Raw genomic sequence first — 68,526 nt, forward strand, 5'->3', positions numbered from 1 at the left:
GTAGAAATATCCTGTAAAATATTTTAGATGTAGATAAAAAAAACTGTACGAGGAGATAGCCGGAAAAACCATGATCATGTGTAATCCGGACGGACGGATAAGGAGGCAAAAAAACGATTTTATACAGTGTGATATAATGTTATATCTGCGTTTTAGTGGGCAGTATATCTAAATGGCTAGCTAATTGATGATTGGATTAATCATTTAGCCTAATTGGGTTACCGACCAGTTTTGGGTTCGTTCCTTGGTTGTGGAGTTATAATTTTGCGAATAAAATCTCGCAATGTGGAACACTTGGCTGTGTATATGAATGGACTGTGACGGGCAGGAACTACGTATTATTATTTGTTACCAATATAACTATAGATGAATCAACAGTAAAACATCAAAAACACTGTTTACGTTTCTATAGACAAAAGAAGGAAATATAAATTATTTCTACCGGATGACAAATTGTGTTATCTCACAAGCAAGGTTTACGTTCTGAGATTTTTTTAATGTTTTGTTTTAGATCTAACGTTGAATTGGCCATGGAGAATTTGATCTTCCAATGTAAACTGCAATGTTTTGAGAAATAACAGAACGGCGTTGAATATTTAAACTCGTTGATGATAGAGGAGTAACCTCCTATCAGCAGCGTTGTAAAAATTGTAAAATGACGTTTCATGTCTTTTTTTAAATTGCTAAAACGCCGTCATTAAACTTTATTGTAGAAGTTTGATTGTTTGTTTGTTGGGGTTTAACGTCCGAGCAGCAATATTTCAGCTATATTCAGACAATGAAAATGAAATGGATGGTAAAATGAACATAAAATGAAAAAAAAAGGATGGGTCACAAGGATAATAAGGTCGACAAATTTTGATTGCCACTGGAAAAAGGGGGGTTGGGTAAGGTCGGGCAATTTAGCCTCCTGTGACGGAATGCAAAGGTTCCTACTCCTATCGAATACCACAGCAGGGTTCTTTAACGTGAGAGGAACGTGGCATCTTTCCCAACACGGTGCACCACTATGGTTTGCGGTCAGGTTTTCCGTATTATAGCCTGACAACCCCAGCATGCAACACGCCAGGGGTACCCCATTCCACCACCTGGGGCACACATCTCAGTTGCTCTATGGGCAGAGCGCCTAGCCCCCGGCTAGGTTTCTGAGCACTATTTAGTCGCCTTGTACGACAAGCTTAGCGCTGCTGCAGGCCTATTCTTTTAACACCCGGAACTGCACGGGGCGTAGAAGTTTAATATTCTATTCGTTACAATGTTTTAAGCACATCTATTCATTGTCAAAAAGTACGAAGTATGAAATCATAATTTGTTTTGGTATTGAGCAAATTACATCCTCAGGGCATAATAATTACACCAAGAGCTTACTGGCAAACAATAGATGTTTTGTTTGTTGGGGTTTAACGCCCGAACAGCAATATCTCAGCTATATTCAGGCGACTGCAAACAATAGACACTTTCCTTTTAAAAAGGAAATGTCAACAAATTCAGAGTCAAAATGGTTAACTCTTATAGTAACCATTTCCATTCATAAAAAAACGTTCCGTTTGTCAATGTGTTAGAGTAATCAAGGGAACCAACGTTCGAATATGTGCCCAAATATGACCAAAACTGTCAATACAATATACAAAAGTGTGCCAATAAGGGATTTACCCGTCCAATACGTTATATTGGACTGGTTATATCCATATTGGTCTAGCATATTGGACAAGTTAGTCAATAAATTTATAATTGTGTAAAATTTTCCATATTGGCTGACTTATTGGTCCTTGTGGAATGAGTAATTTTCTTTTGGTTTTGAAAAATTTGAGAAAACTGGATTTTTTACTAGTGACTATGATTTAAATGTGCAGTAGAGATAAGTTACACATATTGGCGATTACACTTTAGGTTTTACACTTTTGTTCAGCGAGTAAAAAGTTGCTGTAACTCCACAAAGAATAAGGTTGTTTTTCTAAAGTCTGGACTGTACTTCCGTTGGTATCATTGCCGAAAAAAAGTTTGAAAACTGGCGATTGGTAGTTTTATTTTCAAAGTCGACTTTGGTAATTTTTCTGGGAATTTTCATACTGTGAATAGTTTCCTCTTTTGCGTTTTCAGCTAGATTTTATAGTCGATAGGACTGCTTTATTTGGTGCCTGTTATATGTTTGTACTTTTTGACGTTTTCTGTACATGCGGCATCGGTAGCAATGTTTCGACACACCTTACATCAGAAGACATATCTTGAGTTTTAAACATTAAGCCAGTTAGGCAAATATATCCTGACAATAATTTCACAATTAAACCACTTAAGAGAATTCCAATACTCTGATAGATTAATTAGTTTTTTTTTTAAATATTCACAGCTCACAGCCGTAAGTCAGCTATAAAATTGAACACACAATACAAAGGGAGATTACTCTACTTCAATTTGAGGTTGTTTCTATTCGGATCCCAGATACCTCAAATTTGATTTACCCGCGAACATTTGTATCTGCAAACCTCTTCACCAGCCTTAATTTGAAACTATTTACTGACAGCCAAGGATAAAAAAGATCACATAAACTTTATTTACACGGTTAACTCGGTTTTTGAGTGAAGGGGGGCTACATGTAAATGTGAGTTACTCATTTGTTTTGAGTTGCTATGGATTTTCATTAAAAGATAAGCCTGAATGAACGACATAGAATTTCGCTTTCCAATACCATTCAAGACCTCAATCTGTCAGATATAGTTCCTCTTAAACGATACTTTATCTTTAGCGAGCACAAAGGCGGTTGCATTCCACAGAACATGAAAAAGGAGGAACTGGTTACTTCTCAGGAATTCGTGAGTTCACTGCTGGTTATATTGGATTTCTTGCAAGTCATTTTCCTTGTGGCTCTTTTGAAATAAACGATTTATATTTTGTATGTTAATTTTATGGTGTTTCCTGCATTGAATTGTCCAAAGGTTTCAACTCATTTGTAACATTGAAATTGCTTGTTTTTGTTCTGCTACTTGATTTGCATTGCATAACAAACTAAAAAGACATATTAAGGAGGTAGACCTAGGGTAAGGGACATAACTCTTAAAAATCATTCCAACCTTTGTATTCAGCATCTTACATCAACCCTATGCAAGCATCTTATTAACTTGGATTCAGTTTATTCTGCTTCAAACAAAAATTTGAGAGACTTTTGTGAAATTGAATATAATACAAACATATCACTGATTTCATGATTTATGTTCCTTACCCTAGGTCTACCTCCTTAATATTGCAATGTCGGATTAAACATCAAGAAGGAATATACGTGTAAACTAAACTATTCTTGCCAAACATGAAAACTGAAACAATTGAAAGACTGGAATGTAAAAGAAGTAAAAATGTTTTGGAATGGAAGACTTCAAGTTGTTACAGTTTCTATGAAAAGAAATGCGTTTGAATTAGAACTTTCATATAAAAAATATTTGTATTCTGAAACATGAAGTATTTTACAAAATTACACAAATATATCCTTCAGAATTGACAATTTAATAAAAAGATCTTCTCTTATATAAATGCACCAAACATACAAAAGACATGAGGAGTATTACATCTTGTTTCCGACTGGGTACACAATGATTAGTTCATTGAATCTATGTTTGATGTATATTTTTTTATTTGTTCCATGTTTCTGTTCCCTGATTGAATTCCTTTTACATTTATTCATTGAAGCATTTCATGAAATAAATGATTTTTCTTTTGGTTATGACCTATTAACAGGGTATTTATTGTAGTCCATATAAATCTAAAAAGCCCTTACTCACACTCACTCAAGACCGTTAAATGTTACAGACTGGTATGGTTTGCTTCCTGAACGACCCAATGTACCATCAACTAATTATTGAGTTAAAAGCTAAAGTCATATAACCGATGACGTAAGGGATTAACATTTGATTTTTTTGCATTATTTAATCCGATGTACTGAGTTACATGGCAATTCCAATTCTTTTAATACATATTTTACACTTTCTATTTAATATTATATAAGCCTATTACACAAAGTAGACCAAACATCAGACCATCCTTGAGATAAAACCTTCTTTTCACTTTATAAAGAAATACATTAAGATCTATATTTAAGTACCGGCCCATATAAAATTCAGACACTGCCTATGGTGAAGGTTTGTTTGTTTGTTTGTAGGGGTTTAACGTCCGAGCAGCAATATTTCAGCTATATTCAGACGATGAACATGAAATTGATGATAAAATGAACATGAAATGAAAAAAAAAGGATGGGTCATAAGGATAATAGGGTCGACAAATTTTGATTGCCACTGGAAAAAGGGGAGATGGGTAAGGTCGGGCAATTTAGCCTCCTGTGGCGGAGCGCAAAGGTTCCTACTCCTGTCGAATACCACAGCAGGGTTCTTTAACGTGCGAGGAACGTGGCATCTTTCCCAACACGGTGCACCACTATGGTTTGCGGTCAGGTTTTCCGTATTATAGCCTGAAAACCCCAGCATGTAACACGCCAGGGGTACCCCATTCCACCACCTGGGGCACACATCCCAGTTGCTCTGTGGGCAGAGCGCCTAGCCCCCGGCTAGGTTTCTGAGCACTATTTAGTCGCCTTTTACGACAAGCTTAGCGCTGCTGCAGGCCTATTCTTTTAACACCCGGACCTGCACGGGGCGAAAATCTTATGCAACACAAAGAAAATTAACCTGAGTAAAAGGGTTTATACAGGTAATTATTTACGGCATGTTAGGTTTTGGTTTCTGTGGACCTTTTGTCCAGTTTACTATATAAGGGCTTAAAAACATATCTAACTTTAAGCTTTTTATAGTTTAATCGAATTCGCCTTGCACATTACTGTTTTTGTTCGTTGAATATTAATTGTGTTTAATTTACACATTGTCATTTACAGATTTATCACCCTTTTTACAATTCTGCAATACATTCTGTCAAATGTATTTTTTCTAAGTTTGTTTGTTTGTTGGGGTTTAACGTCCGAGCAGCAATATCTCAGCTATATTCAGACGATGAACATGAAATTGATGATAAAATGAACATGAAATGATGATGAAATGAAAAGGGGATGGGACACAAGGACAATGGGGTCGACAAATTTAGATTGCCACTGGAAATAGGGAGAGGTGGGTAGGGTCGGGCAATTTAGCCTCCTGTGGCGGAGCCCTAAGGTTCCTACTCCGGGAGAATACCACAGTAGGGTTCTTTAACGTGTGAGGAACGTGGCATCTTTCCCAACATGGTGCCCCACTATGGTTTGCGGTCAAGAGTTATATGGAAAGCCAGGTATTGATTTTTAGTGGATTCTGAGTTGCTAAGTTGTTTTTTGTTTCTTTGAACGTGTAGATATATCATGTTAGTTATTCCATATAGTGTGTGTCTGTTCCAAAGTCTAATCTTTATCCCAGAAATTTAGAAAAAAATATTTGTTTAATTTCCGCCAGAATCTTGCTTCCCTGAATACTCTTACATGCAATTTCTGTTTACTAAAACATTTCAAACAAAATATAAAAATGTAGGATATCCAACTATGTATCACATTTTGAACGATTCTTAGTTTGAGTGCTACTTGAATAAAGAATTATTCTCAATCTGGATTTGATAGTCGATTATACACGTCAACTATATTATCTGATGCGTCGCCAGTAAATAGAACTAGTGACTATTTTATCCTTGATCGACGCCTCAATCAGTACTTAATTCAGTTATCTGATTGTTATCACTCCCCTAAATGTTGAAGCATTAATTGAATTGGTACAACAGAAGCGTGGGTACTTTCTGTTTATCATAAAAAGAAAAAAAACACTAAAATGCGGCAAATAGAATAATCCTTATTCAATATGATATGAAAAAAAAGAATTGTTTATGAGTTAATTTGTTTTTACATACAAAATGAAATATTAATTCTCAACCTTTTATTACAAAATAAATAAATAGGTATTGAAGAACATTAAAATATAGTATTTGTTCATTTACTTTGTGGTCCATATGCAGATTCAACCGAGATTAATCGTACTTTTTCGGAAAAGTTTCGGAAGGGAATAATGCCTCCATAGTAACAAAACGGCAAAATCTATATTCTGTAACTACACGAGTTGTCCAAATTAAAATGCGTCATTATGGTATCATGTGATGAAAAATGCGAAAAGGTTCCATGAAATTAAATTCATTTGTTTTAAAATTAAAAAAAGGTTAAATGAAGGTACCGACGTACATATACATTTTACATGCCAAAAGTCACATTCTATAACACCTTTATTAACTTGTTCATGGAACAAGTATAACTACTCTCAAAACAACAACGTTTTGTAGATGAATAACAGAGGCAAAAGTGAAAATGATGCCACTGATCGTTAGATTTATCTCTTGCTATTCCGCTTATGATATGTACGCATTCAGATGTGTTTATATTTCTTCCGTTATATACGTGATATTGACTTCCAGTATTCCCTAATATATCAACAACTGAATAACATTTATTGGTTTTTTTTCTACCGTTGTGCATGTGCACTGTTGCCTTAATTTTTTTTCTTCAAGATGAATTTTAAACTATTTTTATTGCACCGAATAACATTTTGATGCAGTTAAAATGAAATGATTTTAACTCTCCAATTTAAATTATATAAGCTTTTTCCCGAATGATAAAAACCAACAATGTTTACAAAAGTCATGTTTAATCAAGGTCATTTATCATCAAGGATGATATGATCAAAGAATAAAAAAGTGGATAGTATTCTTGTCAATAGTTCTATAATGTTTTACTTAAACAATAGATATGCCTCATATGTCGTATAGAACCTTTAAAGAGGTAGGTTACGAATGGGGGAAGTAATATATGATGATCTGTGGTTTAAAGAAATGATCATTTGGCCAATTGTGGTCTACGTCCCATGGAAGAAATGTTATGCATTTAAGAACAAAATTTTTAAGCAATCGAATACCACATTTTGTATACGCTGAGAGGCAGGATTTTTTTTGTGCTAGCTTAGAAGAGCAATATTCCACATGTAAGTTACATCATAGCATTCCATAAACTAGTTTCTTCTGCCAATCTGTACAATATAAAACTGTTGTATATATGAGATTCTAGTTCAGTAACTATTATCATAACTTAAACCTTTTTTCCGGAAAAAAATGGAAAACTCAAACAAATGTCGATGTGTTAGAAGAGTTCGGATGAAACCATCGACACATTCTGAGACGTTGTATAATATTGATTTGTGGTGACATGTATCGTTAATTTGATCCTCTTTCCTACATAATAACACCTAGATGAACTGTCCCGTACTACCATTCAACGTGCACTAAGTTATAGCCCAAGATTAATCCTACGAGGAGGAATGACCCGGCCAGCGAAAGCTGTATTTTTATATAGCCTAGCTGGCCGAGTGGTCTAGGGCGCTGGACTTTGTGCAGGCGGTGTTGCCATGGATGTCACAGCAGTACGAGTTCGAGTCCTGCAGAGGGAACGACCAAGTTCTAACATCATTGGGAATTATTTCAGACCCTTATTTATTTTCATATACTTAACCACATTTTTCAAGGGAATATAATATATTCCATATATTCCATTATCATATTGTAATTTCATCAATAAAAAAAATTGTCATTAAGATGTATTAAACTTGATATCAGAATGTCACAAAATAAAACGTTGTGCTTATTTTAACAGAGTTATTTCCATTAGGTGTTGTATACAACGAAAAAAAATACAACGCCTTAATTTTGCAAAAAAAATCATACTAGTATTATTAATTTTATGCATTTAGACAGGTAGAAGTGGTATAATTTCTTTACGACATAAAATCAAAATATACCATGAGGCAAAGAAGATAATGAAGATGATCTATTAATCGCAGTGTGATTGGTGTTTTTAATATTCAATATGATTTTTTGGCTCAACCTATGAGAGACAGAGCTATTTGTATTCAAATAACATTTGATTTCGTTGGAAATGATGTTTAATCGCTGATGCTTTGACAAATATGATGCCAAACAGCCTATAAAAGACGATGTACCTCTACATTGAAAGTTAATCACAAATAAGAATATGCCAGACAGCGTATAAAAGACGATGTGCATCTACATTGAAAGTTAATCACATACGAACTGCATACACCATTTCAAAAGTCTGTTACTTCCGACAATACAGTTCTGAGCTATTTATGTCTCAGAGTAGTTACATATACCGTACTTGTATTGGGAAAACTTACCATTCTATGATAAATGGGGGAAGGGAAATGGGATTGGGACTTTGTATGGGGGATTGAGATTTTGAATGGGGAGGATGTGGAAATTAGTTTTTATAGTGTTTATTTATATGAAAAGTGTTTTAAACTAATTTAAAAGTGACAGCTAAACTGTTGAAGAATTTACGAATACAAAGTTAAAGTTAAAATGTAAATATTCGATAAGATAAATGTCATGGGGATCCAATGGAAAAATGGGGATCTTTCTATTAAGAATTAGGAATTTTCAATGGGTAATGGGATAGTTTGTGGTGTAAGTGGGAAGTTTATACCATGCAAGAGCACCATAATATGTCGCTTACGCTTCTTTCCGATTTTTAATTTGACACTGCTGATAACGCCGTCAGGAAATATCACCTGACTTTGCGTCTCAAACGGTCACTTACCACATTCTTTTTCAGTCGTTGGTTGCAAAATACTCAGTTTCTTCTAAAGCAATGAGTAGATATATATATTTTTTATAATTATTATTTGTGCTGATGTGAGATTTACCTATTATTACACCTTGGTATGCACATGCTTTTTAATCACCACCGGTATATCCACGCCGCAATGAAGAGGGAGATTTGGCGCGCTATAAAACCAATCATACCGTTTGCAATGTCTGTACAAAGTTAGGATCATTGCGGAACCAGATACTTCGGTGGTGTAATATTAAATTCGTCAGATTTAATTTGGACTTGACTTGATTATCGATCGGATTAGTGTTCGGGAATTTTGTTATTACCCTTTTATTTTATGCAAAACAATTAAAGAAAAGAGTAATCAAGGTAACCCATATTCTAGCGTAAATCAATAGAATATAATCCAGAGTCTAATACCAAACATGAAAAACAGACACACCCAACAAAGACCGTAAAATAACCAAAATAATATATACAAATTAACAAAGTCAATCAGGAACTCACACTCCACTAAAAAAACTGGAAGCATGGACCAGGTACCCGGTAGGATAATTGTCCTCTCCTTTTCTAGAGACACCCGCCAAGTTGCCCATAAAAAGTTAAGTCTAGGGTATACGACAGAAGAAAGGAAAACTATGACACATTTAACAAATCAGTTTTCATGGTGCAGATGAATGTACCGTAACGATCCACGAGTTTGTGAAAACGACCATTAAATTTCTATAGTGATGACTTCAATCTTGTAGCAACATAACCCTGTTCCAGAAGCCTAATTGTAAGTAGTCTAGCTCGATACAAAAGATCCTGCGTTCTCACGGCAAGCTTTGGCATAATGTATGAGTTTTGATATTAAAACTCCATACGCAGGTGTTGAAGGAATGTTACCACAGATGAAAGGAAAGTTGACAATACGGATTGAAAAGTCATCGCTTTTGTCGTACAGTATGGTCAATAGTTTTCCATTACCGTTGATCTCAAAGTGTATGTAAAGATTTGAGGCTTACTTCACAGTGTCTGTTATATCCTTTATCACAAGTTGTTTGGGGTAGATGCGATGTATAAAATCCCGGAAACCAGGCTTTTTGACGATAATACGTCATCTATAGAGCGGATACTGAGATTAAAGGATCTAGCGAAACGCTTTTCTATCTTTTGAATCAGATCAGCTATAAAGTAAGCTCATAAGAGTGAAGGAATAGGTCAGCAAGAAGAGGAGCGCCATATTTTATGCCCGAAAATATATATATTTACCACTTGTAAAAAGATCTATCATGTTTTTAATTCTAGCATCACGGACATTCATTGTTACATATTTACTTTCTGCAACGGTATCGTTTTGAATTGTCATGGAAACAGCACAAACAACCAAAATAGAATTCCATAATATCCTGAAAAAGCAGCTATACTTCATGATTTATGATGACTTTAAAAACTTTTAAAAAGTATTCCTTATACTTCTGAAGTGTCCACTAAGAATGTGAAGATGGTCAGGTAGTTTCCTTAAAGTATAAACTGGAAAATTACCCGACGGATTTCAATTCAAATTTTTTAAAACGCAAAATAATTGCGTCATTTACCAAATGTAAAAGACTGCATATGTTTAAAGGCGATAGGGAATTATCGTACGTGTCAGACAACAAAATTATTTTTCATATAAAGATATAGCATATAACTATGAAGACAGTGATGCATTTTAGTGATAGAGTCTTACTACTTGATAGTCATAAACTCTTGAACATGACACGAAAAAAATGGAACACGTACAGCTCTGCATTGTACGTGCTAGGTCGGCCAAATAAAAGAAAAAAAACAGTGATCGTTTATAATCTTCGTTTCCAGCACTGCAATTACGCTGTGAAAAGGGTCCAATTTCTGACACACTACTTTCGAAACGAATGTTTATGGAATATGCAGTACCTGAATATTCAAATTACGGTACATTTTAGGTTTTAGATTTAAAAAAAAAGGCAATGTCAAACGTTTTGTTTGATAATGTGTGTCATTCTTTTTGAGAGATTGAATGATTTTATTGGAGTAAGTTCGGTACTGTATTTTTTTAAGGCTGAATATACAACATTGTGAATCAAGCCAAAGGTTTTAATACTAAAATCGATCATAATATTTTCCAAAAACAATGCTGAACAATTAATCGACGGATATATACTAAAACTGCAACCAACTCGTTAAACAAACATTGTTTAATGTTATTGACCTAATCCAGAATATAGGCATTCATGATCAAAGGTATACAATAACATTTCAATTGTTAACTTATCTTATTTTCAATTTACTTGTTGTTTGCTTACTGAGAAAAACAAGCGTCAACCAAACCTATTATTAGAGTTCGTTTTAAAAACTCAAATCTGTGTTAGGGAGGTAGACCTAGGGTAAGGGACATCTTACATCGATGGTAAAGGAAAACTGTTGACCAAACCTTACGACAAACGGGATGACTTTTCATTCAGAATTGTCAAGTTTCTTTTCATCTGTGGCAACATTCCTTCAGCACCTTCGTATGGAGTGTTCATATCACAACTCATATGTTATACCAGAGCTTGCCGAAACTACGCAGACTTTTTGTATCGCGCTAGAACTCTAACAAATAGGCTTCTGGAACAGGGTTATGTTGCTACAAGATTTAAGTCATCACTACAGAAGTTTTATGGTCATCATCATGATCTCGTGGATCGTTATGGTGTATTCTTCTGCACAATATAAACTGATTTATTCAACGGGACATAGTTTTCCTTTTCTCGTTTGTCTACCCCGAACTTGACATTTTATGAGCAACTCGACGGGTCTTTCTAGAAGAGCACAGATGCTTACCCTACCGGTGCACCTGGTCAATGCTCCCAGTTTTTAATGGAGTCCGAGTTGCTCATTTGGTTTTGTTACTTTGTATATATGATTTTATTTACTTTATGTTCTTTGTTGTGTATGTCTTTTTCCATGTCTGGTCTTTGTCCCTGGATTACATTCTTTTGATTTAAACTTAACAAGAGGCTCCCAGGTGAAACACTGTATGCACATAACACCTACAAAGACTGATTGATTGATCGATTTGTTGGGGTTTAACGTCCGAGCAGCAATATTTCAGCTATATTCAGACGATGAACATGAAATGGATGATGAAATGAACATGAATGATGATGAATTGACACAAGGGATGGAACACAAGGATAATAGGGTCGTCAAATTTCGGTTGCCACTAGAAAAAGGGGGATGGGTAGGGTCGGACAATTTAACCTCCTGTGGCGGAGCGCAAAGGTTCCTACTCCTATCGAACACCACAGCAGGGGTCCTTAACGTGTGAGGAACGTGGCATCTTTCCTAACACGGTGCACCACTATGGTTTGCGCTCAGGTTTTCCGTATTATAGCCTGACAACCCCAGCATGTAACACGCCAAGGGTACCCCATTCTACCACCTGGGGCACACATCCTAGTTGCTCTGTGGGTAGAGCGTCTAGCCCCCGGCTAGGTTTCTGAGCACTACTTAGTCGCCTTTTACGACAAGCTTAGCGCTGCTGCAAGCCTATTCCTTTGACACATGGACCTGCACGGGGCCTTCTGTGTTTGGTATGGATTCGTCTATTCACTTTGTAAAACTGAAAAATAATGCACCAGTCGTTTAACCCTTACTTTAAAAATATATATATATTATTTATCTATATTAAAGAATTTCACTTTTGAAAGATTTCCTTTCGTCGTGCATTTATATAAGGATGACTAAGCAAACATAGCAAGTCCAAAGTATAATTTACAAAGAAGATCTTCATCAATAATCCAACAATTTAAACAAACAAAAAACAAAAGGCTCCCAAGAGCCTGAATAGCTCACCTGGTTAAAGTTTGTCTTTCAAGGGCAATAAATATAACAAGGAGTTGTCCAACAATTTTGACATTAGTAGGACTTATCATAAGGATAATTTCAGTAATTGAAAGTTTCTTTCTATCTATGATAGGTTTAAAGATATTGGCTGAAAACTGTAAAAAAAAAAGTCATTTTTCATCTTTCAAGGGCAATAACTCTTACAAGGAGTCGCCTGACAATTTGGATCTCCGAAGACTTTTAAAGGCCTTATAATAAGGGTCATTTAAGCAATTGAAAGAGTTCGGCTAAACCTGACGGTTTTGGCGATATATGCAAAAAACTACTGTACGACCCCTCAGTTCAATTTTATTAATGGTGGCTATGTTTTTCATTAGATCAAAATCCCAACATCAGTTCTATGCAGGATACCCAATGGAACATTCATACCAAGTCCGGTGCCAATTGGTCAGGTAATGTCAGAGGAGATCTTTTTGAAAGAAATACATATAAAAAGCAACAAAAAACGTCAAAAGGGGCAACAACTCCAACATCGCTTTACAGATTAAAATGAAAATTTGACCACAGATAGATCTTATAATGCTAAACACTTTTACACTATGTGAGATTTTGGCTAAACTTATCGCTTTTGGAGATAAATCCGAAAAACTACTGTCTGCCCCTATGTTCTTTTTTAGTTACGGCGATCATGTTTTTCGATGGGTCAAAAATCTAAACATTAGTTCTATACAGGATACCCCAAGGAACATTCATAACAATTTTGGTGGCAAGTAGTATCAAATAAAAAGAGTTTTGAAAAATTATTAACGACGACGACGACGGACGCCAAGTGATGGCAATAGCTCATATGGCCTTCGGCCAGGCGAGCTAAACTATAATACAGAAGAAAGTCTATTATTTCTATGCTGAAATATCTGTAACACATCACCAGCTTCTAGCTTTTGATGTTTAAAAAAATTAATACATTTGAATATTAAATTTTTTTAAGCTTTTCAATTAATTTTCAAAATAGTTTTTGACCCATGAGATAACACTATTCAATACAAACATTTATAATTATATGAATTGTTTGATAATAATATCGGTATTTTTTTTTAATTCATAACATAACATTCATAGTGTTCAGTACAATATAGATCAGATAAAACGACCATGTAATATATGATTGTTTTGATATAGAAGTTATTAATTTCGGAACGAAAGGCGAAAGCATCACACAGAATGATAATTAAGAGACATTAGAATCCAGATAATTGGCCAAAATATGAAAGCACGAAACGGAGATGATCCATATGCACAATTCTTTTTATCATTAAAACCCGGAAGTAAAATCAGGTGGCCCGGAATGGTAGATATGTCGTGCTCCGTCAGCAACACCCGTCATACTGCACGTTATTAAACCCCGGTAGGCACCAGGTTCGGTCGGTTGTGAATTTTCAATCACAATTTTTCGGAAAAGCACTGATTCGTATTAAAATGGACTCTAACGTAATTGCATTGTTATCACATGTTGAAACACTGTAAACTAGTGCAACATAACACCCGCTTAAAAATAAATAGATTTCAACCCAAAGTTTATGTGGACTGTTTTGTTCAAAGGAAAGGACAATTTTATCTAACTTTTAACTGTGAAATGGATGATAAAATTAACATGAAATGAAGAAAAGAAAGGATGGGTCACAAAGATAATAGGGTCGACAAATTTTGATTGCCACTGGAAAAAGGGGGGATGGGTAAGGTCGGGCAATTTAGCCTCCTGTGGCGGAGCGCAAAGGTTCCTACTCCTATCGAATACCACAGCAGGGTTCTTTAACGTGCTAGGAACGTGCCATCTTTTCCAACACGGTGCGCCACTATGGTTTGCGGTCAGGTTTTCCGTATCATAGCCTGACAACCCCAGCATGTAACACGCCAGGGGTACCCCATTCTACCACCTGGGGCACACATCCCAGTTGCTCTGTGGGCAGAGCGCCTAGCCCCCGGCTAGGTTTCTGAGCACTATTTAGTCGCCTTATACGACAAACTTAGCGCTGCTGCAGGCCTATTCTTTTAACACCCGGACCTGCACGGGGCCAGCTCATTGCGAGACTTGCAGACTGAAAAGATAACAGTAAAATGTGAATACATATAATCTAATCTTCACTGCATTTTTTTCTCAATCGAACATCAAAAAGCATCTCATCTATTTATATGTATACGTATATGTTTAATGAATATACTACATTAAACATGATGCCAATTTCATTCATCCACTCAAGTTCATCGCCTGAATATAGCTGAAATATTGCTGCTCGGGCGTTAAACCCCAACAATTAACCAATCAATCAATCACTATATTTGACCATGAGTAATATTTCATTCTCAAATTTATGTTTGTCTTAATGAAAATTCTGACATTTAAAGAGTAATCAAGGGAACCAAGGTTATAGCGGTAATCAAAATAATGTAATCCAGAACAAATAAAATAAGAAAATAAAGAACAAAAAGTAACTAAAATCATACATGCAAAGTAACAAAGGCAAATGAGCGGACTTATGTTCAACGTCGGAGTTCAGTCCATGTTAAATTGCGATAGAGGCTCCATTTCATTTTTGGACGACTACCGGTTTTCTGTAATGGAATGCGGAACTAGAGGGACAGACCAGCATAGGGTTACAAAATAACACAAAAGATACTCAGACACCATTTATTTATACATTACATAAAAATGAGTCACGATTTCAATATTCAAACTATTTATTTCCAATGAGAAGAAATATTACATGCAGAAAGCATACAAATTGTATGACTGATTTTCTCAGCGACATCGTCACGGAGGCCGCCATAATGTTTACAGTTTCCAAGGCAAAAAGTAGTTCCCGCGTTATTTTAAAAATAACAGCCCATTATCGATATACAATATTGGATATGCAATATCGGCAGAAAATGCGTCCTTTGCAAGATAAAAGTTGATTTCTAGGTTCTTTAGAACGTCCCGATTAATAATCTGCAGCTCAATTTACAGTTTGAGCTACGTATTGGCCGCCACCACGGTAAAAATTTCAAGCATCAATGTAACTTGGACTGATTTCATTATGTTTTAAATGAAAGCTTAATAGGCTTTGGTGAAATTGAATATGATACAAACATATCACTGATGTCCCTTACCTTAGGTGTACCTCCTAAACATAATCCTAAATAGGAACCGGGTTCAACCACATTTAGCAATACATTTTTAGTGGCCACATTTAAGTCTGATTGATATAAAATAATAATAGTTTTTATAATAATTTAACCGTATGTTGTTACTCAGGAAATCATTTTATTTTTGTATGATCACTAATGTTGGATTACTTTTACTTGTATTTTAATTATCATGAAATGCTTTTAATTCAAATACATCTTTTAAAAATCAAACTTATTTTTAGTACTTCATCTAATCGCCTGAAGTTTCAATTTTCAAGTTATTCAATTATTCATTGCCCTTGTTGTTTCTTTAATAAATTAGCTTGTCAGGCATTTTTTTTACTGAAAGCAAATTATTGACTTTATGCAGCGAAGGGTAACATGGTTCTATCTTTTTTCTTTGAACTTCAGTGATGTGTGAATTACAAATTATAGAAAAGTTGTTGACGAACGGATAAAAAGTCCAGCGAAGCTAGCATTTGATAAATAATAAAGTTCCTTTTGAAATAAAATACACAAGAGCACAAGAATACAGTCAAGTGAAATAACACCCAATGATACCAATAAATATACTTCATTCTAGGGATAATCAGTACTATTAGGCCAAAAAATATGTTTGTTTCCTGCTTATCGACCCTAAACATTTCATTGCCATTTTCTCTCAATCACTAATTAAGTCTAGATTGTTCCCAATTACCTCAATGTGGAATGTTTTTGAAACATATTATAATTTCCATACCAAACTCCCGTTTCCCGTTTATTTTTTTCTTGTTTGTAGCCGGAAACAAGTTTTTTTTTATTGTTTTTACCTTGCACGAAATAATACACTTTGTATTTCAAAGTAATCCCCAAAGACGGTATATTGCCAAATGAAAAGCAGTATTACATAACGAATTTTTTTTTAAAGTGCATCAATCTATCTTCTGTTATATGTTTCTATTCATGATTAATACAACAGAGGCTTTTATATACAATTATTTAGGATGGTAGGTGATATTGGAAGTAGATGACAGTGCTGTGATGTATAAGGCCTTTTTGTGTGCAGACATAAGTGGTGATATATAACGGTTTTTGAATTAGTTCGTCTCTCTTGAATATCTTTTTTTGCAGATTCAATAATTCTTTATTTAATCAAAAGGATGTGTTTCATTTAAATCGTTGTTCACATGTACCTGATTAAAAACAAACAGAAAGCTGTGAAAGAGTTTTATTTAAAATTATACTTTATGGATACAAATTAGATTGTTAAACATTTTAAACAATGTCAGAATTAGTATATATCAATGTCGGTGGAACCATGTTTATGACAAAATTGTCATTGTTGAGAAAACATTCAGATACATTATTGGGATCACTGACGACCACTTCGGAATATTATATCAAAGAAAAGGATTATTATTTTTTCGATAGGAACCCAGAATTTTTCAATACAATATTGGATTACTATAGAAATGGGCAAATTCATTTTCCAAATTATATATGTGGTTCAGTGTGGAAACAGGAGATTGAATTCTGGCGGATTCCGGCTTCGGAGATCTCGGAATGCTGCTTTCCTACTTACATAAAATACAACAGGGATTTGGAGGTTACTAATAAAATCAAAGAGGCTTTCTATGTTCAAACATTTGATACCCAGAAATCGTCGGGATGTGGTGGATTAAGACAAAACATATGGCTGTTTCTAGACGAACCAACATCTTCGAAGCTGGCAAGGGTAAGTTTTCTTTAATTTCATTGTCATTTTATACTTTCGTCATCTGAAATACAAATTTATGTATGCATCAGGCTGACCTAAATGTTGCAAGAACGCAAAAATTTGCGTTGCTTCTTTATCGATTTACGTATCATGTTTTAAATATAGTCAATGCCGTTTAAAAACGTCCTATCTACTTCAACGTTCAGGTCAAGCCCCACTCCCCCATATTTATCTATAAACAGGTCAAAAACCAACTGTACTCTCTCTCTCTTTATTTGTTGGACAATTCCTTGTTAAATTTATTGCCCTTGAAAGACAAACTTAAACAGGTGAGCGCGGTTCAGGCTCCTGGGAGCCTCTTGTTCAACATAATTAAAGATATTTAATTTTGTATATTCCCCTGAAAAAAAATTGGCCGCAACTTTGTCAACTGACATTTTGTGCTTATCTCTTTAATTTAATAACAAATTCTATTCTCTTGTATTTTTATTTCAGCAACTCATGAACTTATATTACGTATATAATAAAGCAATGAAAACAGAAACAGAATAAACAACATTGATATTTTAAGATCAAATTTAATGACCGTATATATGTCAATAAAACATCTATGACAAATGATAAAACCATAGTAACGAAGTTTCATATATAACTCAATAGTTTTGTTAAAAGCTTTTTTTCGAATCACCGAATTAAATTCATTGTGTTATATTCGATCTTCGATAAATATACATAAACAGAATTTGATATTTTTGTGTTTCCTATCAAATTGATAATAACAGATTTTCTCTTAAGTAGCAGTCTTTGTAAGAATCATGCAAATTCTGTAAAATGTGATACACCTAAAAAAAGGCTAAATATTTTTATTTTTGTTATTTAGTTGCTAAATAGGTCTATATGATGAAATGTATAATTATTCATTCCAATCTGTCTGCTCTTATGGGATAATCCACATTGAAAATCCAACAGTTTCTATTGTATTTTAGTGTCATTTACAGAGTTATATCCCATAATTTTGGATTCTACAGTGCATTATTTACAATTTTATCTCCTAAGAGCACGGGTTATATGAAAAACTGAATGTTAATTTCTGTTTAATATGGTTATTCAAACAAAATATCAAAAAATGAAAATATGTAGGCCTTTTACCCATGGCCCCGTGCAGGTCCGGGTGTTAAAAGAATAGGCCTGCAGCAGCGCTAAGCTTGTCGTAAAAGGCGACTAAATAGTGCTCAGAACCTTAGCCGGAGGCTAGGGCGCTTTGCCCACAGAGCAACTGGGATGTGTGCCCCAGGTGTTGATTGGGATACCCCTGTCGTGTTACATGCTGGGGTTGTCAGGCTATTATACGGAAAACCTGACCGCAAACCATAGTGGTGCACCGTGTTGGGAAAGATGCCACGTTCCTCGCACGTTAAAGAACCCTACTGTGGTATTCTCCCGGAGTAGGAACCATACGGCTCCGCCACAGGAGGCTAAATTGCCCGACCTTACCCACCTCTCTTTATTTCCAGTGGCAATCAAAATTTGTCGACCCCATTGTCCTTGTGTCCCATCCCTTTTTCATTTCATTATCATTTCATTTTCATTTTATCATCAATTTCATGTTCTTCGTCTGAATATAGCTGAAATATTGCTGCCCGGATGTTAAACCCCAACAAACAAACAAACCTGTTACCCATGAATCATATTTTGCATGATTCTTAGCTGGAGCACTACTTAAAAACATGCATATTCCACAATATAATAACAATGATCAGCTGAAAACAAAATAACAAGGACGTTAGCTGCTCAGGTTCAGTCATTTCTGTCAGATTTTAGGACTCCTGTGGTTCTATCCATTTCATAGCATGTATTTTGCCCAGTGGCCTCCAGATTTCTTTTGATGTTTTATTTCTAATTTCTTTAAAATTCATGTTATTTTGGCGGGACTTGAAAAAGAAAGATCAAACCCATTCAGTAATCAGGCAAGGTAGATAACACCTTGTTACATTGCCAGTGATATTTGAGAGCATTTATTTCTGTATTGGATTTAGTATCCCATTAACATCACAGATAGTGTGATCCTAAGATGTGACGGAAGACAAAAACATTTTACATTTGAGAAAAAATAGGACAAATACGTTCATACTGTTCTCATGTTATTACATTAAATGTGCATATCATTAAAATACACCAAGCTCATTGGATAATCGGCTTTACACGTGATATTGCATAAGTCGATATTTCTTACATAGGCCACGCCCACATTTCGTGGACTACTTTTATTGATCACTGTGTATTTCTTGTTCTCTATGTATATCTTAAACATAATAGAAAAAAAATATTTAAAAAGGCATAAAGGTCAAAGGTTAAATTAAAGAAAGCATTTACACTGTAAGGATCCCACTATTCGTTTACAGTGCCTTTTCTGTTAGTATTTAAAAAATCAAGCGTTTATTATTTAAGGAGGTAGATCTAGGGTAAGGGAAACAACTCTTAAAAGTCATTGGAACATTTGTATTCAGCATTTTACATCAATGTCATGTAAGCATCAAAGTAACTTAGACTGCTTTCATTCTGTGTCAAATGAAAGCTTGATAGGCTTTGGTGAAATTGAATATGATACAAACATATCAGAGACTTCATGAGTTATGTCCCTTACCCTAGGTCTACCTCCTGATTCTTCTACCGAATTTGACAAAAGCTGTTTTACTTATTGTGTTTTATTTTCTACTAGAACGAAAATTAAGAATATTTGACGTCATATTGTTTTGACCTTATAATTATTTGTTTTATTTGAAGAATTTTGTGTTTCTCTAGATTGGATATAGGACGATGACATGCACATTTCAAATTAAAAAAAAAGTATAAAAATTAAAAACAGCAATAGTTCAATAAATAATACTTTACTATATATTTCAGATCTACAGCTTCATATATTTGTTCATTGTTCTACTATCAACTGTTGTTACCATGGTTATAACTTACCCGGATATTCGAAACAAGGTTTACAACATTGAAGAAATAGTTTATTATGTTGAACAAATTGACCTACCTTTATGGATCAACGTTGATAACCCGAAAGAAATAATGTTTTTGACGACACTCCATCCTAGATGGCTTCAGGACATTGATAGAGCTATAACTGTTTTCTTTTCAATTGAAATTATTATGAGGCTTATCTTTTGTCCAAGTAAACTAAAGTTTGTGAAGAGTTTTTTGAACATTTTAGATCTTGTTCTTTTTGTGGCAATGTGGTCACGTTTTATAATTGAAATTTATGGAGAGGATTCATTTCGGAATATAAATCTTTTCCGATTTCATTCAATTTGTCATAGCCTTGTTGCTTTTCGTTTACTTAGATTTTTCCGAATCACCAAACAATATAGTGCGTTACGTATCCTGATACTAACTGTTCGTGAAAGTTTGAAAGAATTGGGTTTGCTTTGTATAACATTTCTTGTTTTTGTTCTTCTGTTTGCCAATATCATTTATTTTGCTGAATTTGAGGAACCGTCAACTTTTCCGGACATGCTCATTGGTCTATGGTGGGCTGTTGTTACTATGACAACTGTCGGTTACGGAGATGTTGTTCCAAAATCTGCTTTAGGTCGCATTGTTGGATCGATGTGTGCAATTTCTGGCCTTCTTCTTTTAGCAATGCCCATAGCAGTGATTGCAGGAAAATTCAATAATTTGTACGATAAAAATGCTGACCGAGAGGACTATAAAAAACTTCGAAACTTTAATAAAGAGGGCAGTTCTCGTTCCAACATGGTTACGCCGTTGAAAGTAAAATTGAAAAAGATGACATTGACGGTTAACGAAACAATTACAGAAACTGGGATAAAAAGCGAAGATCGTATGGATGAAGACAAAGACAAGTTTGGTCAAAATAACCGTATTAGATATTGAAATTATGTATGTTGTTTTAAATTTGTATAAACATGTATATCATTCTATGAATATTCACAAAAAATGATAACTTTATTGAATAAATTGGCTTGATTTCAATTTACTTTTATATTTTCCTTAGATTAGTTTAAAGTTTATAACAATCAAAACACAAAACAATCCGAAACTAAGGACTATTTTGTTCTGTTTTGTTTTGTTTATAGTAAAACTAAAAACATCATCAAGAGAATATGACTACATGATGCATGCTTTCTTAGAGGTCCGCGTCATTGAAAATTGGTTGTTATATAATTGAATTTTACTGAATTTCAACAAGAGAAGATTTCTAGTTCTATTCATCTTTGCCGAATTATCATTCACCAAGGCCCCATAGCAATTCCCTTGTCCTAATTCCCTTTGATTTTTTTTAAATGTGAATACTAATCTTGTTTCGATGTTTCGCTTTATAGATCTTGTTTCACCTTCCGCGCTTTACCTTTGATTTATTTTATTTAAAAAATTGATTTTCAAAAAAAAGGAAAAAAAAGAAAAAAAAGAAGAAAATGAAAAAGAACGACTGAATGTATTTGATACTAAATTTCTGTTTTTATTCATATTGTTCAGGAACAAAAACCAGACATGGAAAACAGATAGACACAATAAAGAACATGAAATAACTCAAATAATACATACAAAGTAACAAAAGTAAATGAGCAACACCCCTACAAACTAGGAACATGGACCAGGTGCACCGGTACAATGTAGGGTAAGCGTCCGTTGCTTTTCTAGAAACACCCGTCGAGTTGCTCATTAAAAGTAAAGTCCGGGATAGAAGAAAAAGAAAACAATGACACGTTGAACAGATGGATATACCGTAACGATCGACGAGGTCATGATGATGACAATAAAACTTCTCTAGTGACGACTTCAATTTTGTACTATCGATCTCTAATTGTAGTTCAAGATATGAGGCTGACTTCACAATATCTTAAGTATCTTTTATATAACCATCTGCAGGTCTAATAGTCGGCCAAATTCTTTGCCGATTGCAACACATCGCCAACATAAAGTTTTACTCTTGATTAGGTATTAATATTTATTTCCATTTCAATTGCACGATGTAATCAATAAAATATTGTATGTTTGTGGTTACTCGATGTGGGATTAGCAGTTCAGGATGTAGACTGAACTGGGGAAAATGTTTAATGTAGCACGTCAACGAGATTATCTGTAATAAAGGATGCAAAAACATCATAAGGCATCATTACCTAACACAAATGTGCAAATCCATTTACAATGTATTGAACTAATTTGCATAAAAATGTTGGCCTGTTCAGATATGTTAAAGCCTTGAAAGCGTAGTCAAGGGAACCAAAATTCGAGCGTAAATCAGAAGTAAAAAACCACAAGGATAAATACGAAACTGTTAAACCAGACGCACACAATAAAAAAACACAAATAATTCGAACCAAAAAAAAAACGCAAAAGAAAATGAGAAACTCGGAATCCACTAAAAACTGGGAGCATGCACCAGGTGAATTGGTTGGGTAAGTAGCGAATATACTCTTTGAGTATGATATTATCTTGATTCCAGTCAATTCGTAACTATCCTATTTTGTATTGACCTTTTGACATGCAATCACGGAATTTTTGTTTTTGAAAATTAAATTCCTCCAGGGCTTTTTATTATTATTCATTTTGAATAATATCAAGCTCTATTAGACCCACAAGTTATCAATCAAATTAATAGGTATTTAAAAATAACTTCCTTAAAGTCACAAGACCAATCATTTTTATTTTCACGAAATCAGTCGTGCATTTGAGTAAATACAAAAAATTAAAAAAGTTCACACATACATTTGTCTTCTTCTATCAGTCTACATTTAGATTTTAAATAAATGAACAACGAAAAATATACTTTCTAACCCATAGTGATATTCAAAATAGTTGTTCGTGAATCGATTACTGATCTGAATCAATACGTGATCATTCTGGTTCACCATGCAGATGATTGTACGAGTAGCCGTAATATAAGTCCTGCACCTATACCGGAAGTAAGAGTAACTTTCACTTTATCCACTCTCAATTCTACGTTCATTTCCCTTTGGAGATGACTTTGGACGCTGATTGAAAACAAACATATCCCGGACACTGGCGATATGAATATGCTGTCACCCATGAAAAATGATTTTCCACATTGTAGATTGTGTAAGTAAATTTGACGATTGAGTTTCTATTCAACTGCACGTCAATTGACGGCATACTGACATAGAAAATACTTGATCTTTAGTTTGTTTGTTGGGGTTAAACGCAGCTATATTCGGGCGATGAACATGAAGTTGATTATACAATGAACATGAGATGATGAAATGAAAAATGGGATGGGACACAAGGACAATGGGGTCGACAAATTTTGATTGCCACTGGAAAAAGGGAGAGGTGGGTAGGGTCGTGCAATTTAGCCGCCTCTGGCGGAGCCCTATGGTTCCTACTCCGGAAAAATACCACTGCAGGTTTTTTAACGTGCGAGAAACGTGGCATCTTTCCCAACACGGTGCACCACTATGGTTTGCGGTCAGGTTTTCCGTTTAATAGCCTGACAACCCCAGCATGTAACGTACCAGGGGTATCCCATTCCACCACCTGGGGCACACAACCCAGTTGCTCCGTTGGCAGAGCGCCCTAGCCCCTGACTAAGGTTCTGAGCACTATTTAGTCGCCTTTTACAAGCTTAGCGCTGCTGCAGGCCTATTCTTTCAACACCCGGACCTACACGGGGCCGTGATCTTTAGAAAGGTCTGGCTTTGTATCTGAAATAGTATTTTTTTAAATTGTCGTATTTTATTAATGGAAATGATTTTAGGTAAACAATGAACTTACAGTCGAACAGCAAAGTCGAAAATGGCGTGGTTTTCATTTGCAAGAGTCACGTGACAAATCGTGGTCTGAATTGCGATGGTTTTAGCGGCACGATTTCTGATGAAAACTCGCTTCGTGTGACCATTTCTTTTACCATCGGTAAAAAATAAAATGAACGTTCAAATCTCTGATCATTTATCTACATATTTATCCTTTCAAAACAGCGAAATCAATCAGAAGGAATGATTCTGTCAGCTTTTAAGTCACCTACCCCTTTGTCAGAAATTTGTCGGTTGCTGGCAAAAAATTAGAATATCTTCACTTTCTGATTCTGAACAGCTTAGAAATTTCTACATGCTTAAGTATTCAAAACCTGAGACTACTTCACAGTTTGCAGTCATAATCTGGTATGAAATGCAGTTCTGTCAGCTTTTTCTTAATTACGCATCGAGCAAGGGAAGTAACCCAGTATGGAAGTATTTTGAAGTTCCAAACTTGGAAGTTATTTAATGATTCTTTGAAGCAGGGGAAACGTAAAATTTTGCCGGGAAATTTATCGCCGCCATTTTTAGAGTTGTCTGCTCATGGGGCACTGCAAATGAGATCAAAGGATTTCGGGGTCACGGAGGCACTTTGCTGTTCGACTGTTTTTTCAATAATCGAAGACAAAGGGTGTTTTTTTTTTTAAAGTTTGTATGGCGGGGTTTAACAATTATTATAAAAGAGCGTCATTTGATAAACCTGTATGAATTCAATATTTGCAATTTATTTTTATAACAAGCTAAAAATGTCAAATCGGAAAGATGTGAAATATGAACAATTACATTTAATATGCATACTATTAAAATATGCTAATCTCATTGGACAATCGGTTTTTCATGTGATGTGTCGATGTAAAACATGTAATGTAAACCACGCCCACAAGTTAAGTGGATTACTTTTATGGACTTCTTGTATTGATCACTGTGTATTGCATATTTGCTATGTATATCTTGAGTGGAATAGAAATGATATAAGAGAAACATATGAAGTGTGGATGGGGAAGAAGATCTTCCTATATTGTTCACAATTTTATTTTAGTTTCTGAATTAATATGTATTTTTAATATATGTTGTAAAGCGCTAAGAGTATTTTATTGTAAATATATAATGCGCTATAAAGGAACCTTGTAATAATAATAATTATTATTATAATAATAATAATCTATTTAGCGTTATATAATTTGCATTTCTGAATTTCCCCCGTCTATCAGCATCATACACATGTAGTACTTTACGACAATACTTATATATCGTTTTTATCTTACAATGAAAAATCTAACAAATTGTTGTAAAATATCGACAGACATTTGTTTATTTATAATTTATTTATAGTTTGCTACAAGTGTTTCTAGAAAATGAGAGGACGCTTGCCCTACCGGTGCAGTTTTCAGTGCAGTCCAAGTTTGCTCATATACTTTTGTTACTTTGTATGTATTATTTTAGTAACTTTATGTTCTTTGTTGTGTTTGTCTGGTTTTCATGTCTGGTCTTTGTCCCTGGATTTCTTTTTGATTTCCGCAAGAACCTTGGTTCCCTTGATTTCTCTTTCAAAGCTAATGGCATTTTATGATGCATCGGTAACCGGGAAAACCGCAATTTAATAGATATATCGGATAAATGTGGGTATGACTTTTAACTACAGGCACTATAACATATGTTAAAAATACAGCAATTATTTTCATATACATATGTGCTTATTCTTACCATTTTAGTCACGGAAATTTTTGGAACCGTCCTCTGAAATAGAACAGATGTATTTATTTTCTTTTGATTTTTGATTTGCTTCCACTTAAATCATAATCACGTTCAAAATATTTAATAAATCGCTTTCAAGCAGTAAATACATGATCTGACCATAACTTAAATGGTGAGATAATGATAGTTTTAATGTTTAACGAGGCCTACGAGGTTGCCGCAAATCGTAAAGAGGGTTTAAGGCGTGCAAAATCTTGCTCACTTATCTTTGTAATAGCATTTTAGATATACTTGTATTCAATATATATTACAGTTACTATTTTACGAATCTACGGTTTACAAGTATCTGATATTGATTAAAATTGCAACTGAATTCTAAAACATGACTCACTTGTAAGTATTAAATCAGTTATAATTTTGAAAATTTCCACTAAAAGCTCGTTGGTAACATAATCATAACCGTCAACAGAGACCATTGGAATCTGCTTCAAATCCACCAAACTAAATGAAACAGCTACACACAAGAGCACAAATAAATAATGCATAATGCTTTCCTACTCTGAATAGAAATACAAAAGTTCGAATAAAGTGCAAAAATTGGAGGAAACAGGAATTGCCCTCATTGTTGCAAACCTTGAACATGCAGAAAAAAATTCATCAAATTATTTCACGATAAACGAATAATTTACATTATAAAACAGATCTGATAACCTACAGTTTCATTATTGGCACATTAGCGTAACAAATTCGTAATGTTAAATTTAGTTTGTTTGACTTGCTTACTATATTGATTGACGCTTTACATTTATATCGCGCTAAAAATTCTAACAAATAGGCTTCTGGAACAGGGTTATGTTGCTACAAGATTGAAGTCATCACTAAAGAAATTTAATGGTCGTCATCATGAACTCGTGGATCGTTTCGGTGTATCCATTTGCGCCATGAAAACTGATTTGTTCAACGTGTCATAGTTTTCCTTTCCTCTTTCTCTACCACGGACTTGACTTTTTTTATGAACAACTTGGCGGGTGTTTCTAAAAAAGCAGAGGACGCTTATCCTACCGGTGCACCTGGTCCATGCTCCAAGTTTTTAGTGGAGTCCGAGTTGCTCATTTATTTTTGTTGCTTTGTATGTATAATTTCAGTTGCTTTGTATTCTTTGTTGTATGTGCCTGTTTTCCATATCTGGTCTTTGTCCCTGGATTACATTCTTTTGATTACTCTATAACCTTGGTTCCTTTGATTACTCTTTTACTTCGATTTTTAAATATGAAATACGTTTTATTTTTCGCTTTTTTTCTTGTTTTGTTTTGTTTTGTTTGTTTGTTTTTTTCGTTTTTGTTTTTGTTTTGTTCTGTTTTCTTTTGTTTATCGATGTTCATATTAAAGTACTTCAGTTTTATTGTGCTGTTCTGTCCTGTTTTTAACTTCTATGTGTACTCCGCTTTTGTTTTCTACACTTTGTTTAGTGATATTCTTTGTTTCCACATTTTCGTTATGTATTTGTAATTTGATGATTTAAGAATCGTCCTTTTCTTATTTCTTTTTCCGATATCAAATATTTACAAATAGATCATAAAAAAGCAGTTGAAAAAAAAATAATTGGAAAAAAACTAGAAGCCCTGTTTATCACAGGAGCCCCCGCTTCATTTGTTAGTAGTGATTTCTGTTTAAATAATTAAATGTGTCGGTATGACACTAATAATGCCCCCGATTGCTTGATATGCCAAATTAGGAACATGTTTATTTTTTGTAAGAAGACATGGTTTGCAGATTCAGAAATCCTTCCAAGGTCTGTTGGTTCAGCTCAATACTTCCAAGACTTGCAATGACAAAATGTTCAAATATCGGAACTCGAAAAATTTGGGGATCAATTTCGGGAACAGAAATTCCTAAATATATGCATATCTACATATTGTATCCTGGCCACATAGTCTCGTGAAATTCTGTTGGTAGTGTCAGACTAATTGCGATGAAAAAAAGAGGACCGATGGACGGATTGTCGCATAAAAATGTTTATACCCTCCATAACAAATCCCTAACTGTGTTGCTTGGGATATATTTCTCACAAAAAGTACAAAGTCTAACTTTCACCCAGTTCCGTAATATTTCATGGAAATCAAGATCCTATGACCTTGCACACAACCAATATGTGTAGGAACATTCTGCAAAAACTATTTCAGATGAGGAGATAGCCATACAAGCCATATAGCCCTATTTCTGATGAAAATGACTAAGTCCAACTTTCACCAATTTCCATAATATTTCAGGAAAATCAAAATCCGTTGGTCCTGCACACCTCCATCATGTGTAGAAATATCCTGTAAAATATTTTAGATGTAGATAAAAAAAACTGTACGAGGAGATAGCCGGAAAAACCATGATCATGTGTAATCCGGACGGACGGATAAGGAGGCAAAAAAACGATTTTATACAGTGTGATATAATGTTATATCTGCGTTTTAGTGGGCAGTATATCTAAATGGCTAGCTAATTGATGATTGGATTAATCATTTAGCCTAATTGGGTTACCGACCAGTTTTGGGTTCGTTCCTTGGTTGTGGAGTTATAATTTTGCGAATAAAATCTCGCAATGTGGAACACTTGGCTGTGTATATGAATGGACTGTGACGGGCAGGAACTACGTATTATTATTTGTTACCAATATAACTATAGATGAATCAACAGTAAAACATCAAAAACACTGTTTACGTTTCTATAGACAAAAGAAGGAAATATAAATTATTTCTACCGGATGACAAATTGTGTTATCTCACAAGCAAGGTTTACGTTCTGAGATTTTTTTAATGTTTTGTTTTAGATCTAACGTTGAATTGGCCATGGAGAATTTGATCTTCCAATGTAAACTGCAATGTTTTGAGAAATAACAGAACGGCGTTGAATATTTAAACTCGTTGATGATAGAGGAGTAACCTCCTATCAGCAGCGTTGTAAAAATTGTAAAATGACGTTTCATGTCTTTTTTTAAATTGCTAAAACGCCGTCATTAAACTTTATTGTAGAAGTTTGATTGTTTGTTTGTTGGGGTTTAACGTCGGAGCAGCAATATTTCAGCTATATTCAGACAATGAAAATGAAATGGATGGTAAAATGAACATAAAATGAAAAAAAAAGGATGGGTCACAAGGATAATAAGGTCGACAAATTTTGATTGCCACTGGAAAAAGGGGGGTTGGGTAAGGTCGGGCAATTTAGCCTCCTGTGACGGAATGCAAAGGTTCCTACTCCTATCGAATACCACAGCAGGGTTCTTTAACGTGAGAGGAACGTGGCATCTTTCCCAACACGGTGCACCACTATGGTTTGCGGTCAGGTTTTCCGTATTATAGCCTGACAACCCCAGCATGCAACACGCCAGGGGTACCCCATTCCACCACCTGGGGCACACATCTCAGTTGCTCTATGGGCAGAGCGCCTAGCCCCCGGCTAGGTTTCTGAGCACTATTTAGTCGCCTTGTACGACAAGCTTAGCGCTGCTGCAGGCCTATTCTTTTAACACCCGGAACTGCACGGGGCGTAGAAGTTTAATATTCTATTCGTTACAATGTTTTAAGCACATCTATTCATTGTCAAAAAGTACGAAGTATGAAATCATAATTTGTTTTGGTATTGAGCAAATTACATCCTCAGGGCATAATAATTACACCAAGAGCTTACTGGCAAACAATAGATGTTTTGTTTGTTGGGGTTTAACGCCCGAACAGCAATATCTCAGCTATATTCAGGCGACTGCAAACAATAGACACTTTCCTTTTAAAAAGGAAATGTCAACAAATTCAGAGTCAAAATGGTTAACTCTTATAGTAACCATTTCCATTCATAAAAAAACGTTCCGTTTGTCAATGTGTTAGAGTAATCAAGGGAACCAACGTTCGAATATGTGCCCAAATATGACCAAAACTGTCAATACAATATACAAAAGTGTGCCAATAAGGGATTTACCCGTCCAATACGTTATATTGGACTGGTTATATCCATATTGGTCTAGCATATTGGACAAGTTAGTCAATAAATTTATAATTGTGTAAAATTTTCCATATTGGCTGACTTATTGGTCCTTGTGGAATGAGTAATTTTCTTTTGGTTTTGAAAAATTTGAGAAAACTGGATTTTTTACTAGTGACTATGATTTAAATGTGCAGTAGAGATAAGTTACACATATTGGCGATTACACTTTAGGTTTTACACTTTTGTTCAGCGAGTAAAAAGTTGCTGTAACTCCACAAAGAATAAGGTTGTTTTTCTAAAGTCTGGACTGTACTTCCGTTGGTATCATTGCCGAAAAAAAGTTTGAAAACTGGCGATTGGTAGTTTTATTTTTAAAGTCGACTTTGGTAATTTTTCTGGGAATTTTCATACTGTGAATAGTTTCCTCTTTTGCGTTTTCAGCTAGATTTTATAGTCGATAGGACTGCTTTATTTGGTGCCTGTTATATGTTTGTACTTTTTGACGTTTTCTGTACATGCGGCATCGGTAGCAATGTTTCGACACACCTTACATCAGAAGACATATCTTGAGTTTTAAACATTAAGCCAGTTAGGCAAATATATCCTGACAATAATTTCACAATTAAACCACTTAAGAGAATTCCAATACTCTGATAGATTAATTAGTTTTTTTTTTAAATATTCACAGCTCACAGCCGTAAGTCAGCTATAAAATTGAACACACAATACAAAGGGAGATTACTCTACTTCAATTTGAGGTTGTTTCTATTCGGATCCCAGATACCTCAAATTTGATTTACCCGCGAACATTTGTATCTGCAAACCTCTTCACCAGCCTTAATTTGAAACTATTTACTGACAGCCAAGGATAAAAAAGATCACATAAACTTTATTTACACGGTTAACTCGGTTTTTGAGTGAAGGGGGGCTACATGTAAATGTGAGTTACTCATTTGTTTTGAGTTGCTATGGATTTTCATTAAAAGATAAGCCTGAATGAACGACATAGAATTTCGCTTTCCAATACCATTCAAGACCTCAATCTGTCAGATATAGTTCCTCTTAAACGATACTTTATCTTTAGCGAGCACAAAGGCGGTTGCATTCCACAGAACATGAAAAAGGAGGAACTGGTTACTTCTCAGGAATTCGTGAGTTCACTGCTGGTTATATTGGATTTCTTGCAAGTCATTTTCCTTGTGGCTCTTTTGAAATAAACGATTTATATTTTGTATGTTAATTTTATGGTGTTTCCTGCATTGAATTGTCCAAAGGTTTCAACTCATTTGTAACATTGAAATTGCTTGTTTTTGTTCTGCTACTTGATTTGCATTGCATAACAAACTAAAAAGACATATTAAGGAGGTAGACCTAGGGTAAGGGACATAACTCTTAAAAATCATTCCAACCTTTGTATTCAGCATCTTACATCAACCCTATGCAAGCATCTTATTAACTTGGATTCAGTTTATTCTGCTTCAAACAAAAATTTGAGAGACTTTTGTGAAATTGAATATAATACAAACATATCACTGATTTCATGATTTATGTTCCTTACCCTAGGTCTACCTCCTTAATATTGCAATGTCGGATTAAACATCAAGAAGGAATATACGTGTAAACTAAACTATTCTTGCCAAACATGAAAACTGAAACAATTGAAAGACTGGAATGTAAAAGAAGTAAAAATGTTTTGGAATGGAAGACTTCAAGTTGTTACAGTTTCTATGAAAAGAAATGCGTTTGAATTAGAACTTTCATATAAAAAATATTTGTATTCTGAAACATGAAGTATTTTACAAAATTACACAAATATATCCTTCAGAATTGACAATTTAATAAAAAGATCTTCTCTTATATAAATGCACCAAACATACAAAAGACATGAGGAGTATTACATCTTGTTTCCGACTGGGTACACAATGATTAGTTCATTGAATCTATGTTTGATGTATATTTTTTTATTTGTTCCATGTTTCTGTTCCCTGATTGAATTCCTTTTACATTTATTCATTGAAGCATTTCATGAAATAAATGATTTTTCTTTTGGTTATGACCTATTAACAGGGTATTTATTGTAGTCCATATAAATCTAAAAAGCCCTTACTCACACTCACTCAAGACCGTTAAATGTTACAGACTGGTATGGTTTGCTTCCTGAACGACCCAATGTACCATCAACTAATTATTGAGTTAAAAGCTAAAGTCATATAACCGATGACGTAAGGGATTAACATTTGATTTTTTTGCATTATTTAATCCGATGTACTGAGTTACATGGCAATTCCAATTCTTTTAATACATATTTTACACTTTCTATTTAATATTATATAAGCCTATTACACAAAGTAGACCAAACATCAGACCATCCTTGAGATAAAACCTTCTTTTCACTTTATAAAGAAATACATTAAGATCTATATTTAAGTACCGGCCCATATAAAATTCAGACACTGCCTATGGTGAAGGTTTGTTTGTTTGTTTGTAGGGGTTTAACGTCCGAGCAGCAATATTTCAGCTATATTCAGACGATGAACATGAAATTGATGATAAAATGAACATGAAATGAAAAAAAAAGGATGGGTCATAAGGATAATAGGGTCGACAAATTTTGATTGCCACTGGAAAAAGGGGAGATGGGTAAGGTCGGGCAATTTAGCCTCCTGTGGCGGAGCGCAAAGGTTCCTACTCCTGTCGAATACCACAGCAGGGTTCTTTAACGTGCGAGGAACGTGGCATCTTTCCCAACACGGTGCACCACTATGGTTTGCGGTCAGGTTTTCCGTATTATAGCCTGAAAACCCCAGCATGTAACACGCCAGGGGTACCCCATTCCACCACCTGGGGCACACATCCCAGTTGCTCTGTGGGCAGAGCGCCTAGCCCCCGGCTAGGTTTCTGAGCACTATTTAGTCGCCTTTTACGACAAGCTTAGCGCTGCTGCAGGCCTATTCTTTTAACACCCGGACCTGCACGGGGCGAAAATCTTATGCAACACAAAGAAAATTAACCTGAGTAAAAGGGTTTATACAGGTAATTATTTACGGCATGTTAGGTTTTGGTTTCTGTGGACCTTTTGTCCAGTTTACTATATAAGGGCTTAAAAACATATCTAACTTTAAGCTTTTTATAGTTTAATCGAATTCGCCTTGCACATTACTGTTTTTGTTCGTTGAATATTAATTGTGTTTAATTTACACATTGTCATTTACAGATTTATCACCCTTTTTACAATTCTGCAATACATTCTGTCAAATGTATTTTTTCTAAGTTTGTTTGTTTGTTGGGGTTTAACGTCCGAGCAGCAATATCTCAGCTATATTCAGACGATGAACATGAAATTGATGATAAAATGAACATGAAATGATGATGAAATGAAAAGGGGATGGGACACAAGGACAATGGGGTCGACAAATTTAGATTGCCACTGGAAATAGGGAGAGGTGGGTAGGGTCGGGCAATTTAGCCTCCTGTGGCGGAGCCCTAAGGTTCCTACTCCGGGAGAATACCACAGTAGGGTTCTTTAACGTGTGAGGAACGTGGCATCTTTCCCAACATGGTGCCCCACTATGGTTTGCGGTCAAGAGTTATATGGAAAGCCAGGTATTGATTTTTAGTGGATTCTGAGTTGCTAAGTTGTTTTTTGTTTCTTTGAACGTGTAGATATATCATGTTAGTTATTCCATATAGTGTGTGTCTGTTCCAAAGTCTAATCTTTATCCCAGAAATTTAGAAAAAAATATTTGTTTAATTTCCGCCAGAATCTTGCTTCCCTGAATACTCTTACATGCAATTTCTGTTTACTAAAACATTTCAAACAAAATATAAAAATGTAGGATATCCAACTATGTATCACATTTTGAACGATTCTTAGTTTGAGTGCTACTTGAATAAAGAATTATTCTCAATCTGGATTTGATAGTCGATTATACACGTCAACTATATTATCTGATGCGTCGCCAGTAAATAGAACTAGTGACTATTTTATCCTTGATCGACGCCTCAATCAGTACTTAATTCAGTTATCTGATTGTTATCACTCCCCTAAATGTTGAAGCATTAATTGAATTGGTACAACAGAAGCGTGGGTACTTTCTGTTTATCATAAAAAGAAAAAAAACACTAAAATGCGGCAAATAGAATAATCCTTATTCAATATGATATGAAAAAAAAGAATTGTTTATGAGTTAATTTGTTTTTACATACAAAATGAAATATTAATTCTCAACCTTTTATTACAAAATAAATAAATAGGTATTGAAGAACATTAAAATATAGTATTTGTTCATTTACTTTGTGGTCCATATGCAGATTCAACCGAGATTAATCGTACTTTTTCGGAAAAGTTTCGGAAGGGAATAATGCCTCCATAGTAACAAAACGGCAAAATCTATATTCTGTAACTACACGAGTTGTCCAAATTAAAATGCGTCATTATGGTATCATGTGATGAAAAATGCGAAAAGGTTCCATGAAATTAAATTCATTTGTTTTAAAATTAAAAAAAGGTTAAATGAAGGTACCGACGTACATATACATTTTACATGCCAAAAGTCACATTCTATAACACCTTTATTAACTTGTTCATGGAACAAGTATAACTACTCTCAAAACAACAACGTTTTGTAGATGAATAACAGAGGCAAAAGTGAAAATGATGCCACTGATCGTTAGATTTATCTCTTGCTATTCCGCTTATGATATGTACGCATTCAGATGTGTTTATATTTCTTCCGTTATATACGTGATATTGACTTCCAGTATTCCCTAATATATCAACAACTGAATAACATTTATTGGTTTTTTTTCTACCGTTGTGCATGTGCACTGTTGCCTTAATTTTTTTTCTTCAAGATGAATTTTAAACTATTTTTATTGCACCGAATAACATTTTGATGCAGTTAAAATGAAATGATTTTAACTCTCCAATTTAAATTATATAAGCTTTTTCCCGAATGATAAAAACCAACAATGTTTACAAAAGTCATGTTTAATCAAGGTCATTTATCATCAAGGATGATATGATCAAAGAATAAAAAAGTGGATAGTATTCTTGTCAATAGTTCTATAATGTTTTACTTAAACAATAGATATGCCTCATATGTCGTATAGAACCTTTAAAGAGGTAGGTTACGAATGGGGGAAGTAATATATGATGATCTGTGGTTTAAAGAAATGATCATTTGGCCAATTGTGGTCTACGTCCCATGGAAGAAATGTTATGCATTTAAGAACAAAATTTTTAAGCAATCGAATACCACATTTTGTAGACGCTGAGAGGCAGGATTTTTTTTGTGCTAGCTTAGAAGAGCAATATTCCACATGTAAGTTACATCATAGCATTCCATAAACTAGTTTCTTCTGCCAATCTGTACAATATAAAACTGTTGTATATATGAGATTCTAGTTCAGTAACTATTATCATAACTTAAACCTTTTTTCCGGAAAAAAATGGAAAACTCAAACAAATGTCGATGTGTTAGAAGAGTTCAGATGAAACCATCGACACATTCTGAGACGTTGTATAATATTGATTTGTGGTGACATGTATCGTTAATTTGATCCTCTTTCCTACATAATAACACCTAGATGAACTGTCCCGTACTACCATTCAACGTGCACTAAGTTATAGCCCAAGATTAATCCTACGAGGAGGAATGACCCGGCCAGCGAAAGCTGTATTTTTATATAGCCTAGCTGGCCGAGTGGTCTAGGGCGCTGGACTTTGTGCAGGCGGTGTTGCCATGGATGTCACAGCAGTACGAGTTCGAGTCCTGCAGAGGGAACGACCAAGTTCTAACATCATTGGGAATTATTTCAGACCCTTATTTATTTTCATATACTTAACCACATTTTTCAAGGGAATATAATATATTCCATATATTCCATTATCATATTGTAATTTCATCAATAAAAAAAATTGTCATTAAGATGTATTAAACTTGATATCAGAATGTCACAAAATAAAACGTTGTGCTTATTTTAACAGAGTTATTTCCATTAGGTGTTGTATACAACGAAAAAAAATACAACGCCTTAATTTTGCAAAAAAAATCATACTAGTATTATTAATTTTATGCATTTAGACAGGTAGAAGTGGTATAATTTCTTTACGACATAAAATCAAAATATACCATGAGGCAAAGAAGATAATGAAGATGATCTATTAATCGCAGTGTGATTGGTGTTTTTAATATTCAATATGATTTTTTGGATCAACCTATGAGAGACAGAGCTATTTGTATTCAAATAACATTTGATTTCGTTGGAAATGATGTTTAATCGCTGATGCTTTGACAAATATGATGCCAAACAGCCTATAAAAGACGATGTACCTCTACATTGAAAGTTAATCACAAATAAGAATATGCCAGACAGCGTATAAAAGACGATGTGCATCTACATTGAAAGTTAATCACATACGAACTGCATACACCATTTCAAAAGTCTGTTACTTCCGACAATACAGTTCTGAGCTATTTATGTCTCAGAGTAGTTACATATACCGTACTTGTATTGGGAAAACTTACCATTCTATGATAAATGGGGGAAGGGAAATGGGATTGGGACTTTGTATGGGGGATTGAGATTTTGAATGGGGAGGATGTGGAAATTAGTTTTTATAGTGTTTATTTATATGAAAAGTGTTTTAAACTAATTTAAAAGTGACAGCTAAACTGTTGAAGAATTTACGAATACAAAGTTAAAGTTAAAATGTAAATATTCGATAAGATAAATGTCATGGGGATCCAATGGAAAAATGGGGATCTTTCTATTAAGAATTAGGAATTTTCAATGGGTAATGGGATAGTTTGTGGTGTAAGTGGGAAGTTTATACCATGCAAGAGCACCATAATATGTCGCTTACGCTTCTTTCCGATTTTTAATTTGACACTGCTGATAACGCCGTCAGGAAATATCACCTGACTTTGCGTCTCAAACGGTCACTTACCACATTCTTTTTCAGTCGTTGGTTGCAAAATACTCAGTTTCTTCTAAAGCAATGAGTAGATATATATATTTTTTATAATTATTATTTGTGCTGATGTGAGATTTACCTATTATTACACCTTGGTATGCACATGCTTTTTAATCACCACCGGTATATCCACGCCGCAATGAAGAGGGAGATTTGGCGCGCTATAAAACCAATCATACCGTTTGCAATGTCTGTACAAAGTTAGGATCATTGCGGAACCAGATACTTCGGTGGTGTAATATTAAATTCGTCAGATTTAATTTGGACTTGACTTGATTATCGATCGGATTAGTGTTCGGGAATTTTGTTATTACCCTTTTATTTTATGCAAAACAATTAAAGAAAAGAGTAATCAAGGTAACCCATATTCTAGCGTAAATCAATAGAATATAATCCAGAGTCTAATACCAAACATGAAAAACAGACACACCCAACAAAGACCGTAAAATAACCAAAATAATATATACAAATTAACAAAGTCAATCAGGAACTCACACTCCACTAAAAAAACTGGAAGCATGGACCAGGTACCCGGTAGGATAATTGTCCTCTCCTTTTCTAGAGACACCCGCCAAGTTGCCCATAAAAAGTTAAGTCTAGGGTATACGACAGAAGAAAGGAAAACTATGACACATTTAACAAATCAGTTTTCATGGTGCAGATGAATGTACCGTAACGATCCACGAGTTTGTGAAAACGACCATTAAATTTCTATAGTGATGACTTCAATCTTGTAGCAACATAACCCTGTTCCAGAAGCCTAATTGTAAGTAGTCTAGCTCGATACAAAAGATCCTGCGTTCTCACGGCAAGCTTTGGCATAATGTATGAGTTTTGATATTAAAACTCCATACGCAGGTGTTGAAGGAATGTTACCACAGATGAAAGGAAAGTTGACAATACGGATTGAAAAGTCATCGCTTTTGTCGTACAGTATGGTCAATAGTTTTCCATTACCGTTGATCTCAAAGTGTATGTAAAGATTTGAGGCTTACTTCACAGTGTCTGTTATATCCTTTATCACAAGTTGTTTGGGGTAGATGCGATGTATAAAATCCCGGAAACCAGGCTTTTTGACGATAATACGTCATCTATAGAGCGGATACTGAGATTAAAGGATCTAGCGAAACGCTTTTCTATCTTTTGAATCAGATCAGCTATAAAGTAAGCTCATAAGAGTGAAGGAATAGGTCAGCAAGAAGAGGAGCGCCATATTTTATGCCCGAAAATATATATATTTACCACTTGTAAAAAGATCTATCATGTTTTTAATTCTAGCATCACGGACATTCATTGTTACATATTTACTTTCTGCAACGGTATCGTTTTGAATTGTCATGGAAACAGCACAAACAACCAAAATAGAATTCCATAATATCCTGAAAAAGCAGCTATACTTCATGATTTATGATGACTTTAAAAACTTTTAAAAAGTATTCCTTATACTTCTGAAGTGTCCACTAAGAATGTGAAGATGGTCAGGTAGTTTCCTTAAAGTATAAACTGGAAAATTACCCGACGGATTTCAATTCAAATTTTTTAAAACGCAAAATAATTGCGTCATTTACCAAATGTAAAAGACTGCATATGTTTAAAGGCGATAGGGAATTATCGTACGTGTCAGACAACAAAATTATTTTTCATATAAAGATATAGCATATAACTATGAAGACAGTGATGCATTTTAGTGATAGAGTCTTACTACTTGATAGTCATAAACTCTTGAACATGACACGAAAAAAATGGAACACGTACAGCTCTGCATTGTACGTGCTAGGTCGGCCAAATAAAAGAAAAAAAACAGTGATCGTTTATAATCTTCGTTTCCAGCACTGCAATTACGCTGTGAAAAGGGTCCAATTTCTGACACACTACTTTCGAAACGAATGTTTATGGAATATGCAGTACCTGAATATTCAAATTACGGTACATTTTAGGTTTTAGATTTAAAAAAAAAGGCAATGTCAAACGTTTTGTTTGATAATGTGTGTCATTCTTTTTGAGAGATTGAATGATTTTATTGGAGTAAGTTCGGTACTGTATTTTTTTAAGGCTGAATATACAACATTGTGAATCAAGCCAAAGGTTTTAATACTAAAATCGATCATAATATTTTCCAAAAACAATGCTGAACAATTAATCGACGGATATATACTAAAACTGCAACCAACTCGTTAAACAAACATTGTTTAATGTTATTGACCTAATCCAGAATATAGGCATTCATGATCAAAGGTATACAATAACATTTCAATTGTTAACTTATCTTATTTTCAATTTACTTGTTGTTTGCTTACTGAGAAAAACAAGCGTCAACCAAACCTATTATTAGAGTTCGTTTTAAAAACTCAAATCTGTGTTAGGGAGGTAGACCTAGGGTAAGGGACATCTTACATCGATGGTAAAGGAAAACTGTTGACCAAACCTTACGACAAACGGGATGACTTTTCATTCAGAATTGTCAAGTTTCTTTTCATCTGTGGCAACATTCCTTCAGCACCTTCGTATGGAGTGTTCATATCACAACTCATATGTTATACCAGAGCTTGCCGAAACTACGCAGACTTTTTGTATCGCGCTAGAACTCTAACAAATAGGCTTCTGGAACAGGGTTATGTTGCTACAAGATTTAAGTCATCACTACAGAAGTTTTATGGTCATCATCATGATCTCGTGGATCGTTATGGTGTATTCTTCTGCACAATATAAACTGATTTATTCAACGGGACATAGTTTTCCTTTTCTCGTTTGTCTACCCCGAACTTGACATTTTATGAGCAACTCGACGGGTCTTTCTAGAAGAGCACAGATGCTTACCCTACCGGTGCACCTGGTCAATGCTCCCAGTTTTTAATGGAGTCCGAGTTGCTCATTTGGTTTTGTTACTTTGTATATATGATTTTATTTACTTTATGTTCTTTGTTGTGTATGTCTTTTTCCATGTCTGGTCTTTGTCCCTGGATTACATTCTTTTGATTTAAACTTAACAAGAGGCTCCCAGGTGAAACACTGTATGCACATAACACCTACAAAGACTGATTGATTGATCGATTTGTTGGGGTTTAACGTCCGAGCAGCAATATTTCAGCTATATTCAGACGATGAACATGAAATGGATGATGAAATGAACATGAATGATGATGAATTGACACAAGGGATGGAACACAAGGATAATAGGGTCGTCAAATTTCGGTTGCCACTAGAAAAAGGGGGATGGGTAGGGTCGGACAATTTAACCTCCTGTGGCGGAGCGCAAAGGTTCCTACTCCTATCGAACACCACAGCAGGGGTCCTTAACGTGTGAGGAACGTGGCATCTTTCCTAACACGGTGCACCACTATGGTTTGCGCTCAGGTTTTCCGTATTATAGCCTGACAACCCCAGCATGTAACACGCCAAGGGTACCCCATTCTACCACCTGGGGCACACATCCTAGTTGCTCTGTGGGTAGAGCGTCTAGCCCCCGGCTAGGTTTCTGAGCACTACTTAGTCGCCTTTTACGACAAGCTTAGCGCTGCTGCAAGCCTATTCCTTTGACACATGGACCTGCACGGGGCCTTCTGTGTTTGGTATGGATTCGTCTATTCACTTTGTAAAACTGAAAAATAATGCACCAGTCGTTTAACCCTTACTTTAAAAATATATATATATTATTTATCTATATTAAAGAATTTCACTTTTGAAAGATTTCCTTTCGTCGTGCATTTATATAAGGATGACTAAGCAAACATAGCAAGTCCAAAGTATAATTTACAAAGAAGATCTTCATCAATAATCCAACAATTTAAACAAACAAAAAACAAAAGGCTCCCAAGAGCCTGAATAGCTCACCTGGTTAAAGTTTGTCTTTCAAGGGCAATAAATATAACAAGGAGTTGTCCAACAATTTTGACATTAGTAGGACTTATCATAAGGATAATTTCAGTAATTGAAAGTTTCTATCTATGATAGGTTTAAAGATATTGGCTGAAAACTGTAAAAAAAAAAGTCATTTTTCATCTTTCAAGGGCAATAACTCTTACAAGGAGTCGCCTGACAATTTGGATCTCCGAAGACTTTTAAAGGCCTTATAATAAGGGTCATTTAAGCAATTGAAAGAGTTCGGCTAAACCTGACGGTTTTGGCGATATATGCAAAAAACTACTGTACGACCCCTCAGTTCAATTTTATTAATGGTGGCTATGTTTTTCATTAGATCAAAATCCCAACATCAGTTCTATGCAGGATACCCAATGGAACATTCATACCAAGTCCGGTGCCAATTGGTCAGGTAATGTCAGAGGAGATCTTTTTGAAAGAAATACATATAAAAAGCAACAAAAAACGTCAAAAGGGGCAACAACTCCAACATCGCTTTACAGATTAAAATGAAAATTTGACCACAGATAGATCTTATAATGCTAAACACTTTTACACTATGTGAGATTTTGGCTAAACTTATCGCTTTTGGAGATAAATCCGAAAAACTACTGTCTGCCCCTATGTTCTTTTTTAGTTACGGCGATCATGTTTTTCGATGGGTCAAAAATCTAAACATTAGTTCTATACAGGATACCCCAAGGAACATTCATAACAATTTTGGTGGCAAGTAGTATCAAATAAAAAGAGTTTTGAAAAATTATTAACGACGACGACGACGGACGCCAAGTGATGGCAATAGCTCATATGGCCTTCGGCCAGGCGAGCTAAACTATAATACAGAAGAAAGTCTATTATTTCTATGCTGAAATATCTGTAACACATCACCAGCTTCTAGCTTTTGATGTTTAAAAAAATTAATACATTTGAATATTAAATTTTTTTAAGCTTTTCAATTAATTTTCAAAATAGTTTTTGACCCATGAGATAACACTATTCAATACAAACATTTATAATTATATGAATTGTTTGATAATAATATCGGTATTTTTTTTAATTCATAACATAACATTCATAGTGTTCAGTACAATATAGATCAGATAAAACGACCATGTAATATATGATTGTTTTGATATAGAAGTTATTAATTTCGGAACGAAAGGCGAAAGCATCACACAGAATGATAATTAAGAGACATTAGAATCCAGATAATTGGCCAAAATATGAAAGCACGAAACGGAGATGATCCATATGCACAATTCTTTTTATCATTAAAACCCGGAAGTAAAATCAGGTGGCCCGGAATGGTAGATATGTCGTGCTCCGTCAGCAACACCCGTCATACTGCACGTTATTAAACCCCGGTAGGCACCAGGTTCGGTCGGTTGTGAATTTTCAATCACAATTTTTCGGAAAAGCACTGATTCGTATTAAAATGGACTCTAACGTAATTGCATTGTTATCACATGTTGAAACACTGTAAACTAGTGCAACATAACACCCGCTTAAAAATAAATAGATTTCAACCCAAAGTTTATGTGGACTGTTTTGTTCAAAGGAAAGGACAATTTTATCTAACTTTTAACTGTGAAATGGATGATAAAATTAACATGAAATGAAGAAAAGAAAGGATGGGTCACAAAGATAATAGGGTCGACAAATTTTGATTGCCACTGGAAAAAGGGGGGATGGGTAAGGTCGGGCAATTTAGCCTCCTGTGGCGGAGCGCAAAGGTTCCTACTCCTATCGAATACCACAGCAGGGTTCTTTAACGTGCTAGGAACGTGCCATCTTTTCCAACACGGTGCGCCACTATGGTTTGCGGTCAGGTTTTCCGTATCATAGCCTGACAACCCCAGCATGTAACACGCCAGGGGTACCCCATTCTACCACCTGGGGCACACATCCCAGTTGCTCTGTGGGCAGAGCGCCTAGCCCCCGGCTAGGTTTCTGAGCACTATTTAGTCGCCTTATACGACAAACTTAGCGCTGCTGCAGGCCTATTCTTTTAACACCCGGACCTGCACGGGGCCAGCTCATTGCGAGACTTGCAGACTGAAAAGATAACAGTAAAATGTGAATACATATAATCTAATCTTCACTGCATTTTTTTCTCAATCGAACATCAAAAAGCATCTCATCTATTTATATGTATACGTATATGTTTAATGAATATACTACATTAAACATGATGCCAATTTCATTCATCCACTCAAGTTCATCGCCTGAATATAGCTGAAATATTGCTGCTCGGGCGTTAAACCCCAACAATTAACCAATCAATCAATCACTATATTTGACCATGAGTAATATTTCATTCTCAAATTTATGTTTGTCTTAATGAAAATTCTGACATTTAAAGAGTAATCAAGGGAACCAAGGTTATAGCGGTAATCAAAATAATGTAATCCAGAACAAATAAAATAAGAAAATAAAGAACAAAAAGTAACTAAAATCATACATGCAAAGTAACAAAGGCAAATGAGCGGACTTAAGTAAAAACTGGGAGCATGGATTCACCAGGTACACCAATAGGATAAGCGCCCTCTACTTTTCTAGAAACACCCACCGAGTTCCTCATAAAAAGTCAAGTCCGGGGACGAACGAGGAAAGAAAAACTATGACACCTTTAATAAATCAGTTTTTATGGTGCAGATGGATACACCATAACGATCCACGAGATCATGATGACGTCCACAAAACTTCTTGTAGCAACATAACCCTGTTCGAGAAGCCTTTTTGTTAAGAGTTCTAGCTCGATACAAAAAGTCTGCGTAGTATCGGCAAGCTCTGGCATAACGTATGAGTTGTGATATGAACACTCCATACGCAGGTGCTGAAGGGATGTTGCCACAGATGAAAGGAAAGTTGACAATTTTGAATGAATAGTCATCACGTTTGTCGTAAAAGTTGGTCAATAGTTTTCCTTTACCTTCGATTTCTGTGTAGGTCAAGATATGAGGCCCATTTCACAGTATCCTTTATCTAAAGTTCTTTGGGGTAGATGCGATGTATCAAATCCCCGAAATTGGGCTTGTTTAAAGATAATATGTCATCTATATAGCGGAAACTGAGATTAAAAGATCTAGCCAAACGATTTCCTTTCTTTCGGATAAGATCAGCTATAAAGTCGGTCTCAAACGAGTTAAGGAATAGGTCAGCTAGTAATGGAGCACAATTTATTTCCATTGGAATGCCGACCGTTTGTTGAAAAACATGTCCACCACAATGAACAAATATGTTGTCGATTAAAAATTCCAGCATTTTGTAAACATCTTCCTCTGTATGTTTGGAAGATGATTTGGAATGATTTCTTACAATGTATGAGGAATCTCTATTAAGAACTATATATTTGTATCTAGGTGTACCATCTTTTTTGGAAAAACAACGATGTATAATGTTTTTAAGTCTTGGTTTTAACTGAGTATGTAGAATAGAAGTATACAGTGTTGAAAAATCATAGGTTTTAATGCTATTATATTCAGATAATAGTCTTGAACTGATTGTCTCCAAAAGATCTTTCGAATTTTTCAGCAACCACATTGAATTAATACCACTACGGGAGTAATAAGTGATGTGGTAGGACTGCAGACCCTCTTTGACATTTGTGAGTATAGTAGTTAAAAGTTTTGATGTTTGTTTTTTTTGTTTGTTGGGGTTTAACGTCCGAGCAGCAATATTTCAGCTATATTCAGACGATGAACATGAAATTGATGATAAAATGAACATAGAATGAAGATAAAATGAAAAAGGGATGGGACACAAGAACAATAGGGTCGACAAATTTTGATTGCCACTGGAAATAGGGAGGATCGGGTAATTTAGCCTCCTGTGGCGGAGCCCTATGGTTCCTACTCCGGGAGAATACCACAGTAGGGTTCTTTCACGTGCGAGGAACGTGGCATCTTTCAGAACACGGTGCACCACTATGGTTTGCGGTCAGGTTTTCCGTATTATAGCCTGACAATCCCAGCATGTAACACGCCAGGGGTACCCCATTCCACCACCTGGGGCACACATCCCAGTTGCTCTGGGGTTAGAGCGCCCAAGTCCCCGGCTAGGGTTGTGAGCACTATTTAGTCGCCTTTTACGACAAGCTTAGCGCTGCTGCAGGCCTATTCTTTTAATACCCGGACCTGCACGGGCTAAAAGTTTTGAAAGAGGTTTGGTGGTACATATTGCAGATCCAGCTATGAAACGTTGATTGTATGGATTCTTGTGGAGTTTAGGAATCCAGTACGTAGACGGTAAATCACAATCATCGTCCTTGGTAGAGAGACCAAAAAAGAATAGCACAGATTTATTCCCAATCTCTTCTTTTTTTGGAGTGTGGTAGCAGTATAGGTCTTATCACTGCTGTTATTTTCCAAGTCCACCTCCGACAATAAACATTGGATGTAAAACGTATTGCAGACAAAAACAATGTTGTTTTGGGCTTTGTAAATCAATACAAAAATAATGTATACAAATGTTTAGATCCAATAAATAAACACTTAAAGAAGATATATGTAAAAAAAGTTTTATGTTAGGGTCTTTCTTAGGTGAAGCGATGTTTCTCGAGTTGAAATATAATGCTACTTATTTTGGATTAGGTGAAATTTACCTTTGTATATGGATATCCGATTGAATATTTAATTACCTTAATGGACCGTTAATGGAACCCAGTAATACGAGAAAAATCAATGGTTTAAATGATTGGGTTTTGAAAAAAACGTTTTTAAGAAAACAGTCGAGTGGATTATTCCCTTAAGATATCAAATGGCTCACCAATATCTTACACGACACTTTTCATATTTCAATTATGATAACATTATCCAATTCAAAGCATGATTCATAATTAAACAGCTTTTTTAATAAAATATACATCCATAGTTCTTCAGTGAACATGAGTACTTTGAAATCCAGTTAAAAATTTACATTTTATATACTTCAAATGAAGTAGTCTAACGGAGCAGAAGATAAAGTGTATTCGACAACGATACATGTTATATGTAAAGATATAAGTAAAGATATTGTACATACGCAAAAAAAATCGTTTTATTAGGACAATAAATTGTAGAATCGATTATTTAAGATATAATCTATTTTGTTTAAAACATCTGCGTCTCGTCTTTCCGCGAGCACGGGCAATTTATTCGAGAAACTGAAGCTATTCGTTTTGCATATGTTCCTATATTTAATCGATCAGGGTTAGATTGATAAGCATTTTAAACGATGTCAGACGTATTATATATCAATGTTGGAGGAACTTTATTTACTACGAAATTTTCTACGTTGAAAAGGCATCCAGATACATTATTGGGTTCACTCACAACCTCTTCGGAATTTTACAATAAAGAAAAACAATATTATTTCTTTGACAGAAATCCTGAGTTTTTCAATACAATATTGGATTTTTACAGAAATGGGCAGATTCATTTCCCTACACATATTTGCGGTTGGGTGTGGAAACAGGAGATAGATTTCTGGCAGATTCCGGCATCGGAGATCTCGGAATGCTGCTTTCCAACTTACATCAAATACAACAGGGATTTAGAAGTAACTAATAAAATAAAAGAGGCTTTTCGTGTTCAAAAGATAGATACCCGGAAATCATTAGGTTGTGGTAGAATTCGGCAGAAGATATGGCTGTTTTTGGACGAACCAACATCGTCAAAGCCGGCAAGGGTAAGTGTTGTGTTTTTATTCCAAAGCATCTTTTATGGTACGGAACTATATTTATAGTCGAGTTATCTATTCATTCTTTAATATCTAAATAGTCTATATTCTGTTTTTACACGTACATTAAACATAATTCTTATTTAAGGAGGTAGGGTAAGGGACATAATTCTTGAAATCAGTGATATGTTTGTATCATATTCAATTTCACTAAAGCCTTTCAAGCTTTCATTTGAAACAGAGTGAAATCAATTCAAGTTACTTTGATGCTTACATGTGATTGATATAAGGTGCCTGAATAGAAACGTTTCAGTGATTTGCAAGAGTTGTGTCCCTTACCGTAGGTCTACCTCATTAAATGCTTAATCTCGTGTTTATCATATTTACTTATATTTATTATTACCGTTAATGCAGAAAGTATTGCACGCATTAATTATTGCGATTTTTCATTTTTTAAAACTTAAATATCGACCTTAAATTTTGCGATTTTGATAAATATCCCTAATAAGTTGTGTAATAAAATTACATAATGAGAGTTTTTATCATTGCGACCTAACATTAATCGCATTTTACGCAATGATTTCCTACAACAGCATCATAAAAACAAGATATTTCTTCAGTTAGTATCCACACCACCACTGCAAGTTTGGTATTCCGAAAGGTCTTTGATGCACCCGACCCCCCCCCCCCCCTTATCGGTATCTTTGAGCAGTATACGCACTTAATCTCGTGGACGCCATCGAGGAAAATGACGTTTTTTCCGCTCTTTAATTTTGAAACTAATGAAAGTTTTAAGAAGGTCAATGAGTGCCAAGGCTACATCAGTTTTGAAAAATAATTGGTTGTTGCGGTTTAACGTCCGAGCAGCAATATTTCAGCTATATTCAGACGATGAACATGAAATTGATGATAAAATGAACATCAAATGATGATGACATCAAAAAGGGATGGGACACAAGGTCAATGGGATCGACAAATTTTGATTGCCACTGGAAATAGGGAGAAGTGGGTAGGGTCGGACAATTTAGCCTCCTGTGGCGGAGCCCTATGGTTCCTACTCCGGGAGAATACCACAGCAGGGTTCTTTAACGTGCGAGGAACAAGGCATCTTACCTAACACGGTGCACCACTATGGCTTGCGGTCATGTTTACCGTAATATAGCCTGACAACCGCAGCATGTAACACGCCAGGGGTACCCCATTCCACCACCTGGGGCACACATCCAAGTTGCTCTGTAGGCAGAGCGCCCTAGCCCCCGGCTAAGGTTCTGAGCACTATTTAGTCGCCTTTTACGACCAGCTTAGCGATGCGGGCCTATTCTTTTAACACCCGGACCTGCACGGGGCAGTTTTGAAAGACCCCAATGACCTCGATGAAGCAAAACCATTGTCTACTATACATGACAAATATGTACCAGCAGACAAAGCTCAAAACGTTTCATAATTGGATCTGCAAAATATACCACCAAACCTCTTTCGAAACTTTTATCTTCTATACTCACAACTGTCAAAGTCCTACCACAACACTTGTTACTCCAGTAGTGGTATTAATTCAATGTGGATCCTGAAAAATTCGAAAGATCTTTTGGAGACAATCAGTTCAAGCCTATTATCTGAATATAATAGCATTAAAACCTACGATTTTTCAATACTGTATACTTCTATTCCCCATACTCAGTTAAAAGCTCGACTTAAAAACATTATACATCGTTGTTTTTTTTTCCAAAAAAGGATGGTACTCCTAGATACAAATGTATAGTTCTTGGTAGAGATTTCTCATACTTTGTAAGAAATAATTCCAAATCATCTTCCAAATATACAGAGGAAGATGTTTACAAAATGCTGGAATTTTTAATCGACAACTTATTTGTCCAGTGTAGTGGACGTGTTTTTCAACAAACGGTCGGCATTCCAATGGGAATAAATTGTGCTCCTTTACTTGCTGACCTATTCCTTCACTCTTATGAGGCTGACTTTATAGCTGATCTGATCTGACAGAAAGAATATCGTTTGGATAGATCCTTCAATCTTAGTTTCCGCTATATAGATGACGTATTATCTTTAAACAATCCTAATTTCGGGGATTGGATACATCGCATCTACCCAAAAGAACTTGAGATAAAGGATACTACAGACACCGCCAAGTCAGCCCAATATCTTGACCTACACTTAGAAATCGATGGTAAAGGAAAACTATTGATCAAACGTTACGACAAACGTGATGACTTTTCATTCAGGATTGTCAACTTTCCTTTCATCTGTGGCAACATCCCTTCGGCCCCTGCGTATGGAGTGTTCATATCACGATGCATGCGTCATGCCAGAGCTTGCCAAAACTTTTTGTATCGCCCTAGAACTCTAACAAATAGGCTTCTGGAACAGGGTTATGTTACAACAAGACTGAAGTCATCACTTCAGAAGTTTTATGGTCGTCATCATCATGAACTCGTGGATCGTTATGGTGATCCACCAGAACCATGAAAACTGATTTATTCAACGGGTCATAGTTTTCCTTTCCTCGTTTGTCAACCGCGGACTTGACTTTTTATGAGCAACTCGGTGGGTGTTTCTAGAAAAGCAGAGGACGCTTACCCTACCGGTGCACATGGTCCATGCTCCCAGTTTTTAGTGGAGTCCGAGTTGCTCATTTACTTTTGTTACTTTGTATGTATAATTTTAGTTACTTTATGTTCTTTGTTGTGTATGTCTGTCTGGTCTTTGTCCCTGGATTACATTGTTTTGATTACCGCTATGATCTTGGTTCCCTTGATCACTCTCTCTTACATTAAACTCACCTTCAACTAAAAAACATAATATTGTTAAAATAACATTGTTTTGTTCAGTATTGGTTTTAATTTATTTTAATTTTTTTCTCTTTGTTTTCATTTTGAATTTATTGTTTTTCTTTCTGAAAACAGCCTTTGTTATTAATTAATCACCCCATAAACTTAAAATGTGGAGTCGTTTTAATAATTTGTTCCCAATGAAGAATGATGGCCATTTGCAAGAGACGATTTGGATTTAAAATATATGTCAGCAAGCGGTTGACGAAAATATTCAGAAATCAAGACATTAAACAGAACATAGGACAAATTTCTATAATGAATGGTTATCAATGATATAGGTCGATGTGTTGGTTCAAATAACTGCCAATAATTTTCTCCGTCAGATATAAAAAAAATCCATTGTAATTCACTAAACTATACTGTGACATTTGTTATTAAAAGTTTAGGTTAATTGTGTAATTGGTCGATTTTTCTAAAACAAATATCTAAACACTTTAATATTGATATACATTCCGTAACATAATGTTCGCATGACTAAATGGAGGGCGTAATGGTCTTCTGGGCGTAATGTGTGTTGTTGCGATTTTCTTTGTGCCATATTTTTGTCATGGTAATTTAAAAGAAAGTACCGAGCGCACGCATGCAAGGCTAACGATAGACGTTCTGTTAAACCGGAATAGGTATCAGACAGTCCCGCAGAAATGGTCCAGGGAAGTTAATCTAAACAAAATTTAGTCTTTAAATTGATTTAAAAATAATATATGCCATTGAAAAAAATTAAAAAAAGGAAATACCTACATTATTTTTATTCGGTACGCTTAATAACTATTTTTTTTTAAATAGACTGCCTGTTTCACTTATCCTATCTCGTCCCTTTCACCTATCGTTCCTTTTTTCAATAACAATCGCTAGAAAAATCTAAAAGTGCGATGCTCTGTTGCAGGCTGCGCCTCATTTATATAAACTGAAACAAGAATGCAGAACGGGACATGTTACAAAGTAAAGTTGTTAATCGGTACATTTATACAAATTGCTTCCGTTTGATAAAAAAAAATCTCAAAGACAGTGAAAACAATCTCTATTATAGTTTACTTACTGGGTTTGAAAGAGTTTAATCAATAATAATAGTTTTGTTACAATATCGACTGTCAATATTTTCAATTAAAAAATTTGTTTTGCAATATTCTGAGATAATGGAACTGAAAATAATAGATGTGTGATGGCTTAGTTATTTTGTACCACTGACAGTTTAACCTTATATGATTGTGTTTTGGCCAACTGTCCCTTCATCAAATGCTAGTTATTTATTCCTAGATTAAGACTTGTGTTTGTTGAATTCCGTCGCGAATAGTGTATTATTCCATAATTTAAGATATGTTTATACCCCGTGCAGGTCCGGGTGTTAAAAGAATAGGCCTGCAGCAGCGCTAAGTTTGTCGTATAAGGCGACTAAATAGTGCTCAGAAACCTAGCCGGGGGCTAGGCGCTCTGCCCACAGAGCAACTGGGATGTGTGCCCCAGGTGGTGGAATGGGGTACAATGGCGTGTTACATGCTGGAGTTGTCAGGCTATAATACGGAAAACCTGACCGCAAACCATAGTGGTGCACCGTGTTGGGAAAGATGCCACGTTCCTCGCACGTTAAAGAACCCTGCTGTGGTATTCGATAGGAGTAGGAACCTTTGCGCTCCGCCACAGGAGGCTAAATTGCCCGACCTTACCCATCCCCCCCCCTTTTTCCAGTGGCAATCAAAATTTGTCGACCCTATTGTCCTTGTGTCCCATCCTTTTTTTTCATTTCATGTTCATTTTATCATCCATTTCATGTTCATCGTCTGAATATAGCTGAAATATTGCTGCTCAGACGTTAAACCCCAACAAACAAACAAGATATGTTTGTATTACTGGAATACAGGCCTACTAAATGCATTGTTGAAGAGTAAGCTCCCATTTGTAACGGTATTTTATCAACGACTCGATTAAGAAATTCATTCGTCAATACTTACAACCTGACAAATTAGGTCATGAAAAAGATTCATAATGGGAAAACCAAAGCCGTTATGTTTGATTTGGAGTCGCGGTAAAATAATTTAAAACTTTGTTTGATTGAATAAGTTGCTTCAAAATCAAGGCATATTCATATTGCAGTATATCGTTTAAAGGCAAATTTTGGAAAACACTTTTTAAAGATTTCTAATTGATCAGGTTATACCTTAAAGGCTTTGAAGCTTTAGGCCATAAGGCCTTTTGAAAGGGATGATTCTAGTTTATTCTAATATCTATGTTTCAGTTACATGATACAGCTTTTCTAAGGGCTAAATATCTGACTTTCCCATTTCACCATTAACCATTTTTCCATGTTCATTTTATCATCCATTTTATGTTCATTGCCTGACTTTAGCTGAAATACTACTGCTCGGGCGTTAAACCCCAATAATCAATCAATCAATCAACCCAAACACCATTGATCTTTCACCAATAACCCATAGTCCGATTTGTCATGCTCCATTCAGTATTCATGTTCAACATCGTCACATTCGACCTATGCCAAATGTTTCATTGCATCATACAGCGGCCCTTTCCAACCATCTCATACCCCAAAGTAACATCATGTCATACCTTGGCCCTTTCCAATCACCCCACAATGCCCCAATGTAGCATTGTGGCATACAGCTGTGACATTCCCCATGAAATTGGAAGTATATACCGTTCGGGTACTGTACATTATTGAACGATAACCATCCATTTTATAATTTCAAAATGATTAGAAGTGCAAAATGTCAAACTCTAAGCTTCATTAAGAGTAATCAAGGGAACCAAGGTTATAGCGGTAATCAAAAGAATGTAATCCAGGGACAAAGCTTGTTCTTATGCTCAAATAACATATTGTAGCCATTAACAAAGCTAAACCAAAAACAAGAGCATAACAGAAATAAAACAACATAACTCTTGATTTCATTAGTGTATTCCTCATCACATCTTTTTTCATTGAAATGTACGAATTAGCGAGACTTATTTTATCAACGTGACAACAGTGTCACAAGACTTTTATGAAAAGGTTTTTGATAATCTGTAGTGAATTAAAACTTGTTTTTTATGCTTTAGGTAAAATATTTTGCAGTCTAGTGACGCTGTTGTCATGTTGATAAATTTCCAATATCTACTGCACTGTAACCTTAATATCTAGAGCAAAGAAAGTCTGCTCATTAAAATGCTTAATTCAAATTATTAAGGGCGACATATTCACGTACATTTATTTTTCTTAATTCGAGGGTGGAGGAGGCATAGAAAAAAGTATGTTTGTTGACAATCATTCACTTGTAGATAGTTTTCTTCATGTATCATCTAAATTTTTCTTTATGTGTCATCCAAAGTGTTCTTTATACGACATCCAACCACGGTAAATCAGAACGACCTGTGGGATCAGTAGCACCATATAAAATTGTAATGGCATCAATACGACATTACTTTATTCTTTGTTGAATGAACTTGTTTTTATGTTTGTTTGTTGGGGTTTAAGGTCCGAGCAGCAATATTTCAGATATATTCAGACGATGAACATGAAATTGATGATAAAATGAGCATGAAATGATGATGAAATGAAAAAGGGATGGGACACAAATTTTGATTGCCACTGGAAATAGGGAGAGCTGCGTATGTCGGGCAATTTAGCCTCCTGTGGCGGAGCCCTATGGTTCCTACTCCGAGAGAATACCACAGTAGGGTTCTTTAACGTGCGAGTAACGTGGCATCTTTCCCAACACGGTGCACCACTATGGTTTGCGGTCAGGTTTTCCGTATTATAGCCTGACAACCCCAGCATGTAACACGCCAGGGGTACCCCATTCCACCACCTGGGGCACACATCCAAGTTGCTCTGTGGGCAAAGCGTCCTAGCCCCCGGCTAGGGTTCTGAGCACTATTTAGTCGCCTTTTACGACAAGCTTAGCGCTTTAACACCCGGACCTGCACGGGGCTGAATGTACTTGTGCATTTCTTTGAAGTAAATTATTTTAAAGTTTTAGTTGTTCTTCTAATGCATTCACGAAAACATAAAGTTAATTTCCAAAGTACTTGTTTATCCATATAGCATTTATTGCGAATGATTATTTATGCATGGGAAAATGTATTTGCGAATAAATATTAATATTTTTCATACGACATGAATGCCATTACATTTAAGGGATCATTTACTACGATAGAATCCATCATCTATGAACTAAGTTGCGTAATAAAGTGTGTTGTCATAACACTCGCATTACATTTGCAGCTGAGCAACCAACGACCGATTAACACTGATAATCCTAAGTATACAATGATATAAGAAGCCGGCGTTAAGTCATCAGTGCCTTTTCGGTGTTTAAAAGTTAATTCATAATGCTGTCGTGTTTTTTTTTTCAGATCTACAGCTTCGTTTATTTGCTTATCGTTTTTCTTTCAACTGTTGTATCCATGGTGATTAACTACCCGGATGTAAGAGAAAAAGTCATCGACATAGAAGTGTTGGTTTGGTATTTTGAATTATTGGGGATTCCTTTATGGATAAATGTTAAAAATCCGAAGGAAGTAATGTACTTTACGACAGTTCATCCAACATGGCTTCAGAATATCGATAGAGCAATAACCGTGTTCTTTTCGATTGAAATTGTAATGCGACTTATCGTCTGTCCCAATAAACTGAAGTTCATTAAGAGTTTCCTTAATATATTAGATCTTCTTCTGTTTGTTGCAATGTGGTCAAGATTCATCATCGCCTTTTTCGAAGACGATCTAGTTCGAAATTTCCATCTGTTCACGTATTTTTCAGTATGTTATAGTCTTGTTGTTTTTCGGTTACTTAGATTTTTCCGGGTCACAAAACAATACAGTGCGTTACGTATCCTTTTATTAGCTGTTCGTGAAAGTTTGAAAGAACTGGGTTTGCTGTGTATAACGTTTCTCGTGTTTGTTCTTCTGTTCGCTAATATTATTTACTTTGCTGAACTTCGAGAACCGACAACTTTTCCGGATATGGTAATTGGTCTTTGGTGGGCAGTTGTTACTATGACAACTGTTGGTTACGGAGACGTCGTACCGAAGTCTGCTTTAGGCCGTCTCGTTGGATCAATGTGTGCAGTTTCCGGTCTTCTCCTTTTAGCTATGCCCATAGCTGTGATTGCAGGAAAGTTCAATAACTTGTATGAGAAAAATGCTGACCGAGAAGATTTCATAAAGCTTCAAAACGACAAGAAAGAAAAAAATATTCGTTCAAATATGGTCACACCAATTGATTGTAAGAAAGATAAAATGGCCTTTACCGTTGAGAGTTGCACTGGTACAGAAAAAGCGATCAGGATTGAAGATTTCGACGACGCGTGTGTTACGTCAGAAATGAATAACCGGTTCTAACATGTGTTCAGAAGGAACAAATACATGACAAAGCAGCTTGGTGGTTTTTATATATTTGTTTTGAAAAACATTTCATTGCAGCACCTAAAAAAACTGAGTTCTTGTTACATTCTAAGAGTTTCTTACATTACAACAATACTAAATAAAGTATTTGATATTTGAACATTATACCATCAAATTCATCCACAAAATCAACCAATTGAAGGGAAAAAAACTGTTGAAATTATGAAATAATTGCTTTGCAATGAATAAGTTACTTTGATAGAAAAAATAACTACCAATCTGTTTAAGTTTGTCCTAAACGGTTCTATTAAATGCAGACGTTTGATAGTAGGTTATGAGCACTCGCTCAGGAATTTTGTTTTCGGAAGATCAGTAGCCTGCATATACTCAAACACAGTCCCCTATCCAAAACACCCTTACACCAATTTGGCCTTCTCATTCTCCTCGTAAACTATATCTAAACCATATACATTCATTATTACACTTTTTACCATCACCTGAAGACGCCTCTGTATATCATTTACCAATAAATATTCAACAAAAAATGTTAAGGGTCACTTAGTTTCTTCCCTAATATTCAAAATTTGGATTTCCACCATTACGACAGCGATTTGAAATGTTATTAAACTGTCATTTGTTTTTAAGAGGATTGGTTTTATTGTTATAATGATTAATTTATAGAATTTTTTACATATATGCTGATAAAAATAAAATTAAATTTATTGAATTTTCTATAATGGCCCTTAACATTTTGTGGAGTATATAATTAACTAGCCGTCAGCTTGTTTAACTGAAGTGAAGTTTAAATCAATTCCTCGCAAAATCGTAAAAATTATCAAAAAAAACCGAAGTCAATACTGTTTCAAACATATTATTATTTCATGTCCAATCTGGAACTAAATTATCTTCTAACACATCAGAATGACTTAATTTACTTGCACGTCATTAATGATCCACGGTGCATTTAATGCATTTAAAATGCATGTCTCAATATCTGATCAAATTAAAATTGCATGGTGTGTTTACCTCAAAAGTTAGGAAGATTGATTTCTGCACGGCCAATTACATTTTGCAAGACTTCGGTCTATTTTATAAATTATTCTTATTCTTTTTATGAATAAACAAGAAAATTGTATTTCTCCTTTTATAGCGGCAACTTTAGATGACATTGCTTAATACATCAAGTAGCAGTTGCCGAAAAGATACTAGAAGTCTGATTTGTAGTTAAACCCACATTGATTAAGCAGTTCCATGAAAAGTGTATGTGCAAGAATAGTATCTATGGAGATAGAAACGTATCTTTCCCTTAAATTTGAACAAACAATTAGTATTCAACATGGAGATAGAAACGTATATTTCCCTTAAATTTGAACAAACAATTAGTATTCAACAAACTAGATAGTTTGTCACACTTTCGCAAGTCAAAATACGGCGAAAAGCCGGTTTTGTTAAATACTAATAAACGTTTATATTATTCAGCCACACATGCTGAAGAAAGTGAAAAAAATAACGACTTTTTTATTGAGTACCATTTTGTACATAATCAGGCATTGGTGGCACATCATTTTTCCAAATTTAGTCATTTACGCCTAAAATATATTCAGTACATCTAGATAACAACCGAAAGCCTTTTCAAATTTCTCCTGAAGCGGCGAAAATATTTTTACTCCTTATTTAGGGGAGAAAGTGCGGGAAAATGTTCCCGCCATATTTTTATAGTGCATTTCAACTAAACTTGACGAATCAATATCTTAAGTTAAACTTTACAAACATTATCATTGTCATTTCAGGGGAAGTTATGGGTTAATATACTTGGATGGTATATTACTGTTCAATAAAATCTCTGCGTTTTGCTTGATTCTTAGACAAAGAAATACTGAACAGTCTATGTTCTGTAGTACAGATTACACGTGAATTCTCAGAAATTTTACATTACATGAAGTTGATTTGTACTAATTGGTAAAATCTCAATACCCCCTGCCAACATACTGATTCATTTCACAAGAAATGACCATTACGTATCATTGCAAGTTGTTGCAGATGCACGGTACAAATTTGAATAAAGAGGCACTGATACAGACGTGAAGTAACGAAACATGAAAAATGCCCTCTGATATTGGTGAAATCAATATTTTGATAAAGAAAACCATAACATAACTTGTAAAGACTCGATCCGGATCATTATGGAAAATAGAAACCGCATCAGTACCTAACTTAAATGCAAGTGAATTAAATGCTGGGACGAAACAAAACCAAAATTACCAAACAAAGGGACGATAGCTGGAAGGGGCAAGACAGATTATGTAAAAGATTTCCATTAAAAAAAATAAGCGTATCGGATCAAGATCATTTCATCAAAAGAAGAAAAAGTAGTTTAAGACATAAGTGGGATTATCGGGGAATCTCGTTCTCCAGCCGCATGATCAATGAACTGACTCATTAACAAGTTACTTATCTCTGTGTATTAAATGTTTCTGTTTTTAATTCACTAGTTTACGGATTTTTTTAATAGGACGGTCGATCGAAAATTAAAAAAAGTGGGGGAAGCCATATGAATTTGAGAACGAACAAATTTAACAATTTTATGCTGACCAAGTCTTTTATGAGAATATGTGCATGTAATATAAGAAATACAAGTTTGGAAGTTCTTTTTTGTAAAGGTTTCCTCCCAACCTTATCCTGAACTTCAAATTATCAAAATTGAGGAAAGATTTTGATATTTTCACATATAACTTCTGTTCAAAAAGACTATTATTTTTATGAGTAAAGTTATAAAGTAACGATTTTGTTTAGAAAGGATCTTGTTCATGGAAAGTTAAACTTTCAAAGAGGCTAGACAATCCGCAATCATTCCATAAAGATGGACCTATTCAGACACGTTAAATTTGAGAAGTCTTTCTGTACATGTTTTGCTTACCATTAGGTAAAATATTTTAGGACATGTATCAAATATCCAAGACTGCCTTGACCAAATTTCCCGTCGCATCAAACTTTAATGGATTGATTGATTGTTGGGGTTTAACGTCCGAGCAGCAATATGTCAGCTATATTCAGACGATGAACATGAAATGGATGATAAAATGAACATGAAATGAAAAAAGGGATGGGACACAAGGACAATAGGGTCGACAAATTTTGATTGCCACTAGAAAAAAGGGGGATGGGTATGGTCGGGCAATTTAGCCTTCTGTGGCGGAGCGCAAAGTTTACTACTCCTATCGAATACCACAGCAGGGTTCTTTAACGTGCGAGGAACGTGGCATACAGCATTTCTCAAACTATTGAAATTATAATTGTTGGCAACTGAAAGTACTGTTGAAAATACATAAAATGTAAATCAGAAGGGAGGTAACTGAAATTTCGAATGAAAAACGTGCCATTTTGTAATTTTTTTTACACTCTTTGTTCTACAAAATTTAAACAGTATCAGTCAAATTAATCATTTACAAAATGATTGGCTGTCCATGAAATTTAAGTAAATCCAATCAGGATCAATTTTCTGCTTGTGAATCATCATCGACGGTTCATCGGTGATTATTCATATAGTTGTCATAAAACATTCCCTTACGCGTAAATATAGCAATCAGCATCTTTTGTACTATTTGTGGCTCTTTTAATCAACGAAACGAGATAGAAACAGGAAGTTCAAGATTTTGATTCGAGGTTTTTCAAGATCATTTTTACGAAATCGGTTTTTACGGTTAAGCTTGACTTGAAAAATCTGGAAAGATGTCAAAATTGTGTAAAACGAGCTTACATTGTGTAAGTTAGCAGGTACATGTATGCACTGGCAAGTTTTAAAGGGTAGAAAGCAATATAAAAAAGAAATTCCTATTTAATTTATTTTTTCTTCAAGTTCAACCGATCTATAAACCAAGAAATTAAAAAAAAAATGGCATAAGAGAGATCACGAATACAAAGTAGTAACCCCTTTCCAGAAAGAAAGGGAAATCATATATGTTAATCTAATTAAACTCAAAATTAGTTCAAATAGTTGGTACTCAGTTGCACCTTTGTATCATAATAATTTCAATAAGCTGTGGATGTAAGAGTAATCAAGGGAACCTAGGTTATAGCGGTAACCAAAAGAATGTAATCCAGGGACAAAGACCAGACATGGAAAACAGACATACACAACAAAGAACATAAAGTAACTAAAATCATACATACAAAGTAACAAAAGTAAATGAGCAACTCGGACTCCACTAAAAACTGGGAGCATGGACCAGGTGCACCGGTAGGGTAAGCGTCCTCTGCTTTTCTAGAAACACCCGCCGAGTTGCCCATAAAAAGTCAAGTCCGGGGTAGACAAACGAGGAAAGGCAAACTATGACCCGTTGAATAAATCAGTTTTCATGGTGCTGATGGATACACCATAACGATCCACGAGTTCATGATGACGACCATAAAACTTCTGTAGTGATGACTTCAATCTTGTAGCAACATAACCCTGTTCCAGAAGCCTATTTGTTAGAGTTCTAGCGCGATACAAAGTCTGCGTAGTTTCGGCAAGCTCTGGCATAACGTATGAGTTGTGATATGCAGGAGGCGAAGGGATGTTGCCACAGATGAAAGTTTGTTTGTTTGGGTTTAACGTCCGAGCAGCAATATTTCAGCTATATTCAGACAATGAACATGAAATGAAAAAAAAGAAAGGATGGGTCACAAGGATAACAGGGTCGACAAATTTTAATTGCCACTGGAAAAAGGGGGGATGGGTAAGGTCGGGCAAATTAGCCTCCTGTGGCGGAGCGCAAAGGTTCCTACTCCTATCGAATACCTCAGTAGGGTTCTTTAACGTGCGAGGAACGTGGCATCTTTCCCAACACGGTGCACCACTATGGTTTGCGGTCAGGTTTTCCGTTTTATAGCCTGACAACCCCAGCATGTAACACGCCAGGGGTACCCCATTCCACCACCTGGGGCACACATCCCAGTTGCTCTATTGGAGAGCGGCTAGGTTTCTGAGCACTATTTAGTCGCCTTATACGACAAGCTTAGCGCTGCTGCAGGCCTATTCTTTTAACACCCGGACCTGCACGGGGCGCCACAGATGAAAGGAAAGTTGACAATTCTGAATGAAAAGTCATCACGTTTGTCGTAAAGTTTGGTCAATAGTTTTCTTTACCATCGATTTCTAAGTGTAGGTCAAGATTTGAGGCTGACTTCACCATGTCTGTAGTATTCTTTATCTGAAGTTCTTTTGGGTACATGCGATGTATCAAATCCCCGAAATTAGGATTGTTTAAAGATAACACGTCATCTACATAGCGGAAACTGAGATTGAAGGATCTAGCCAAACAATATTCTTTCTTTCTGATCAGATCAGGTATAAAGTCAGCCTCATAAGAGTGAAGGAATAGGTCAGCTAGTAAAGGAGCTCAATTTGTTCCCATTGGAATGCCGACCGTTTGTTGAAAAACACGTCCACCACACTGGACAAATATGTTGTCGATTAAAAATTCCAGCATTTTGTAAACATCTTCCTCGGTATATTTGGAAGATGATTTGGAATTATTTCTTACAAAGTATGAGGAATCTCTAGCAAGAACTATATATTTGTATCTAAGTGTACCATCTTTTTTGGAAAAAGAACGATGTATAATGTTTTTAAGTCGGGATTTTAACTAAGTATGGGAAATAGAAGTATAGAGTGTTGAAAATTCATAGGTTTTAATGCTATGGTTTTCCACAATCTCTTCTTTGGAAAGAGTGGTAGCACTGTAGGTCTTATCACACTATTATTTTGTACGTCTACTTCTGATAATAAACATTGGATAGAAAACGTTTTGTAGACAAAAACAATGTTGTTTTGGGCTTTGTCTGCTGGTACGACAACATATTTGTCATGTATCGTAGACAATGTTTTTGCTACATCGGGGTCTTTGAAAACTGATGTAGCCTTGGCACTTATTGACCTACTTAAAACTTTCATTCGTTCCAAAATTAAAGACCTCACGGCCTTCAACTACTCTGACAGAGATATGAAACTATTTCAAAGTTACATGTAACAATTTCTCAGTAATCAAAGAGTATTCAAGGGAACCAAGACTAGCGGAAATCAAAAGAAAGTAGTCAACGGATACAGACCTGACAATGAAAACAGACACATACAACAAAGAACATAAACAAAATAAAACGTACAAAGAAACGGAGGTAAATGAGTAACCCGATCTCCACTAAAAACTGGGAACATGGAACAGGTGCATCGGAAGAAAAATCATCCTCTGCTTTTCCAGAAACACCCGCCGATTTGCTCATAAAACGGCGTCCGGGGTAGACAAAAAGTGGCAGGTCAACTATGCGCCCACATTGTTAAACAAATCGGTTCTCGTGGATTCATTGTAACAACGAGTTCATGATGGTGACCATAAATCTTCTGTAGTGAGGATATATATTTTTCATTACATTACACCAATGTAGGGAGCCCAGTACCGTTAAAGGCGACAGAAACCAGTCCCAGAATCCAGATATTATTTCATTGAAAAGAAAACCATTTTTAAATCTGTAAAAATAACTTCCAGGAGTGCTTCCTAAACCCTTTAAGATAGAAATGTATGTGATAATTCTCTTACACCATTAATTCAATGGGCCCCGTGCAGGTCCGGCTGTCAGAAGAATAGGGCCTGCAGCAGCGCTAAGCTTGTCGTAAAAGGTTTGTTTCTTTTTTGGGGTATAGCGCCCGAGCAGCAATATTTCAGCTATATTCAGGCGATGAGCATAAAGTGGATGGTTGATTGATTGATTGATTGTAGGGGTTTAACGTCCGAGCTGAAGTTGATGATAAAATGAACATGAAATTAAAAATGGGATGGGACACAAGGATAAAAGGGTCGACAAACTTTGATTACCACTAGAAAAAGGGAGGAAACTAAGTAGTGCTCAGAAACCTAGCCGGGGCTAGGCGCTCAGCCTACAGAGCAACTGGGATGTGTGCCCCAGGTGGTGGAATGGCGTACCCCTGGCGTGTTACATGCTGGGGTTGTCAGGCTATAAAACGGAAAATCTGACCGCAACCCATAATGGTGCACCTTGTAGGGTTCTTTAACGTGCGAGGAACGTGGCATCTTTCCCAACACGGTGCACCACTATGGTTTGCGGTAAGGTTTTCCGTATTATAATCTGACAACCCCAGCATGTAACACACCAGGGGTACCCCATTCCACCACCTGGGGCACACAACCCAGTTGCTCTGGGCAGAGCGCCCTAGCCCCCGGCTAAGGTGCTTAGCGCTGCTTCAGGCCTATTCTTTTGACACCCGGACCTGCACGGGTCGCTTTGATTATGACTAACAAATTATGCAGAGGGAGCCCCTAATTAGTTTTCCCTTGACTTCTAAGGAAATTTGTTACAGAAAGAAACGCAATAAAATGTAAACATTCTATACAATATCATACAGAATGGGTATTATACGTTATTGAATCTCACTATGTTTAAACATATAATATCTACTGAACTAGAATTCCATTGACACTGTAAATGATTAAACTAGGATGTGTAGGTTTCTTCTAGTAAAAATAACCTTGTGTAAAAGATATGTGTAATTCTAAAGTGCAGCTGTTCTGAAATTCATAAAAACTGAACGCGTACGTGTATAAAACACGTGTATTGTGTAAAGCAAAACACAGTAAATGAATCATGGTCAGAAAAAAACACGAATTTAACAATGTGGGCGCATAGTTTATGCATGGTCCATTGAAGGCGAATTGACAGAAATTGAAGGGTAATAGAAGGCGAAAAGCAAGGTCGATTTTCAATAGAATGGTATGGGAAAAGTCATGATGAAATTTCAAATTACTGGCAGTTAAAAAAAAGAAATCAATGCGATTTCAGATTTCAGATAAAATTTTGAATACGATTTCATCAAAATACTTGTATTTTCCTAACATGAATCCCCAACTTCCTGCTTCATCATAAAAAAGAATTTAAACACCTATTTGGGATGAAAATATACATCAATGGTCTCCTGTTGGTCTGTGATGGGTGTTATTGTATTTCTTATTTACATACATCTAGTCGTTTGTTATTTGTATCCCTGAGAGCAAAGTTACTGGAATCAATATTCGAAAAATTATAAGCCCGAGTAATGACATTTGCTTCTGGCATTTTAAATGCAGGTTTCCGTAATAATCAGGCAAAATAAAAATTAATGAATCATATTAAAAAAAAAAACAGCATACACAAATACATGTAAGTTTTGCTACGAGGCATACAGTTTCTAGTGTATTAAAGAATATTCAAGGTAACCAATTTTCTATTGGAAATCATCAGAACGTAATCCAAGAACAAAGACGAAATGGGAAAATGTACAAACATAACTAAGAACATAAACTAACCAAAATAGCACGTACAAATCAACAAAAGCAAATGAGCAACTCAGACTCCACTAATAATTGTATACAGGAAGTTACAATAGAATTATACGGGAAAAGTGAGTTATTTTCCTTTAGGTGAAAGGTGAAATTGCAAGGCATTTCACAGACTTTATACCCCAATTTTAAACAAGAAATGAATGCCATTTCTGTATTTCAGTCAACGTTTCGAATAGGATTTCACAAGGAGACTGATATGTTTTTGCCCATGACTTACATGCTGCCTGATTTTTAAAAAGAATAGCACTTCAATACTATAAACGTATTGTTTTGTAGTGAATAATTCTGTTTTGACTGTAACACAATACATATTGTACATCAGCATTGTACAAAAGTATTTTCTACAAGGCTAATGGACTTGGCAAACACTATCTGAATCTTTAAGACAATAAACTTTCTTTAGGCAATGTATCTATTGTCAACTTAGGGATTCCTATTCAATAAAGTAATGATTTCTTGAAATTCTAAATCGACATTATATTCAAAGTAATTGTAAAAAGCAACTACAACAGATTTGTTTAACATTAGGTATTGAAATATTTTAATACCTGTACTAATATTTATTTGACAAATTAGAATTGCTACCTGATTTATTATGGTTTAGATATTTCTAAAATCATAAAGTGTCAGTGTGTATCGACGTACTTCGTAAATGTTTCAAAAGAAAATAGCAATGCAGATTCATAGCACAAAACAAGCAACAAATAAAAAGTACAGACAGAGAGTGGTAATACAACACATTAATCGAAAAACGCAAACATACTAGAAAGAGTAATTAAGGGAACCAAGGTTATAGCGGTAATCAAAAGAATGTAATCCAGGGACAAAGACCAGACATGGAAAACAGACATACACAACAAAGAACTTAAAGTAAATAAAATCATACATACAAAGTAACAAAAGTAAATGATCAACTCGGACTCCACTAAAAACTGGGAGCATGGACCAGGTGCACCAGTAGGGTAAGCGTCCTCTGCTTTTCTAGAAACACCCGCCGAGTTGCTCATAAAAAGTCAAGTCCGGGGTAGACAACGAGGATAGGAAAAATACGACCCGTTGAATAAATCAGTTTTCATGGTGCTGATGGCTACACCACAACGATCCACGAGTTCATGATGAGGACCACAAAACTTCTGTAATGATGACTTAAATCTTGTAGCAACATAACCATGTTCCAGAAGAGAAGTCTATTTGTTGGGAGTTAAAAAAAAGTCAGCGTAGTTTCGGCAAGCTCTGGCATAACGTATGAGTTGTGATATGAACACTCCATACGCAGGTGATCCGTGCAGGCCCCGGTGTTAAAAGAATAGGCCTGCAGCAGCGCTAAGCTTGTCGTATAAAGCGACTAAATAGTGCCCAGAAACCTAGCCGGGGGCTAGGCGCTCTCCCCACAGAGCAACTGGGATGTGTGCCCCAGGTGGTGGAATGGGGTACTCCTGGCGTGTTGCATGCTGGGCTATAATACGGAAAACCTGACCGCAAACCATAGTGGAGCACCGTGTTGGAAAAGATGCCACGTTCCCCGCACGTTAAAGAACCCTGCTGTAGTATTCGATAGGAGTAGGAACCTTTGCGCTGCGCCACAGGAGGCTAAATTGCCCGACCTTACCCATCCCCCCTTTTTCCAGTGTCGACCCTATTATCCTTGTGACCCATCCTTTTTTTTTCATTTCATGTTCATTTTATCCATTTCATGTTCATTGTCTGAATATAGCTGAAATATTGCTGCTCGGATGTTAAACCCCAACAAACAAAACAAACCATACGCAGGTGCTGAAGGGATGTTACCACAGATGAAATTTTGCATGAAAAGACATCACGTTTGTCGTAAAGTTTGGTCAATAGTTTTCTTTACCATCGATTTCTAAGTCAAGATCAAGATATGAGGCTGACCTCACAGTGTCTGTAGTATCCTTTATCTCAAGTTCTTTGGGGTAAATGCGATGTATCAAATCCCCGAAGTTAGGATTTTTTATGATACCTTTTTTATATTATCCCCTTCTATCATTAGTATTTGAAGTTTCTTCCAGAAATATGTTACAGTATATTTGAATCAATTTAAGCGTCATTTATAAATATGTATTCTAAAAAAATATGTAGAAAAAAATATGTGCACATATTTAATCTGTGTGTACTTTTTTATTTTTGTAATAGAAGCGTAGCAGCAATGACCGTTTGTAATGAGGCCCACGACAGGAAAATAAAGTCATATATATATATATATAAGGTTACAGCCACATACATAGCGGGATATACCCAGCTTATTATCCAATCAGAATTCCATCATTTTAAATGTGAGTTTTTATATATATATACTAGCTGGGCCCCGTGCAGGTCCGGGTGTTAAAAGAATAGGCCTGCAGCAGCGCTAAGCTTGTCGTATAAGGCGACTAAATAGTGCTCAGAAACCTAGCCGGGGGCTAGGCGCTCTGCCCACAGAGCAACTGGGATGTGTGCCCCAGGTGGTGGAATGGGGTACCCCGGGCGTGTTACATGCTGGGGTTGTCAGGCTATAATACGGAAAACCTGACCGCAAACCATAGTGGTGCACCGTGTTGGGAAAGATGCCACGTTCCTTGCACGTTAAAGAACCCTGCTGTGGTATTCGATAGGAGTATGAACCTTTGCGCTCCGCCACAGGAGGCTAAATTGCCCGACCTTACCCATCCCCCCTTTTTCCAATGGCAATCAAAATTTGTCGACCCTATTGTCCTTGTGTCCCATCCTTTTTTTTGTCATTTCATGTTCATTTTATCATCCATTTCATGTTCATCGTCTGAATATAGCTGAAATATTGCTGCTCGGACGTTAAACCCCAACAAACAACAATATACTAGCTGGCCGAGTGGTCTAGGGCGCTGGACTTAGTGCAGGCGGTGTTGCCATAGCGGTACAGTTCGCGTCCCGCGTAGGGAACGACCAAAAATTTGCTTCCCCAAATTTGACAGTTCTAACATCGTTGGGAATTTTCCAGACCCATCTATAATTCCCAACGATGTTTGCACTGTCGTTCCCCCCGCGGGACTCGAACTTGTACCGCTGTGACATCTATGGCAATACCGCCTGCACAAAGTCTAGCGCCCTGGACCACTCGGTTAGTTAAGCTATATAAAATAGAGTTTTGCTAGACGGATCATTCCTCCTCGTAGGATTCATCTAGGGCTGCAATTTAGTTCACGAGGACATCTCATATCTAGGTGTTTTTATGTAGGATAGAGGATCAAAGTACCGATACATGTCACAGCAAATCAATATCATACATACGTCTTAGATAATTCCCAACGATGTTAGAACTGTCAAATTTGCGAAGCAAATTTTTGGTTGTTCACTCCGGTGTCATAATTGTACGAGTTCGAGTCCCGCGTAGGGAACGACCAAATATTTGCTTCGCCAATTTGAAAGTTTTAACAGCGTTGGGAATTTTTCAGACCATTCCTTGCAAACATTATCTTCCCTGTATCAATTTTATTCGATTGAGCAGTGTAGCGAATAGAGTCCTCATATTCTGAGACGTTTGTATAATATTGATTTGTTGTAACATGTATCGTTAATTTGACATGAAATCCGTATGACAGAAGAAAGAGCTACCTAATAGCAACCGAGCCCCGTGCAGGTCCGGGTGTCTAAAGAATAGGCCTGCAGCAGCGCTAAGCTTGTCGTAAAAGGCGATTAAATAGTGCTCAGAACCTTAGCCGGGGGCTAGGGCGTTCTGCCCACAGAGCAACTGGGTTGTGTATCCCAGGTGGTGGAATGGGGTACCCCTGGTGTGTTACATGCTGGAGTTGTCAGACTATAATACGAAAAACTTCCTGATCGCAAACCGTAGTGGTGCACCGTGTTGGGAAAGATGCCACGTTCCTCGCACGTTAAAGAACCCTACTGTGGTATTCTCCCGGAGTAGGAACCATAGGGCTCCGCCACAGGAGGCTAAATTGTCCGACCCTATCCACCTCTCCCTATTTCCAGTGATAGTCTAAATTTGTTGACCCCATTATCCTTGTGTTCCATCCCATTTTTCATTTCATCATCATTTCATGTTCATCGCCTGAATATAGCTGAAATATTGCTGCTCGGGCGTTAAACCCCAACAAACAAACAAAACAATAGCAACCGATATATTAGCTATCAAATTGTAATTGTAGCATTTCATGCGTTTTAATTGATATATACTATTTGCAGTAGATCGCTAGAGTTCTCATTCTTTATATACAATGAATATATAAAATATAAGGGTATTGTTAGACCATACATCCAGTTACTCAAATAGACTGTATTGATCGACAATACCATAATATCGTTTCATTTTCTGCAAAACGAAACACTTAAAGTGTTTTTGTTTACAGGAAAATTTTATTGATTTATAATTTAACCTATTATCTTGTGTTTCGCCTAATGTGATACTTAATTGGAAATAGTGAATAACCAAATCCTGATCACGAGTGCCGACGAACGCCTAGCCTTAACGAGTGAGCGGAACTTGTTGCGTTCTTGGCACGAGTGATCATGTTTTGGTTATTCACGATAACCAATTGATTATTCTATTCATTATTTCCTCCATTATTCATTGCTATTTTCAATATGAATTTTATATTTACGAACGGCGGGCCCCGTGCAGGTCCGGGTGTTAAAAGAATAGGCCTGCAGCAGCGCTAAGCTTGTCGTAAAAGGCGACTAAATAGTGCTCAGAAACCTAGCCGGGGGCTAGGCGCTCTGCCCACAGAGCAACTGGGATGTGTGCCCCAGGTGGTGGAATGGGGTACCCCTGGCGTGTTACATGCTGGGGTTGGCAGGCTATAATACGGAAAACCTGACCGCAAACCATAGTGGTGCACCGTGTTGGGAAAGATGCCGCGTTCCTCACACGTTAAAGAACCCTGCTGTGGTATTCTGCCGGAGTAGGAACCTTTGCGCTCCGCCACAGGAGGCTAAATTGCCCGACCCTACCCACCTCTCCCTATTTCCAGTGGCAATGAAAATTTGTCGACCCTATTATCCTTGTGACCCATCCTTTTTTTTACATTTCATGTTCATTTTATCATCCATTTCATGTTCATTGTCAGAATATAGCTGAAATATTGCTGCTCGGACGTTAAATCCCAACAAACAAACAAACCTCTCAGTCAACAATTTGACCGAGCAGGTCGACCCAAGCCATGTCTGCACTCCATGTGCAAGCCGACAGCACAACCCATGTACAGAATCATAATCCAAGTCCTCAATTTCAGCCAACCCACCGTGATTCAGCATCACCCCAGGAGCGGAAGAAGCGGGGGCTTTAATTCCAGATCTAGACCATTTGCTGACAATGTAACGTCAGAGGTAGATAAGCTTGTCTGCGTATCATTAGGCAGGTAAACTTGGAAAAGTTGCGGGTCTGCTCTAGAACCCTTTGATGCATAGACATAATTTGGCCTGCACCCTTGTATATATATATTTTTAATTTTATTGCCTACCTACATTTGTATCACAAACATGCCACGCCCCATCTATTTTGTCGCCATACCTTACTGCCCTCAGTCACTACCACAAATTTAGAAATATAAAAGACAACACAAAGGCATTTACTGTCGGTAAAATAAGAGAAGGTATGAGACACGATTCGTCACACAAACCCGATGTGCGTGTCCAAGTTTCGCTGGATTACATTCTTTTGATTACCGCTATAACCTTGGTTCCCTTGATTAGTCTTTCCCTCAAGCGATTAGTTGCCGCGCCTCCCCA

General features: G+C 35.9%; 2 protein-coding genes across 2 annotated transcripts; both read left to right on the forward strand.

Moving 5' to 3' along the window:
- Nucleotides 1-16,226: 16,226 nt before the first annotated feature.
- LOC148606500 (potassium voltage-gated channel protein Shaw-like) lies at nucleotides 16,227-21,317 on the forward strand. Its single transcript, XM_088546505.1, has 2 exons — nucleotides 16,227-17,339; nucleotides 20,226-21,317. The coding sequence occupies exons 1-2, from the start codon at nucleotides 16,887-16,889 to the stop codon at nucleotides 21,216-21,218; spliced, it is 1,446 nt and encodes a 481-aa protein (XP_088402631.1). The 5' UTR covers nucleotides 16,227-16,886; the 3' UTR covers nucleotides 21,219-21,317.
- A 24,330-nt stretch (nucleotides 21,318-45,647) lies between these two features.
- LOC148606501 (potassium voltage-gated channel protein Shaw-like) lies at nucleotides 45,648-54,593 on the forward strand. Its single transcript, XM_088546308.1, has 2 exons — nucleotides 45,648-46,265; nucleotides 53,444-54,593. Exons 1-2 carry the CDS (start codon nucleotides 45,813-45,815, stop codon nucleotides 54,428-54,430), a joined length of 1,440 nt encoding a protein of 479 aa, XP_088402434.1. The 5' UTR covers nucleotides 45,648-45,812; the 3' UTR covers nucleotides 54,431-54,593.
- The last annotated feature ends 13,933 nt before the right edge of the window (nucleotides 54,594-68,526 follow it).

The sequence above is a fragment of the Perna viridis genome, chromosome 9 (assembly GCF_037379345.1).
Source record: "Perna viridis isolate PV_CMFRI_1.1 ecotype Kerala chromosome 9, ASM3737934v1, whole genome shotgun sequence".
Classification (NCBI taxonomy): Eukaryota; Metazoa; Mollusca; class Bivalvia; order Mytilida; family Mytilidae; genus Perna; species Perna viridis.

Bases quoted from the DNA above. Each gene is read 5' to 3' on its own strand.
- LOC148606500 (XM_088546505.1), top strand. From the start codon at position 16,887: ATGTCAGAATTAGTATATATCAATGTCGGTGGAACCATGTTTATGACA. The intron at 17,340-20,225 runs GTAAGTTTTCTT...TATATATTTCAG, and splicing joins CATCTTCGAAGCTGGCAAGG to ATCTACAGCTTCATATATTT.
- LOC148606501 (XM_088546308.1), top strand. From the start codon at position 45,813: ATGTCAGACGTATTATATATCAATGTTGGAGGAACTTTATTTACTACG. The intron at 46,266-53,443 runs GTAAGTGTTGTG...TTTTTTTTTCAG, and splicing joins CATCGTCAAAGCCGGCAAGG to ATCTACAGCTTCGTTTATTT.